The sequence below is a fragment of the Erithacus rubecula genome (assembly GCF_903797595.1).
Source record: "Erithacus rubecula genome assembly, chromosome: 6".
In the NCBI taxonomy this organism is placed as follows: domain Eukaryota; kingdom Metazoa; phylum Chordata; class Aves; order Passeriformes; family Muscicapidae; genus Erithacus; species Erithacus rubecula.
In genome coordinates, this window is record NC_136688.1 from 30,727,617 (window position 1) to 30,799,705 (window position 72,089).

Here is a 72,089-nt window from a genome sequence, read left to right on the forward strand (position 1 = left end):
ATGTCTGGCCTCTTGCTGCTGACCAAGAGATATCCTGTAAAGGAAGTAGCTAATCACTGTCTCCTTGGAAAATGTTTACAAAGGGAGTTTGGGATGATGTTATCTACATCCTGTTTAAGTAGCTATTTTGTTCTCTTGAATCAGATGGTGAAGCAAAAAGAAGCATTCTTAGTAGTGTTGTTGTGCTTTTCCTTTCTGTACCTTGAGTTTCTGGACAGTTATTTCAAGGGTACTGGCTTTTTTTCACCCTATCCATACTTTATACACTATACATATGTACATATACACTTTATGCACATACTATATGTGTTTTAAGAAATAAGGTGTTTTGTGCTATTTTTGTCAAAATCAGTAGGTAAACTGTAACATTTCCTCATTCACCAGACCTCCTGATATTTTTTTATGCTGTCAAGACATATGTTCATTGCATTTTCTAAATTTTAATAGAATAATTAATTTTAGTCCACTTTTGTTTAAATTTTTGTTGATTAAAAGCAACAGCAAAATCTGTTTCAACAGCTGATAGTGCAAGACTGTTGCCAACCAGCACCTCACAAATTATCTGTACATTCACCTAATGATAAACTTAGACATGATTCTTAAAGTAAGTTTTAGACTCCCTGATGACTTTAAGTCTGTGAGAGAGTCCAGACTGCACAGAGAAGAAACATTTAAGTTATTAAAAATTAGAAATATCTAAATTTTACTGTGCTCACTTCATATTGTGAGATTTATCTGAACAGAAGAAAAAGGGAAGAGGAATTTGGCCATTTTGGGGGGGGATTTTTCTCTGCTCAAAATCCCAGTCAGAGCACTGATGAAACTACATGTGCTGCCTGATGCATTTATTAATCTATCAGTCTCACATGAAACTACATGTGCTGCCTGATGCATTTATTAATCTATCAGTCTCACATTTCCATGACTGATTGAGAAAACCTCTAATTTGGGTTGCAAAATCATGTGCTCATGTGCATTCCTGGAATATATTAACATTTTCACAAGCACGTGTGCAATTCTTTTCAAAGTATATTACTAAGCAATTGAATAAATATTTACCAACAAAACTGCATATAAAAAATCCAAAACTTTATAGCTCATTGTTGTGAAGGACAGTGTGGGTTTTTTTCCCATTTAATAAGGTCCACAGATATTCCATAAAGTGGCAGAATGCTTATACCCACATGGGTCATTACTAGGACTGGACTCATTCAATCCATCCCACAGACCTTTGGCATTTGAAGTGAACAAACTTACTCACAGTAGCTGTAATCACCAGCCTGAGTTTCACTGAGAATGATGGGGAAACCATGGTTGGCAAATAACCCAAAAAATGCTCTGGCAAAATTAAAACCAACAAGTCCATGCTCTACTCAAGGTTCTGGCAGTTTTTCTAAGCTTTTCCTTTGCTGTTTTCATGAATTCTAGTCGTGTCTCTCTTTCACCTTGTTCAACTAAAGGCTGACTGCTGGATGTTAATGTTTAACTGAAGCAAACTTAACAGAAGAAATGTCAGTTTAGAGTAGCAAGATAATTACCTAAGTTATGATAACCTCAATGGGTTATCAGACCAAAACCTTCACTAACTCTGCAGCCTTCCAAAAATGGAAATGTTTGATAAATTGGTGAATGTACCCAATGCCTAGATTATCCTGATCAAGAGGAATAACCCAGTCTTGGAACAGGCACTAGAATCACTCTACTAGCTACAACAGAAATCAACACTCACACCAACAAACTGTTCTAAGAGTTTTAAGATCTACAAACTTTAATTATAAAAGAGAAGTACATGTAGATGATGCCTTAAACAGGGCAGACACTACAGGACAGACACACCTTTGGCATGTCTTAGCTCAGATGAATTTTTTCACGTGCAGTTGCTAGCAGGCTCTCACTAAGGACAAGTTGTTAAATCTCATTACTACCTAGTTTGCATAAGATTTTGCAAAGATATTGACTTTGCATACAGTGACTCTTCTAAGGTTTCTATTTGCTTTCTTCTTCCAAATTATGCTAGCAAGCTTTTCTTTTCTGGAATTGTTTCCTACACTATATTATCTGGTTTACCAGATGCTCTGTCAGTGCCAAGGAACCTTCTCATTCATGATTCCACACCACAAGGACACTGAAAAGCTTTCAGAATATGCTTTTACAATGATCTATGTTAAATAGATCTAAGTAAATGTTACTGGAAAAATGTGTGGTCCTGTTTTCATGCCACTGTTTGGTGGTGGCAGCAGCTGAGCTGATATGAGTGGATGATAAAACAAATTGAATAATTAGTACTATATGGCAGAACATGTATAATTTTTATTTAAGCATGTGAGTTAATTTTTCTTCCTGGATTAGTTTTTGTGTTCAACCCACTCTATGGTAGTACATGCTCCATTGGTTTGACCATTGTAAAGAGCAGTTATGGACCCAAGAAATATAGCAAACACAATAAGCTCAAAATAGATATGAAAGCACAGCTTTCAGAAAATTACTTTTACTCTGATTCGAGGCCAAGCTATGTTTGTGAACTTGCAGTAATTTGGAGGGAAAAAGGCAAGTCATGAAGAGGAACTGAACTCCAAACATCCAGCTTGATCTGAGGCAGTAAGATGTTTCTTTCACTTGGTTCTGATGGTGAAATCCAATTTAGAAGTTACTATTGTTGCAAAATCTTCCAGGAATCTGAGCACACGAGTACAAAAATACCTAGCTGGTCATGTTCCCTTGGGAGCAATATGGTCCATCCTAGCCATTAGCATCTTGCAACTCGGTTAGCCTGGTGCCTTTGTATCATAAGTTATAATTTAAAGCAATTAACTACTGATTGGAGCTCTGAGAATAGAAGAAATATCTTGCTTTTCCATAGAACATCTCTGATCCTCTGAGAACACAAACCAAGTATGAATCTACTTTCCACCAGGAGACCATTTCATCTGAAGAATGTCACATTCAAGGATCAGTATGTACGACTGCTGTCTGGGCATATTAATTAAAACTGAATATTTGTATGAGATTGTGTACTGTAAGATTCACTTATGGATTATCTTCAGGCCACAAAGCCAGAAAGTAGTCTTTCTGTCAAACCTCCATCTATGTGTGTATGTATGCATGCATGTGAACTTCTCAAGGAAAAGCTATTAAAGAAGAAGCAAAAATGGATGGGATGTACTTCTCTGAATTACATTTCAGCCAGGAGATTGGCTTAACAACACTACTGCCACAGAGCACATGATATGTGACCTTGGATATATATTAATGTGTTTGTGTTTCTTAAACCACAGTGACCTTCAAGCTCTATGCTAGAAATGAGCTTACAACTTACTAAAAAGAATGTCACCTACTGAATGTGGTTTCCAAGAATATGTAGGGTTTTTCTTTTTACCTGGAATTCTTCAGCAAAGCAAGTCAGGTTGCCCTAGTCCCTGTTGTGATAATGGTATTTATCACTGCCTCTGAGAAAAGCCAGTGAGCAAATCTGATCATTTTGGAAACCTGAAGAGAAATGTGCCCTGAATGTTGGCAGAAGATTAACTGACAAGGTTCAGGTACCCAAAGTAGTCTTAAAATTAAAGAATCAGTTTATGAAATCTGTCTGAGCCTTGGTGTGAGGCACATTGGCATTATGATGACTAAGTAATCTTTAAAAACATTAACAGCTCTAGAACAAGATCTTGATAATGCAGCATCTCCAGGACCCTGTATTTTGTATTGCTCTGTTGAGTGTATTTCCAAAAAAAATTTTGCAAATTTCAGTTGCAACATGTCTTTGGTCTTTCAGATTTCTTGCCTGGCCATTTCTTCTCAGAAGCAGAAAAGTTGACAACATTGAGTTAGAAGAGCTCTCAGAAACTCTTAATCGTGATATGAGAACCATGAAAGTTCGTAGATCTTAGAACGGTTTGTTGGTGTGAGTGTTGATTTCTGTTGTAGTTAGTAGAGCTGTTCTAGTGCCCGTTCCAAGCCTGGGTTATTCCTTTTGATGGGGATAATCTAGGCATTAGGTACCTTCACCAATTTATCAAACATTTCCATGAATTGGGGCTCCTTTCCTTGCTCTGCCGTTAAACTGGAGGGACAGCGTAGCTGATAAGCTGATAAGCTTTTTAAAAGGCAATCATCAGCGTGGGCACCTGAGTTTTGTTCCCCACCTCAGCATCGCAGAGAGGCTCGCTTGGTGATCCAGCCGCGTGTCCCCGGGGCGAGCTGCGTGACCCGGGCGAGCTCCGCCGCGGCGGCTCAGCCACGAGTGAGCTCCGGAGGCTGGGAAGAGGGAGGGGAGGAGAGGGGAGGGAAGGGCAGATCCTGCCCTGCCCTACCGGGTCGAGGCGGTGCCGTGAAAAAAACTTGCGGCGGCTTCAGAGCCGGGCGGTGAGAGCCGGGAGCGCGCGTGGGTACCTGGTAAAGCCGGCGGCTTCAGAGAAGCGCAGCCCCAGCTCAGAACTTCCTCCTGCCGATAAGATCTCCGCCAGCGCTCGTCACGGGTGGCGGCCGCCGCCGTCGCTGCCCTACTTGACTGGGTTTCAGGCTCCTCCCGGGGCGAGCCGGGCGCGAAGAGCGGCGAGCGGGCGGGCGGGAGGGGGCGATGCGCGGGGCCCGCCGCTCCGCCCGGGCTGCTCCGCGCCGCGCTGCCCCGCTCCCTGCGCCGCCGGCAGCGCCAGCCGGGCGGCGGACCTGCGCCCGGCCCCGCCATGGGCACCTTGGGCAAGAGGAGGGAGAACCAGTGAGTCTGCCGTGCCGCGGTGTGCCCTCCGGGGCGGGTCGGTGTCGGGACCGTGCGGTGCCCGAGGCGGTGCTGGCGGGGGCTCGGGGGTGGCACTGCGGTCCCTCCGAGAGGACGGGACGGGAAGGAGCGCGGGAGGGGCTGTGCGGGGCAGGATTCGGTTTCAGCCTTTGGGATGGATGCGGTGTGCAGCGGGTCAGCGCGGGGAGAGCCTCCGTTCCCGGGAGGGGCGGCGGGCACGGCCCGGGTCGGTTACCGGGCACGGCCGGAGCTCGGTGGCACCGCCCCGCCGGGCAGCGGCACCTGCTCGGGGACTCGGGGACACTTATCGGTGATGTCCGTCCCACCAAGGCGGACGGTGGAAATGCCGGGCGGGCGCTCCCCGCTGCCTCTCAGCCCCGCTCTCGTCTGTTTGTCGTGCCGGGGCACTGCTGCGAGAGGAGCTGTTCCAGGGAATAACCAGAGGTGCCACCGGCTGGGCTTTGCCTGTCCAGCGTGGCAAAGTCGGCCACGGTATTACTGTAAACCTTTTTGAGGTGTGGAAACTTCAGGTTTTCTCCCTTGTGTTGCCAAAACCTGAAATATCTAATACATTAGCTCCTACTTTGTTACTGCTTGCTGGGATCCTCTGCCCTGTGTTGAAGAGGCACTGGAATAAAGCTTGGAGAAGGGCTTAAGCATGTGAAAACGCTGAAAGATGATCAGGCTCTTGCTCTTTCTGCATGAGAACAGGAAGTCAGATCACAAAGCTGAGAGGGAAATTGAGAAAAAGGGGGAAGGGAAGAGAACATTTGCGTGTCGGCTACTGTCAGCCTAACAACGGAGGAGCTCAGTGATGGTTGCTACCTCTGAAGGGTCAGGAGTGTGTTTTCCTGAATTTGAAACTATGGGGGCCTGGGATCAGTGTTGGGTTGTAAATGACAGCGTGGTCAGTGTCGTGGCTTTCCCAGCATTCAAGTGAGACAGAAGGGTGAGGATAAGGCTGGACTTTCCCGGGGATGAGGCAGGGTCCAGTCTCTCTTCGTAAGGCATGCATATTTTTAACTTCATGCAGGACTGCCTGCTCGGGGATGTCTGTGGATTTACTTCTGCTATCCGTATGTAATAAGCACACTGGAGGAATTTCTGTGCCTTTTCTTCCTGGGACTGCCAGTTCATTAATAAATAGAGCCTTGCATCGTGTTACAAGAAAAGTTATGAGAAAGCCTAAGGTAGCAGCTTAAAGACGCTGCAGTCACTTGCTTAGGAAGGCTGTGGAGTGTCTGAAATAAACCCAAAGGATCCCTGAAATTTCAGGAGTCCCTGAAATAAACCCAAGTTTTATTGAAATGGCAACATTTGTTGTTCTTTTGTGAACTGTATACTCTGAAGTCAGATTTTGCAGTGGCTCTTGGTATTTGCAGGCAAAAATATTTCATCACTTTTCATCAATACAACATTGTTCCAATTTACTATTTCATACAGAAATATGAACTTGTATGCAGGCAATGAATTGCCTTTAAAAACATACGCATTCTTGAAATAGAAGGTATTATATGGTCAAAACACAAAACTAAAATTAGATATGTGCTTTATTTTGGTCTCATTTACAATTGCTATCAAATACACTTATTTGCTCATGTATACTAAATTTAAAACAACTTAATAGGAGATAATAGTATAGAATAGATGAAAAATTAATATATTTGTTTTGATTGTGCAATAATCCACTGTTAGGTGCTGATACTATCCACTATTGTGCTAATATTTTGTTTACTTAACAGTTGACTTTTCAAGTTAAATTAATAAAGCTAGTCTGGTGTTTTCCAGTGTGTGTAATAGTTATATTTTTATTCCTCTTTGCTTTTGGTGGGCACACAAACATCTGGTGGTAGGTTATTACATACTCTTCAACAAAGAGATAAGATTTCTGATATCCCTGACAGATCATTCAAGGAGCTCTATAACCATGTGCTCTGCAGCTGATATTTAGCAGAAAAAAATGTCACTTACTGACATTCCCTTTGGTGTATATATTAAGTGGGAGGGTTATGTCTTTCAGCACCCTAACTAGAAGGAGTTAATTGTCCTTTAAATCTCTCCTCCTTTCCCATGCAGTGTAAAATTTGCCACTCTCTCTTCTTGTATTTACATCACTATTGTGCTTTCTTCTAGGCAACCTGCCCAAGCATGCAGCACTGCCCCTGAATCAGCCCTGGAGCTGCAGCAGACCAGCCACTGTCCCAGCCTCTCCAACCACACCCAGGTCATGATGGTGCCTTTGGGGCACCTGGCCAAAGGAGCCACTTTGGAAGATCTTCTTGAAACCTGCATTCAGTCTTTTGGTGAGTGCCTGGGGGTGTTTAGAGTCATATTAATTTGTTTCTTTCTTGGCTATGCTTGAATCCTTTAGCTGGGAATTATATTTATTGGTGGAGTAGAAAGGTGTTAACTGAGAATTGTCTGTGCTACAGGTGATTGTAGTTTTGGTGGATGGATGTGTTTATGCAGATGTGTTGAATATATGATGAGAGATTAGAGTAACTACTGCTTTTCTGGAGGGGACCAGACAAATTCCAATCATCTACACTTCTAAGAGTAATTTTGTCGTTCCTTCAAGTACCAATTTTGCAAACTTTAGCAAGTAATAATTGCATTTTTTGCATATTGCAATAACATTCTCACAATGCATGTAAGTGACATGTTCAGATTAAACATTTTTAAACAAGAAGGGCTATTTTTAAGCTAGGTGAGATAACATTGGATTGTTTTTTGCATTATCAGTATAGAATTAAAGTTGATTCTTCATAAAAGAGAAAGAATCCAAACAGAAATTACAACTATATTTTTTTAAACTTTTTGGTTATCCTTTTACAATATGAATTGAAATATGGATAAGTGTAACCATTGCCTAAGCTGTGTGTCCCTAGTTTCCTTTTCCAAATTTTTCATTAATAAATGTGTTTATATTCAATATTATTAAAATATGTTAATGCTAATGACACTTAAAGTGATTCTGAATAATTTACTTATAAGTAGCACATCTGTTTGCTTTCAGTCTTTCAGTGCTTTGAGCTACTCACAAAGTATATGTGGCAAAGTCAGTTTCAGAAGTAGTCCTAAGAAGACAAATGTACTTGAACACCCACTTAGCTCTAAAATAATTATCTATATAGTTAAATAGTAACACATCGTGCTGATCTACTGGTACAGTGCATAAATACTGTGTAAATAGTGACTAATCTTTCACATTTGTTTAAAATGAGTTGTTGGGTTTTTTTTAACTTTAAGGCCTTCTAATCAGCATGTGCAGAGAAATGCATGTCTGAGAAAAGCTGGTGAAACATGTAATTGTCAGTAATGTCTTGTCTCTTTTTTGCTTCTTTTCTTTCCCACTTCATTTTTGTGAAGACACTGAACTGCTATACAGCTCTGTTCCTAAGATATCTAAAACATAAAACCTTCAGGTAGTTGTAATACTGTGACTACTTGACCACTACCAATGTTTCTAAATTTTTATTAAAAAACAGTAATATAAATGTAACACTATAAAAATCCAGCATAGTTATTAAAGTGATTGATTTAAAGTGGTGCAGGTGAAACCCTGAGTAGATTATTTTTGATCAATACTCTGTATAGCAGTAGAGACCTGCTTAGGTGTTCTCAGATTCCTGGGCATCAGTGTATTAAAAGGACTAAGGTAATGAAGAAAATCAACTGCACCTGTGCAGTTCAGCTACACATGCATGTGAATCTTTCTTAAGGGTTTCACACTTGAGCTAGAAAATTTACTGTAGTCCCCTAGACAGGGTTCTCTTGACCCTTGTCAAGCTGTGCATAAGCAAGGTGAATTGTAGTGCATCAGCAAACATCATTATGACTCACTAAGGATTGCTAAAATCATGTGTGCTGCAGTGGTTTAGACTCTTAATTGGACAACTCATAGTAGTGTCTGTATTTATACACCTTCTATGAAATGATGAATATTCTTTGGCTGTGTTGGAGCTTCCCATTAAGGTATTTAAATAAAAATACATCTGTTACAACACTAGATAACCTGCATAATGAAGTTCATTAATGAAGGTGCTTGTAGCTATCACCAAAACTAGTGCAAAATTAATTCACATTATTGTACCAATAAAGGAAGAGATGAAAAAGTTTTTAATCTGAGATTTTGAAGAGAGTTGGGAGCAGGGAGAAAAATGGTGGGAAAAAAGCATAGCTGCAGAATGATTACAAGAATTCTGAATGATTGATCAAGTTTCTTCTCATTCATAGTACTGAAATCTTCCAACCTCTATGCTAATAGTTCTGTTTAGGCTGAGATTATATCTTCAGTCTTAGCTAGGCTATATGCTACCTATAATATTTTGTGTATTATTCTATGAAATCATTATTGTGATTTGAGCAAGTTTTATTTAAATGTTTAAAGTACAGATCCCCCCCAAGAAATTGTACATTTGAAGTTTCCTTTCTGGAAAAAGCCATTGATTCATTTGCTGTCTAGTATTAAGGAGAACAAGAGGCAGGAGATGGAGAGGCTGATGTGTCATGCTACAGAATACATACTGTATCTTGCTAGCATTATACTGCACTTGATGATATTATGTGTACAGATACAATTCATCTGTAATGGGTGCAACTGAGATTATATTTCTGGATTTAATTATGTAAGTTTGGAAAAAGCAAGCTATATAAGAGAGGCTGCTGTCAACAATGGTATGCAAGGAGAAGTTGGCAGCCTTTTGCTGTATATGCAGAGAATATCACAAGAATATCACAAGGAGGTCTAACTAAGAAGATACTAAGAAGCATACATACAGCTGTGAAAAACACAGGCATAAGTAATTTATTTTACAACGTGGATTAGGAGAAGAAAGGAGGAGTGGGATATGCTAAGTCGACATTAAAAGTGAGATGACTAAACTTTGCTGCAGTATTGTAAATGGATTCCAAGATGTTTTGTAGAAAGGCTTTGTCCAGACAGCCAAGTTAATCCAAAAGTCAATGCAACTAACTTAAATTCCTGCTTTGGGGTGATTAGTGTGTGTGTTCTTTCTCTCACACTTGGTCTTCTTTAGCATGGACTGATGAATGACAGGCTTGTGCTTTAGTGACAGAAACAGTGAGGGTCTGAAGCGGCAGACTGAAGTCATGTAGGTGCTCACTACATCTGAAAGAGTAGCATCATACCAGTGTTTGTTCAACAGCATGATGAGGAGATGCTAAAATTAGAGCTTCCTTCATGTCCCATGAAAGTTTGAATCAGGATGAGGAAGATTAATCATCCTGTAAATGAGTTGCCAAAAGTAAAGGCAACAAAAAAGCAAGGGTGTAAGTGAAGGCAAGAGCTTGGGGATAAAACAGCATGGTGAGAGATTGAAGGTAGGAAATGTCTTAGAAAGAAATATTGGTTCTTTCTTAGGAGAAGATCTGTAGAGACTTCAAGCCACTCTCACTGGTTTTAGGAGAAGAGATTTGGTTATACAGGACAGTGATTCAAAACATGTTCCAAAACATGTCTCAGAAGACCTCCCAATGTTATAAGTAGCTACAGGATGGTAGCTACAGATGCTATGATCTGGATTGACAAGAAGTATTGTAGAGCACAATAAATGCATCACATGTGATTACCTTAGAAAAGTAGGGGAGGAAAAGGAAAGAAAGAAGGGAGATGAGTGCATAGAGAGGAAGGGCAGGAGGTAGAGTGAAATGATTAAAAAAGCTAGAAAAGACAGTAGCTGCAGAAAAGTTAGATTCAATGCAACCTCTACATCAGAGGGATTAATCCTGAACAAAAAGCTCATAAAGAGATAATTAAAAGTTGTTAACTTGTTAATGAAATGGTTGAAGCAAAGGGAAGCAAAGAAGGTAGTTAATAGGTCTTGACCTGAAATATACAGCTTCAGGAGGGAGATAATTTATTCTGAAGGACACCTTCATTAGTGACTGTTATTCTGGAGTGGAATTTTACATAGAACCGTGAATTTAATCCCCTGTACCCATTTTTCCCCATTATGTAGTACATAAAATGCCTGGAAAAAATGTACTTTTGACTGGCAGACAGTTCTCTGAAGGTCAATATGGCTTTGTCTCCTGTTTTGTTGTTAGTTGTAAAGGCACTTAATCTATCAGCTTTGTTGTTGGAACCATCACAGTAGGATCTGGTCTGCTGGCAGGTCAGTAGAACACAGGAATCATATGCTTATTAGCACAGCCATACTTTTATGTCTAGTTCTTGTAGTAATCTTTGTGAGACTGTATAAATTCATAAGATATATTTAGTTCAGAAAATGTTACAGATCAGTGAGGAAAAATGCATTAGCAATGTTCACTTCACTGGATACCTAATTTGTTAACTTTGTATCTGCTAAATGCTCATGATGTTTATCACCCTGGGGTATCCTCATGCTACTGTGAACTTGAAGTTCTGAATATATGTTGTGAAGTCAATTTCTAATCTAAAAATGTTCTCCTTTTTGTAACTTCACTATATGTTAGTGCATAGTAAGAGGTCCCTGCTTCATTCCTTTGTCTATTTTTATCTTATAAATCTATGTTTTATAATCTAGAGTAAAGTTTAAGGGTGCTTATTTTTAAAAACAAATATACCTGTCAAAGATCCAGTGAGCTATTTTAACATGTATTCAAGCTAATAAACCATGTAGGGTCAGAGGGCCTTTTCCATGCAAAGCATTTGTTAAATTGTTTTTACAAGTGTTTAAAGACCCCGTTGCAATCAGGACAGCATGTGTCTTCAACATAGTGCCAATTTTATATCTGCTTGTTTTGTCTGTAGTGAACTCCTGAAATGTTACCTAGAATTACCCAGCAAACAATTCCAAGAGTGCACTTGAAAGCAATTGTTTATTCAAACACTTACATCTTCCTAAAAAAATCTGAGGATTATTTAAAAGCTGAGAATTCTGTAAGAGCTCAAGGTGTTATTGTTATGAAGGTATTTTTGACCTCAACCTCTGAGTAAAAGATCTTACTCTTTGCCTCTTACATTTGAACACTGGAAGTATTTTTACTTAAGGATATGGATGCCCTATGCTTATCCTACAATTCAGACACTTCAGTTAAAAGGAAATCAAGAAGTATCATCTTCAAATGCATGTCACACTACATAGTCCCTGGTTTCTTTAGAGATGTAAGTAAAAGGCTTTAGGAAAACAACAAAAAGTATTTCTGAGACCACATAGCATAATTCAGTGTGAAATCTCATCCACAATAAACTGTTTACAGTGGAGCTACTTGTTTATACATATATGTCAATTTTCACCCATGGAGGACTTGGAGGAAGTGGAACATTACGGCTTCAAAGATCAGCAATGTTCTTAAAAGCATTTATGTGAAACTAACACAATTTACAACTTCTAATGGCCTTAATAGTCACAGACAGCTAGGTCTAGGAGTAGGTTGTGATGTTTTTGTGCAGTGTTTGATCCATGCTAAACTAGTTTTTTGCCTCAATGTGTAATAAAGTGACATGTTTGTAAACAAACATTAGAAACACTGAAAACTACATTCAGTCTAATCTGAATTAAAGATGCCACAGAATTGTTTTGATGGAAATCAAAAATCTCACAAAGGTGCTGGGACTGGTGGCCTCTTTGGTGTAAGCTACCTAAAATGGTACAAGTTAATCATAATTCATATTTTCTGGAATAAAAAGTAACTACATTATTGCATTGTGTAGTTCCGTGAACTGATAATATTTTTATGTGGCTCATATCAATATAATGCAAAAACATATTGAGGCTTAGGAATTCTTTGAGAGTCAGCTTCATATTATATCCCTCTTACAAACATCAAAACAGGCTAGTTAGAATTCTCTCTTTAGCCTTGTAGGACTTTTCTCCTCTAAAATATAGAAAAAATGAAAACTATCTAGGTTTTCCCAAATCAGTTAACTGGAAAAAACCACTCTGCCTTTAGCATAAATACATTCTTTCAGTCTAGTTCAAACATACAATTAACTGCTAAAACAATCACGGTTCAACTACTGAGTTTATCTTTTTATCAAATTTACTATGTAACAAATTCTAATATAGAATTCTGATACAAAGGCAATAAATTTTTCAAGGCACATGCACACCCGCGGGATGCAACTCTGGCCATTTGTTTTTTTCCTCTCAGGTTTGCCTGAACAATTGTTTTTTCTTTGTCTCATCCTGCACAAACTTGCAGGGTTCTAGCCCTTGCTCTTGAAGCTTGGCCTGAATGTTGAGGTCTCTAATCCACCCCAAGTAGTTAAATTTTATCCACGTTGCTGTTCTGTGTGAAAATGATGTTTATCACTGTGTGTTAAGTAATCTGAGTGCTATTTGGTCAAATAGAGTGCAGAAACTTTAGTATTGCCTGGCAACAGAAGCTGTTAATGATCAATTAATGACATTGTGGGAACAGAAGAGTCATTACTGCTCTGTAGAATGCATGACATTGTGGGAACAGAAAAGTAGTTACTGCTCTGGAGAATTCTAAGTGCTGTTTAGCTAACTATTAAAGTTAATTGTGGTTGTGCCAAAATGAAAATGATTTCTTTTTTAACCTGATGTCTGTGAAAAAAATTTCCCAAAGAAAATGAGCTTTAGTTATTTATATATATATATTATAAAGTTCTTTTTAGCAAATTTGACTTCACTTTTCTCAATACAATTTTCCAAAGCCAAGAAGTAAGTAATAAAATGAAGAAAATTTAGACTTTTTCTTTATAAAGCAGTCTCTTATTTACTTGTATTTACTACAGGGATATGTCTGCAAATTCTGTCTTCGTGCCTCTAAATAGGACTTCAGGAAAAAAAAGCATAACTTTTATTTAGCAATGCAAAATATTCTAATTGCCCATCACCAGCCAGCTGATACCCAGACAGTTCCCAAGCAACAGCAGCCCTGACAAACCTGCAGCCTGCTTTTAAATGCTAAGCATTACATGATATGACATGGTCAGCTGGGGTCAGCTGTCCTGGCTGTGTCCCTGCAGCCTCCTCACTGCTGGGGCACTCTGAGAAGGCATCCCCAGCTGCTGGGTTAAAGTTGGCTTGCCACAGACTGTAAGCACCAGTTCCAGAAATATGACTAGAAGTATAGCAAAGGTTAGGGAGCTTAGGGATGCAGGTAAAATGGTAAATGAGGAATATTAGAGGATTGGAGCTGGAGCATGCAGCAGTAGTGAAAATTGAGGTCAGGAAGTGAGACACAATTGATCTGCAACCTCTTCAAGCCCTTGAGAGGTGGCAAGCAGCTTGGTGTCTATTAGTCTGCTGCAGTTTGAACCTTTGGGTGGGACAGGCTTCATCATCAGGACTGCATCAATCACACAGTCAGAGGGAAGCCTGTTGTAGAACACTGCAGTGCAAGGGTCAGGCACACATCTGGCCTCAGTGGTCAGACAGGGACACTGGCCTCAGAAGTTTCTGGTTCTGTTCTGGGAGTCTGTTTTTTCCTGCCCATCAGTGCATATGCTAGCACAGCTGTGTTGCCAAGCATTGCACTTGAATTATTCAGGAGTTGCCTGCAGCTCAAAAAATTCACATGGCTCCAGTATCATGACTTAAAGCTTTAGGAAAAGTCTTGAATGCTTGAATTACATTTTGTAGGCTTTGGAGAAAAAGACTATTTGATTAAAATGTTGGCATCTAAATTTGCTAGAATCAGTATTTTAAATATGCTGTAGAACAATGTGTGGTGTGTGTCCGTGCATGCAAACTTTTTGTCTTCTGTGTACCTCATCTGAATTTCCAAGGCTAATGGAATGCTTTCCACCCACATTGCATTTGGTTTCTCTCAAAGTACATTTTAATTTATGAAAATCATCCCATTTTTCTTTGACAAGAGCTTTTTATCTCCTTGTTTTCGTTTCAAAGAATTACCCACCTAGAGCTCTTTCTGCAAGATGTAGCTTTCCAAAAACTGTTTCTGAGAGAGGATAATGATTTTTCCCTAGAGATTTTTCCCCCCCTAATGTTCCCTACCCTCACAAAAAACAGTCTTACTATTCTTTTGGATGTATATTATCCTCACTTTTGTCTTTTGATATATCTGCTTTGTTTATGAGTATTTGGAGGAACAGGAGTGGGTTCTCCGCTCCTCTATTCTGCAGGGAGTTTAAAGGGAGTAGATTTGAAGAAACACCAAGTTTCTGGTGTTTCTTCTGACGTGTGTTTACTTGGCTTTTTTTGGAGAGCTGCTGGTGCAGGATTGATCACAGAGTAGTGCAGTTCTTTCCTTTCAGGAAAATACTGATTTCTTCTAAGTTTAGTTTTGGAGTTTTTCTTCCTAAGATCAATTACTTGTGTAAATAAATTTATGTAAAACTCAATAGTTGCAAGTGTGTATGGACAACAAGCCAATTTAAAAAGACACAGACAAACAAACCCAAAACTTTGGTGCAATTCTCTGAATGTTTTGGTGCTGTCTGGCATCATGTCACTCTTGTGGCACGAAGGGGAATACCATCATCCTGTACAGAATTAAATGTAATCTGGGGAACTCAATATTCCACCTGCTTTCTGCTGCAGCTAAAACCAAAAAAAGCCTCCTATTACCTAATTACTGTGTCATCTTCATAAGGATATTCTTCTTAAGTTACGTTATTTCTGAAAGATATTAAACACTTAAGATAACGATTTGAAACAAAGAAAAATTCACTAAGGATGAGTGCAAAGTTCTACTTAATCAGTTGTAAAAACAGTATGGCAAAGTCCATCATATACAACATTTCTTCAGAAAAAGATCTCATTGTCTAGAGGGACTTTAAAACTGAAAATGGTATTAATTACAATTAATGATATTGTATCACTGCAAAAGTGTGTGTGTAGAGGGATGTGTGTACTTGCATGTTTTCTGTATATACATTATACACGCACATTTACTTACATTAAAATATAGGTGTATATAAAGGTATTATGTAAAGGATATTAAGAATAATATTCTAAGTCTGGTGCTATGATCTCCTCTGTAGTACTATATTGAGGCTTTCTTCATAATGGTGCAAGCTACAAAGGGTTCAGAAAACAATATCAAAGTTGACCATGTAGCTAGAAAACCTTGCCTCTGAGGAATAAAAAAATGTCAAATTTGGTGTTTCTTAGCTCAGAAAATAGATGAGGAATGCAACCCTGAAGCAGAAAAAATATATTAATAAGCTGAAGAAATTTTTCTTCTGTCTACTGGAGTCTGGGCTTAAGCATCCCAAGTTGCCTGAAATACTTGATTAGACAGAAATGAGAACTCTTAAATTATAGAGAAACTCAAGCATTGGAATAAGTCATCCCCAAAAGCTGTGAAGTTCTCATCGCTGTAGAATTTTAAGAACAAATTAAACTTGTTCTGAAGCACGATTTTGAGAAAGCTGTTTCTATATTGGAGCAGCAGAATGGAATATATTGGCTCCTAGCCCTGATATATGCCATCAACTGAGCATTCAGCTGTCATTAAAAAAAATTAGTTTGTTAAATCTGTTTGCTGACCCTCAATAATGGTGTCATAACTGATGGGGAGAATGGTGACTTCTTGTGACTCTGATTTTGACCAAATGTATTCAATGTAAGAGAGTTAAATGACTGGCTCTGTTACAGGATATCAAATTCCAACACAGTAGTAAGTCTGGAGTAATAAGGCTACTATGGGTTGCAAAAGTTTTAAGTTGAAGGGGAACAGACTGTTTCCTGTTTGTAAAGGGAATTTCCAGGGAGTATCTGTAAAATACTAGTGAAATATTTTATTTAGTTTTGGTTGCTTCTAGCCATTTTAAAGTTATCTTGCAGTACATGTGGGGCAGACTTAATTGACTTGAGGCTGTCATTTCAATCCCTAAACCCTGCCATGTACTACCACATGTGTCTTCATATTTCATACATGTGTGTGTTTCATCAAGGTCTTTGAAACCTTGGGACCTTAACATAAGTTGCCTCAGTTTTCAGATCACATGTTGACTTAATAATCTTTGCAGACATTTATAGCACCATCCCCACACCATCTTTAAACTGCTAGAAAAAAAAATTGCAGAAGTCTTGAAAAATTCTGTGTAGCACATCAGAATAGCAACCCACGACCTTCAGCTTTGCACTTCACTTCTGGCAACTGCTTGATACTTTTGTTTTTGGTGCTACATTTTGATAACCACTGGAAGACTTAAGGGAGTTTACAAGAAGCTATTCGTGTTCTTAGTAGCTTAGTCACTGATCATGTGATGTCAGTGCTATGTGATTCACTCCTGATTCATTTCAAATTGTACTCTAGGTGATACAGTTGGAACCTGCTTATGAAATAAAGATGGTACTTATTAAATTAAGGCCTCTTAGAGAAGCTAACTTTTCTTTCCTGAAAAATTCAGTTTGGTTAAGACATCCTTGGCGTTCTTACTACTGTCTTGTTGTATTCATGCATTGGAGGGAAGGTCTCAGTACAGCCATCTTCTCTACTGAACATATTCTTTCTGTTAAGTGTATTTACCACAGGCTTGTGGCCATCAGGACCTGCAGAAATGCAGGTAGTTTGCTCATAAAGCCTTAATGACTTTTGAGTAATTTGTTTCTCTAAACCGTTAAAAGAACAAGCAATACTTAAGATATTTCTAATCACAGATTATGGATAATGAGGAGTCACTCACTGGATCATGCAATAGGGTGGCTGATGGGCCTAGATTAGAAGGTTCTCACCCTTGTGTGTTCTGAGTCTCATATCAGAAATGGAACTCTTGTAATTGTAGATTTTAGTGGATTTGTGCTACTACATAGATCATAAAATACTTATCATTAACTGTCACTGTGCTTTCACTCATGGAGCTAAATGCTAGAAAAGTATATTCAACTTCTGCTTTCTTTTTTGTTTCAGAGTATATTTATTAAAAATCTTAGTACACTAAGGGAATTTACAGGAGAAAAAGGTGCGAGCAGTTGGTTATTTGTAGGTTGCTGCAGTGAGACAAAGCCAAGGTTTAGGCAGCAATTTGCAGCTTTCTTTAATGTAAATTGGCTAAGTGAAACACACCCATGCCGCTGGGGCTGGTGTTCACTCAGTGGTTTTGCTCAGCAGGCTGTGTGGTTAGAAGCAGGTATGCAAACGGAAATGAAAAGTAGTTTTAAAACAAACTGCTGGGGGTTCAGGAGAGAGCTGCAGAGGTGCTCAGAGCAGCTTGCAGACAGTCAGGACAGCCCTCCTGCTGCTCCACTGCTCGCAGATGCTTTACCATGGTCGATTCTGTGCTGGTTCAGTTCCAGCAGGCTTGCTGTTCAATGCTCAGCTCCACTGGGAGCATTTAGATTTCTTTTTGCAGAGTGTTTATTTTGTTTTTCAAGCCACCATGAATACAATGGGTTTTTTTTTTTTTTGTGAAGGTGAGCATTTTAGTTGGATGAGAGAACAGATAGCCCCAAACCTAGTATTGCTCTCATGCGTGCAAAATAATTTCATGTCATTGTAATGAAGTGTATCTCTCTTGCAAGATAATTAGGTCTGGATGTGGTGAAGCATAAATATACTTTTATTATGCAGGAAAACACCATAAATGTGTTGACCTAATTACTAATAGTAGGCAGTACATAGTGGTTTTTTTTTTCTCTGCACCTTTGTGACATGAAAAAGCTAAATGGAAGAGAGACCTTCTAGAAAACAAAAATTCAAATGGAAACCTGTGGCCAAATGATACCTGTGTTATGTCATAGCAGAGGATTTTGGAATGCACACGACAAAAGTGCTAAGGGGGAGAGAGTGTTATTTTCTGTCTTTATTGTCTGGAAGTGATCTATATTGAGCACTTATGAGAATTTGTATATTCTTAATAGTATGTGTGCACATATCCATTTGGCTTCCAAGTTAAGCATGTTCTGTTCTCCTGATTAAACAGGAGCTAGTGGATGGAGCTTCTGGCAGAACACCAAGTTTTGTCAAAGGATGAAAATTGATACAGGCCTCTGTGTGCAAGGCCTAAAATAATCTTACTCTTTGTGAAGACACTCAAAGAGTACAAAATGCTAAAGGCCTGAATAAGTATTGATTCTTGTTGTCCCAGCCTTCCTCTGCAAATTTTCCACTTCTCTAGCTGAATAACTTGCTGGTTTGCCCTCAGCAATACCTAGGCAGTTTATATCTCAGAAGGATTCTTTCAGTAAGGAATGAAATTATGTGTGCACACAAACAAGGAACACATAAACTTTGTAAAACAGAACTTGTATCATACCTTTACTTGGGGTCTATACTGCTCTCATTCATGGGGCTGTAGGACAGGCAGACTTTCCCCTTGCCCATAGCACTGAAGGTGGACACGTTTGGTATCTTCCTGTGGAAGGGTATGGAAATTCTTGTTCAGCAACTAATGTGGATTGTCTTGTTTTGCAAAGGGGCTCAGTTCAATGTTCCATTTTGGTGATGTGCAAGTTAAAGTGCCTTCTCCCTGCCTTCCCCAGCAGTTTTCATGTGCTGAAAATCTGCTCTTTCACATCCCTCTTCCATTTCGCTGTATTGTGCTTTGCTTCTCTATCTTGCTCCTGCTACTGCTTTTTAAAGAGAGAACTACACTTATTCCCATAGAGGTTAATCTATTTTAAATTATTAAAAAAGATAACATTTATTTTGTATTTGAAAGCGCGTGAAATTCCAGTTCAAGCTACTTAGATTCTCTTATGACTGGCTGTGGGAGAACACTGTCAGTTAATATTTCCAAACACTTTCACAACTGTTTGTTGCAGAAATAGAAACTTTTTTAAGTGTTCTGCTACATTTCATGTCCTTGATCTTTTTGGAATATGGAAAAAAAACCTCACAAGGCTCAGAAGACAGATGTAGCCTAAAGCCTTTTTTCTGCTGAAATTCTTGTAATGCAAAGCTCAAGCTGATGTGCAGTGCATTCAGATCCACCACAGGGAGTATGCACAGGTTAACCTCTGGGTTTCTAGCATATGTTGTATCTCATTCCATGTGCGTCTGTGCACATCTGTGATCCTATCCTGTGTGTGCACTTTGGTGTCATGTGTGTCATCTGTACAAAAGGGCTCATAAACCCTTGAGAATATTGCTGTTCTCTTTGCTAAGTGTAGTCATACCAATGACTGGCTGATATGGATCAGTAACTGAACTATTTTGCTCTGCAGTTCAATGATTTGTTTCCAAGTTTATATTAATATGCCTGAAGCTAAGCATGTAAGTGGATTGCCGGGCTCTAGATCATTATGTATAATTATCTGAATACTTTTGAGACACAGCTACTTTTTTGCTTGCCTTTTTTTTTTCTCTTTTTTTAAGGGTCTGAAATATAGTAGTTGTTATATGGCTCTCACCAGAAAAATTATGCACTCCCTAAATTAGTAAGTTACTTCTATCTTTGAAATACCATACATGAACAGACCTGATAAGAATTAAGATTCTGAAAAAGCCCATTGCAAATTGTTTATGAAGGTATAGCGAAATTTCAATATGAATAATCCTTTTTGTTTTTTAGATTTAGAAGGAAATGCATGTAAAAACAACCAGCTGCTAAAAATAATTCTGGCCATGCATCAGTTTTTCATCTCCTCTGCAGACATGCTTCAGAAACTTGTTGATCTATATCCTTTGTAATCTTCATCTGCTTTTAAGGTAACTTAATAGCCTGACAAGTTTGAGATGGGTAAGTAGAGGATATTTAATCTATAGGTGTGTTAGTATTCCACTAATTAAATTGTGTAATTGCCCTTTACAGTTTTTAGTGGGATGGTCTGCTTTTGTTTGGTTTAGGGTCGGCGTTTTTTGTTTGTCTGGTTTAGCTTGTTATACACAAGGGAAAAGATGAAACTCCAGGTCGGGTTTTAAGTAGGATAAATCACCCTCTGTTGGCTGTGGAGGGAATATCTAGCAGGTGTTAGATGAATGTAGGCATCTCAATAAGGTACTGTGAACCTGGGCCTAAGTTTCAGATCTGTTTCTCTGTCTGCCCACTATAAGTCAAAGAACAAAGAACAAAACTGTATCATTGGGATATGAAAATTTTCAACAAAAATTATTTCTCTCAGATGCCCTCAAAATTGCTGAAATAAATCATAAGCATTTCCTTTCTATTTGTTCCCATTTTGAGTTGACTGCCTGGACTCATATATGTGTGTGTCTGGCTCATTAGATTTTCACCATCTAACTACTAGATCATGTTCACAATACTAACCTTTCTTTGGAATTTTTAATTGTGGGCTATGTTACCTGTCTTAGCTTTCCAAAACATTTGCTCCTAATTAGATGAGCACAGTACAGGATGGAGACCTGTCATGCTAAGAATCTCCATCCAATTTTGGTACAATTCAATTCAATAATCCTTTCTTTCCTCAAACACTGTATCTTCCAGACATTTGCAAGCAGCATCCTTGACAACAGAGCTTTGCTGAGCACTGTCTGTCTGTAGCAGGACTGTCCTGCTGCTTCTCTGATCACAGGTATTGGATCAAGTGTGCTCAGCTACAGCTCTGGTGTAGTGTTGCATTTCACTTAGCCTTGTGGGCTCTTGGAAAATGGAGCAAAGTCAGTGCTTACATCTTCTTTCTGAGATGGAATGTTTTCTACAACCAGAGAAGCAATTCAAACTTTTATTAGACTTGCATATTTTGCAAGCTTGGTTTTTAACTCAGTGTATAGCTCCCTGTAAAGACACCGAAAGTTAAAGACATTTTTGAATGGATCAGGTAGTTGGGGCTCTTGTATTTTGCAGAACCTTGCAAGTGTTCCAGTTGCACCATTTCCCATCCCCTAAGTTATGGGAGTGATTTTAGGTAGTTGCAAGTTATTTGTAAGTCATCTAATTTTAGACATCCAGAGAGGGGTCCTTGAAAATATTTGGGATTTTACTCAGACTTCACCAATTCTATAGTCAGCCTAATGTAAACATGCTTGGAGGGCAGATGGCATGTCCCCTCAGCTGCAGTAAATTGCCATCAGATTGTGAGTGGATCCACAAGGTATTTCCATTAAATAGTGTTTTTCAGGCCTGAAAATACGTGTGTCATCTCCATCAGAAGAATCAAGACATGTATAATACATTTTCAAAATGGATTTTCCATTACTTCAATGGGCATTGGCTGCAATATCAAAACATGTTTTAAAGAGCTAATAGACTAAAAATATGGTTGTTTCTTTCATTTGTCAGAGCAAGTTAAATGAAAGCTGTTGTGTAACTAGAAAGGTGAGGTTACTATGGAGAGACGTTACATTTTGCTCTACCATTGTCTACAACTGGTTATGTTTAAAGGAAAATAGCTTTTTTCATTTTTTTTTTTTAAATCTCCAGTGAATTAGCTGAAAAGGATTGCTTAATAAAGGCATTGATTGATAAATTTGGTATGAATATTTCAAATTTTAATGATGTGTCAGTGCACAAGTTTTATGAGAAATTGTGAGGCATGTTGCAAAGAAAAATGTAGAAAACAGAATCCCCTCACATGTTAACATTACTCAGTACTCCGGCAACTACATCAATATTACTCATAGTAGTCATAGTTTCAATAAACTTTGGTAAAAACCTTCTGATATACTTATGTAAAACCCTAATCTGATATAATATTTGCCATCAGCAGGATGATTCTTGTTGCTTACATGTTGGGAACTATCAAGCATGTTACATTTTGCATCATATGCCAATGGATCTGGTTTTCCTTAACAGTTTTCTACCTATCTTAATGCTTTAGAAAATAACTCTTCCATGCTGTGTGTAAAGATATGCTATTTTGTGAGGTAAGTAGCTTGGTTGGTAGCTATTAGTTGTTACTCTGCAGTCATCCATGTGACAAATAGAAATATGTTTTTTGCATATCTGAAATTGACATTAAGAAGAGAAGCAGATATTCTGCTTTAGCTTTTCAAGGTTCACTTTAGCAGCTTTTAACACAAAGGTCCAACTGGCTTTTAGCAGATCTGTTTAAATCAGTGCAGGAGATGTCAGGTCACAGTTTTGAACTGAGTCTATATGAATCTGTGTTTTACACATCAGTGAAAATTGACAGTGCTCAGGAAATTATAGAAGTGGGTCTAATATTATTATATAGATCTATTAAAAATTAGGTAGGATATTGCAGATATTTTTTTACTAAGCAGAGCTCTATTGCATTTGGTAGGTAATTCTTAGTAATTCTCACTTGCAATGGTCCTGAACACTTTTTTTACCTATTAATTATAATAAAGTTTGGTGTCTCAGTTTAGAGAAAACAGCAGAGAAGGAAAATATTCAGCTCTAATAGACTGATGATACCTCTTTTTTACACAAAGGGGGAAATTATTAGTAACAGGAAAGTGGAATTTGTTTTAAATTGTGATGATTTTATTATTCTCAGAGCAGTTTATTATTGGTTATGCCAAAATGCTTTAGTATTGTGTGAGATCTGGTAACATTTTTGCTTCCAGGCAAGTGCATGCATACATGCATCCATAAGAACGTGCATTCCCATTTTTCCAACAAGCACAGGTTTTTACAAGTATAGAGCTGGGTGCTGTGTCTGCCTGGGATAGAATTAACTTTCTTCATAGCAGCCTCTATAATGCTGTGTGCTGAATCTGAAAATGAAACTCAGCATTATTTTGCCTATTGCTGAGCAGTGATTGCACAGTATCAATGTAGTATCAATGTGATATCAATGCCTTCTGCTTTTTCTGCTCCTGCCTGAGTGTGGGCTGGGGGTGAGCTTGAGGCTGGCAGGGGACACAGCTGAAACAGCTGAGCTGCACTGACCAAACCTTTGCAAACCCTTTTTTTTTTTTTTTTCCTTTTTTTTTTTTTTTTTTTTTTTTTTTTTTAATTTTAATAGGTATTGGATTACAGAATTCTGGATTATGTTCAAAATGGACTCTAAACTATCCACAGCCATGGAGGGATTCCAAGAGGTGGTTCGAGCTAATGGTGAGGAGTTACATTGTCGCCTAATTGACACATCTCAAATGTGAGTGTCAACCTCTCACTATACTCAGAAAACAAACTTTCACTCTAAATTTCCTTTATTGAAATGAAATGTCTCTCATTAGGCATATGTTAGCTGTCCTTAGAAGAATTTATACTTCATTACAGATGAAATACACATTGTGTAGAGGAACAGAATGCCTTTCAGAACGGCTTAGGTTGAATTTAGCTGCTGTTGGGACTTTGGGCTGATTCTCTACAACAGCTGAGTTTGACTCTATCCAGGGAACTTAGAAAATTTGTATATACCTAATGGTTTTGCAATACCACTTGAAATCAATGAAAAGCGAAAATACAATTTGGTTCAGTAAGATGAGGTAAAAAGTGTGTTTATATTTTAGCAACCAAGGTAAGTGAGGATATAGTTTGTTACATTGTCAGACCCTTGATATTGTTTAGATGATTTTGGTTATAAAATACTTGTCATGAGAAGAATAAATCCTAGAGCTGTACATCACATAGCTCTTCCTTGGGAAGAATCTTTCCCTGTTACATGAGAGAGAGAGGAACAGTACAACTGACAAAACAAGTTTTGTTACTTTGGAAATGCACAGGCTAAAGCAGAGTGGAATTTGGCACACGTTTTGTATCTGGTTATGAAAGAGGATACTCAGATTTTCAAATGGAAATAAATTTTATTACTCTATAGGTCAATAGCAAAGTGGAACAGTTCATAATCAGAGGTTGCTCAAGGAAATTTAGGAATTATGAAATGGAGGAATGCTGAATGTATTCATTGAAGACAAAGTTACAGACAGCTATTCTGAAAATGAAGAACTGATTGCAGAAATTATATAGACTTCTTCTGTTTATATTGTACTGAAAATGCTACATCAATATAATAAAGACTAACAATAATATTTTGTCATGTAATCTCTAACACATGAAAGGAGTTTGCTGTTTAGAAATGCAAATAATGAACTTTTTACTGCAGTAAGGCCTGAAAACAATGTTACCTCTGACTTAGGGAAAGAGGAAAAATTTGCTTTTTAGTAAATAACTTGGAGTATTTTTATTTTAAAAGAAATTCTAGGGATTGGTCTAGAAAGCTGACACAGCGTGTAAAGGCCAACACCAGTAAGAAAAGGAAAGTCTCTCTTCTTTTTGATCACCTTGAGCCAGAGGAGCTGTCAGACCACCTGACCTATCTTGAATTTAAGTCTTTCAGAAGAATATCAGTAAGTTGTTTTTATTTGTTTATTTATTTATATTAAGCAAATATGGGAAAGCCATAGAAAATATGGCATTAAAGTAGTTTTACAAAATGAGCTCTGCCATACAAGTTGTTGGACGTGCTGAATCTGTTTCCAGACTCTTTATTTTACTGGTATTGAAGGCAGCCAGTGGAACTTAGATTCTGAGTAAAACCCTTTCTGCTACAACCATATGAGAGTCAGAGAATGAACCTCAGCTGTGGAAGAGTTGGAAGGAAGAGGAGTAAACCTTCTTCCAAATCCAAGATGTTCTTCCAAAACAGGTTGTTTGGTTAGAACAAGGGATGTCATTGGACACAGGAACAAACAGCATCCTTTGACTCAAATCAGTAGCCAGGCTGAAATAGGATGAAGGAAACTTGGAATGTTCCTAGAATCTAACCTTCTGTGGCAGCACGGAACAGTGCAGCAATCCTGTGGCTGCATTGAAGAAACCCCTGGACTCTGCTTTTCTTTTCTGATTGTGATAGCAAAATAAAGGCTAGAGATAAGAAAGCACTTTAGAAAATGCCATTTTTAATGTGAGTGGGGGATAAATATATTTTGTTATATAAGCTGTCATACACACAAACAATTCTTAAGGATTTATCTAATTTATTTTTTCTTTCATTTGGTTTGTTTTCTCAGTAATGTTTGTAGCTGAAAAGATGCAAACTTCACCATGCATCTTGGCTTCACTTGCATCATTGTATGCTACAACATTGCCTCTTTTGAAACCTGATACAGTTTGCACATGGAAAAGTGAACATTAGTGACCAAAATCTAGGAGGGTTGTAAAGTCTGTGTGATAATAAGACTGAAAGTAAAGTGTTTTTTTCACTGTTTTTTTATTTTCTCCTGTTGCTATTATTTAGTTGGTTTTGGTGTGGGTTTTTTTTTTTTTTTTGTTTGTTTTTTTTTTGTTTTTTTTTTTTTTTTTTTTTTTGGTAACTCTACAATATGAGGCTGAACCTGTGCAAGGAAAGGAGGTCTCACTAGATGGTGGAAGATTCCAGTTGTGTTTTAATGTACTTTATTTTGAGCTGACAGTACGTGACTCTGTTTTGTGTTAAACTCAAAAAGCTGTAGAACCAAAGTCATGCCCAGATTGCTGCCTGTAGGCAGTAATGATATGCAAAGATTATATAACTTCCCATTTTCAAAATCTCTGTGCAGATGTAAGGTAATTAATGAGTATTACAAGTATGGTTTTAGTCAGTGTCAGATGTGTCATGGAGTTCCAACAGTCACATACATTTTATATGCAGGGTATAAATTGAGCTTACCATGACTTTCGTCTGAAAATAGAGTGTAATTAATGATTAGCTATATTAATTAAATTTTTGCAGAATATGCTCGTGATGTCCTAAGCCACAGAATCCTTTCATTATTTTAACATGGCATCATATAATGGGAGAAAAACTGAAAATTACCTGCTCTGTTACTAGTCACTGAAATAACTACTTAAAGCTTGGGCATTTGAAAGTTAGAATGGAATATTTGATCACATATACAGCAAAATCTTCCATGAGATACCAGCCATATTGCAGCAAATTAAAATGCCAGGAGTGGTGTTCTCAGAGGAATGACTGGAGGCATGTTGGTGCTTGGAAAGTATTTTAATCTGTAGTCATAAAGTACAGGGAGGCCACAGTCTTTTGTAAGAATCTGGGTTCTGGATTCCTGTGAAGGCTCTTAAGTTAGTCATCACAATAACAAACTCTTGCATTATTTGAGTACCTGAACTTCTTTACAGTATCTGCCACTAACAAGCTTGTTACAGCTGACCTCAATAAATTTGTGTACCACAACTGATTCAAAACTTTCAAGTAGAATTTTAGAGGTTAATTTCTTCAGCACTTATAAAAAAAACCTTTTCCAAAGGACATGACTGCTGAGAAAAAAATATAAACTGATTCATAGTTGTACTGAAACTGCTATGAAGTCCATAATTATTTAGACAGATATTGAAAAATTATCTATCTGTACAGAGTAATTGCTGAAATTTCAAGATCTAGCCAAACCTGGCCAGGGTTCAATATTCAAAGAGTAATTGTAATGTAGGTACAATGTAATCTCAGAGACAGCTCTACTTATTACTAATATTTCTTCCATTTTTAATTTAATAAGGACAAATCTAGAGGTGTCTGCTGTCATCTGCTTTTAAAGTGATAATGGTTCTTATTAAACAGATGGAAAAATTTATAAAGTTGCAAGAAGGTGAGAGAGGGACAGTAAAAAAAAGAAATGTAGATTAAAGAAAGAAAGAAATATAGCTGTGGAAAGAAATGTCTGTCTCTTACAGCTATGAGTGTTTTTGGTAAGATCTTAGTAATAGTGGTCATAGTAAAGAATGAATGTATAAATCCCATGTCACATTTTCTGATGATTCAATTTTTTTTGTTAATGGATAAATCAACAGAATGGATAAAAATTGCAGCAAAAAAAGCAAACGATTTCTTGTCTTTAATCTTAATGTAAGAATGGATTAAAAAAAATTGCTACAGGTATCTGTTGAGCAATTTTAGATTGCCTTTATTAAATAGGAGAATCTCACAAGCAGTATTAAAAGTACTACGAAATCTGTAAACCTCATTCTAAATGGCCTTATCTCAGTTTCACATTAATCATATTAATATGATAAATATAATCATATTATATTAACAATTGAAAATGCTTTTTGTATTAGTGCAGCTTAATTCAGATGTATATGAAACTACATGAATTTCCATTTGCACTTTTTTGTTTGTTCAAGTTCTCAGATTATCAGAACTACATTGTGAATAGTAGTGTGAAAGAGAACCCAACAATGGAAAGATCAATTTCTCTTTGCAATGGTATCTCTCAGTGGGTGCAGCTAATGGTTCTCAGCAGACCAACACCACAGCTTCGTGCTGAAGTGTTCATCAAGTTCATTCATGTTGCACAGGTCAGTTGAAATCTGGCATGTTTGGTGTTTATTTTGTCTTTCTCTGATACATCTTACTTTTTCCTGCAGCTGCTGTTGGCACTGGTCTGGTTCATCCACACCACGTGTGTATTTGTGTATGTTCTGTCTCACCAAGAGTTCAGGTGTTAGAGCCATGGCACCAGGACTTTCTCATATTCGTTCTGAAGAAATTATTTTCACTGTAAAACTAGACTTGCTTTTGAATCACAGCTGTGGCTGTGAAGCTTTCCAAGGCAGGAGTGACTCTCGTGGCTTTGGCTGTAATCATAAGGATTCCACCAGAAACTTTTTTCTGAAGAAAAGGAGAGCTATGGTCCTATTTCTACTCTTTGCTACTAATACTAATTCAACTGCAGTCATAACCAAGATAATAGGCAGTGTTTCCTAGTTGTGGTAGACTGTGGGAAGTGGGGGAAGTACTGAGGAGGCACTTTGAAGACTTACTGTATCTGAAAGTTTAATATTTGATTAAGTAACAGTAGAATAAGTTCATGTTTGCACCCAGTAAAATCACAACTCATTACCAAAATACATGGAGTCAAATGGCACAAACTTGTAAGTTTTCAGAGCAAGACATTAGAGGACATTCAAGTTTGGGTGTGCACATTGAACAACCTGAATCTTTAAATTATGCTGATTCGATTTTATTTTTTTTTTTATGTCGACACAGAAGCTGCACCAGCTGCAGAATTTCAACACATTAATGGCAGTGATAGGAGGTCTCTGTCACAGTTCCATTTCCAGGCTCAAGGAAACAAGCTCATGTGTTCCTCATGATGTAATTAAGGTTAGTATTGCTTCTCTAAAAGAACTTGTATCTTTTTTTGTCACTGCATACACTAAAAGCAATCTTACTACATTGGATAAGATAGAAAGACAGAACAAATATTTCTTTGGTTTTGAGGGATTTTTATTTGTTATCTCATCTCTACATCCCCAGTTACACTTCTTGCAACCCCTCCTTTCTTCAAGATTTGTATAGATTCTCTAAGGTTTCTCTAATCTCAGACGTGATGAGCTGCATTTTCATTTACATGCAGTAGTACAGAATAATATTCAAACATGAAAACAGAGCATTTGAAACAACTAGAGCATTTGAAAACAAAACTCTTGTCTTCTGTAGTAACATTGACCATCCTTAGTCTGTAAAATGCTAGAACAGAGCTCTGTACTTTGAGTGAAAGGACTGGCTTTATTCATCTGGTCTTTCCATTTGACAAGTTTTGTTTAATTTAGACTTGAACAAATTTGGCCCTAATGAAAACATAGTATAGTGGAATGTTAGGATTCTATTTTAATTTCTAGTTAAATTCTTGTGAAATTCTGATGAAAGCTACTAAAAAAGGGAAGGAAGGCATATTTTTTAAAAATGCTTCTTAAGAAGTCTTCATGTGGCTTCTTAAGAGAATAAGACACTTTATTCTTTTTGGGGCCTGAAAGAGTCCATAAAAGTATCTAATGAACCTGTTTTGATCACAGTATCATGAACTTAAATGACCAGTACATACCTGGAGTAAAGACCTGAAGTGTGACCTCCCACTGGAAATGTGGATAGCTGTCAAAATCTATAAAATCAGTTAGAAAGCTTATTCTAGAAACATATTTCTCAAATTTTGTCATTTTAAGGACTCCATGTGTGTACATCATTTGAATAACTTGTTGTATCAAGAAATTGTATACAGGTGCTAATAGAAAGCAGGTTAAAAAGTCTGGTAACTAGTGACTTAAAAACAGACTTTGAGGTTTAACTACGTCAAACAGTTTGTAAAGGTTAAAGATTGAGAACTTTGATAGGAACTTCCCAGAGAAAACATTACCCATTGATTTCATTATGTTAATGAGTCCATTTTGTACCTGTATAATTTTAAACAAGGGAAATATTTAAACTGCTAGACTGAAGATTAATTTGACCTTTATAAAAAAACCCAAGATATTGTTTCTAATTAATTTTCACAAAAAAATTTTCTTATAAAGACAGGTATGCCACCTTGAACCACAGTTTGATGGGATCATGGCACAGCACAGGGTTTCTCTGCCAGGACCTCTCCAGCAATTCCAGCTGGTGACCTGAGAGGCAGAGAATGCATCCCACATTTTAATGTGAAGATGGCTGCTTTTATGAATGTCAGAACTTGTGCTGTGCTTTCACATTGGCTGCATACAGATCCCCCTGATTTGAATCAATCATATTTCTTTTCATTTCACTAAATGGGGAGCATAAGGAGACCAGCATTATAGGTTAGGCTATATATTAACTATATATAATTACATATTAGTATCTAATTTATGGATATAAGAAATCTAGAATGCCTAGATATCATTTGAAGTTTTGAAATTTTTTTCAAAACTCATTGTAATTAAATTCTGTAATGGTAACATGGGAAGGTCTTATGCTATGCAACAAAAACAGAAACAGTAGCCAGCACTGATTTTTTTCATTTTCTCTTTATTTTTAGGTGTTTAATGAAATGACAGAATTGCTTTCATCTTACAGAAATTATGATAGCTACCGACGTGCCTATAACGAGTGCAGTAACTTTAAGATCCCAATCCTTGGGGTCCACCTGAAAGACTTGATATCCCTTTATGAGGGCATGCCAGACTACTTGGAGGACAAAAAAATTAATGTGTACAAACTATATTCTCTGTATAATCACATAGATGAGCTGATACAACTCCAGGAAATGCCACTTCCCCTGGAGGCTAATATGGACCTCGTTCACTTGCTTACAGTAAGTGTGTTAGATAAGATAAATAACATCCAATTAAAAATTTCATATACCTATCAAACAACTAAATGGAGAATTCCATTCATTAATTAATTATGCATACATAAGTTTGTAAGATTTTTTTCCCAAAAGGGGACATGTACAGGAATAGAAGAGAAAAAAATTGGTGATGATTTATCTGGCAGCAAAGGTAGAGGTGCCAGTTCAGCAGTATGCTTCCAATTATTTCTGTAAGAGAAGGAAATATTTATTTCTGTTCCACTGTAGTAATATGCACTCTCTGTACATTCAGTAAGGAAGATTCCTTGTGTTGAAAACAAAATCACACAAAAGTTCAGTCCCTCAAGATAACTGCATTTTAGCCAAGTTTCTTCTAGTGCTTAAACTGTGTGACATAAACATGAGTCAAATATAGTTGATGTATTTCACTCCCAGTCCTGTCTAGCCAGTGCCACGTTACTAAAAAATTAATGCTACCTATGATGCTTTTAAAACAATAGTTTTGGCTTCTCCTAGTAAGTTGAAATACTACCTTCTATTGAAGCAGTAAATCTTCCTTTCTTGTTTCTTTGTTTGGCATTAGCAAGTATCTCATCTTGGAAATAGTCTGCTTCCACTTTCTGGTTACAAGCCCTGTTTCAGGAAGAAGCTGATAGATAAAAGTGTTTGTGGGCCTGAGGTTATTTTTTCTCTCTGGGAGCTCTCTTGTGGGAAATGAAGCACACATGTCCAGGGCTGAAATACAACTGTGTGAAGTGGTGAACTTCTTACTTCCTCCTCTGTTTGTTTTAAATGCTTTGTTTGAAATGATTCTAAGTATTTTTTTTCTTCTAAATAATGTTTTATAAAAATAGGTATTACAAATATGTAGAACTTTGGCCATAATTTCATGCAGCTATACACAACAGGGCATAAATGAGAAGAAATACTTCATTTCAGTGCAGGTGCTTCTGAACTCCCAATAGTCCATGTTACAGATTTCCAGATAATGGCAATAACAGTCTGGAATGTAGAATTGGACACATATCAAATCACTGTGAACACCTGTGCAGCTCCAGATAATTTCTTTTTAGTTGTAATCAAAATTAAAAAATTATGCATCAAAAAATATGAATGCACTCTAATAACAAGTTTGTAAAGTAGTAGTGACTCTTCTGGGATTAAACTAATGTGTTTGTTTTCAGCTGTCCCTTGATCTTTACTACACAGAAGATGAAATTTATGAACTTTCATATGCACGAGAGCCACGAAGTCACCGAGCTGCTGTAAGGGCCTTTACAGATTCTTAACAGTAGGAGAGCTTTTATGAGTGATTTTAATTTAAAATCAGGATTTTTGAAAAAGAAAATGTTATCTTTTGCATTCAGTTTATTTTATTTTATTTTATTACACGCTACAATGAAAACATTTTAGCTTTGTAGACTGAGTGAAATCTAAGCTGTTTGGTCAATGATGAAGCCTGAGATAGAATATATGGCAGAGTGAACACCATATCAGGTTTCATAATAGGAACACAAAGATAAATGAAGTTGCTGTGTGGAGACATGGCATCAGTCTTAATCTTGGCAGTTGATACTGGTTTTTTCAAATGGAAAATTCTTACATGATTCAAGTGATGAAACTCACTAGTGTTATGTGGTAGTTTTGTTCCTGTTTTATAAATATGGAAAATATGGTGATTTTACAGGGCTGTCAGTGACCTGTGACAATTTAAGACAGAGCTTTAGCACCATGTAATTATCAAAAGAATGATGTCAGGTCCAACAGATAATTTCTGCAGTCCTGTGTCACACAGTCCACTGTCATAAATGGAAGAAGTGCAATACTGAAAATCTTTCCATGTGATACTAATAAAGTTCCTTTCAATTTATTGTAGCCTATGACACCTTCCAAACCACCAGTAGTTGCAGACTGGGCTTCAGGAGTGGCCCCAAAACCTGATCCAAAAACCATCAGCAAACACGTCCAGAGGATGGTAGATGTAAGTAAGGTTGGCCAGTGTACTTCATATTATTGTAAATCTTTGTAGTCTTAATCTCAAGGTATGAGAAAATACAGGGATGAGACTTCTGTCCTGACAAACTTACTTTTGCCTACCTGTAAACAGCAGCAGCAGCTGTGAGGCACAGATGGAAATTCCTTCAGTGGGTGATGTAAAGTGTTCATCTTTGCTCACCTGTTCACCTCCTTTCTTTCTAAACTCTTCTAATATTGTGAGGCATCCTTTGATACATGCTGCTTTGGAATGTATTTCTAAATTTGTTCTAGGTGTGATCCTTGCCTTGTGGCCAGTGATAAACAGTAATATATTCCACAAGTGCAAACAGATGTTTGCCTGACAATTCTGCCATGTGACTGATTTTCTCATACCACTGACCTGATAAAATAAGCTAGGCAGCTACACTGATTTGGCTACAGAAACCACCATTAATAGCACTAACTGAAAGCATTAGCACAAATTGTATATGTGGGCCTGGACAGAATGGTTTTAAAGCATAAGTAAAAAACAGCTGTCATTGTGTGTGAAGCTTTTAGTCCAGCCTGTGTTGACTTACCTATCAAGAAATCATAATGCTTTTTTAGTCTCAAGCAAAAAAAGCAATTAGACTGCTGCACTGTTTAATAGACACTGGGAAAAGATGGGAGAATAAATGCATAAATAATGTGGAGGCTTTCTAAAGCGTTAATTCAGACCATCCTCATTATGAACTATTATGTTATTACCTTGTGCAGTCTGTCTTCAAAAATTACGACCATGACCAGGACGGATACATTTCCCAGGAAGAATTTGAAAAGATTGCTGCCAGTTTCCCATTCTCATTTTGTGTAATGGCCAAGGACTGGTGAGCACCTGCTTATCAACTTTGTAGTACCTGTTTTGGGAGGGGTTTAGGGGGTTTTGTGTTTAAATTGTATTTTATCATTAGGGTGGTAAAAGCATCCTGTTCAGACAAGTGAAAACATCACTGACAAAAACATCTTCTAAATGTGTCATAAATGACATTTTCATTGGGCTTACAGCAGTGGTATCCAAGCAGATTTAGAAGGAAAAACAGACAATAGAAAAATAAACATTTTCAAATTATTTTCAGTATATACTACTAAAGAATATTCCTATGATAAAGCTGTCTCTTAAAAATAGAGAATTGGCAAATGTATACTTTGATGAAATCAGGGACATTTTTCTTAACATATTAGAGCATGGAAAAATGACAGTAGTGATTATTCAGAGGTTTAATATGAAATAGTTTTGAGGTTGCATCACATGCAGATACTCCATTTATCCTGTCAGTCTACAGTTTAAATGTGTAGATAAGCTTCTCTGTGTTTTGGAAACAATTGGCAAGATCACTTTAGTTTTTTGTGCATTCAACTATTGCCATTATAAAATATGAAGAAAAAGATGTTTAATTCTCTTCATGCATTTAACACAATATATGTCTCACAAACATCTTTTCTTGTTTATTTCCAGGGAAGGTCTGATTAGCAGAGATGAAATAACAGCTTATTTTATGAGGGCTAGCTCAATCTATTCCAAATTAGGACTTGGCTTTGCTCACAACTTCCAAGAGACCACTTACTTGAGGCCCACTTTCTGCGACAACTGTGCTGGATTTGTAAGCTTGCTTTTTAGTAAATTATGTTAATATTCTTTGGAATTACGCCTTTTTTATGTCATAGTTGTCTTTTGTCATATACAGAAATGGATCTATATAAAAATCAGTGAAGTTATATAGAACACCAGACTTTGCCTCTGTAGATATTTAAGGTACCCTTTACTCTTCTCTTGGCAGTGCCAGTATGTTCAAACATGGCTCATACTTTGTGGGGTTTGGTTGTGTCACCAAAAACAGTCTCAGGCATGACTTCCAAATGCAGAGCCTTGCACTCCTTGGGGCTGCTAGAGCTCATGTCCTGATACAGACATGGCATGCCTCTGCCTGTGGCACAGAAGGGTTAATAAAACTGTCCTGACAATCTTCCATTCAGCTGAGGTCACACAGGGGTGCTGAGACTGGAGAATTCTCCATCTACTCCAGCTCCACAGCTTCTTGAGCAACTGCCAGATCTGCTGATGTATTCAGTAGACTACCTCAAGATATTTTGTTTGTTTTTGGCAAACACAAAATATTCTATTTACCTTATGCAAAAGGGGTAAATAGTTCTATTTTGACCTTATGATTAGAAATGTAGAAAAACAAGACATTATGCAAGTAATCAGATCTTAGAAAAGAGTGGAGCTTTTAGTGTATTTTTTTATCTGAAGGTATCAAACATGCAGAGAAATATATTAATACATAGGCTTTCTGTTTGTTTGAATTTCAGCTGTGGGGAGTCATTAAACAAGGATACAGATGCAAAGGTAAAGTACTTTATACTTTGTTAATTTTAATCCATAATGACAAAAACCTGTGATCATCCTGAGATCCATGGCTATATCTAGGGACCCATTTAATCTGATCTCCCAGGGAGGACAAGACTGATTCAAGAATAATATGACAGAAGAAAAGCAGAGATGAAGGAACTTGTAACTGACATGCAGCACATTCCCTGTATCATATACATATACATATACATATACATATACATATACATATACATATACATATACATATACATATACATATACATATACACTGTTTTGCACAGTTTTCTTCCTCACACAAATATTAGCTTTCTCTGCAGCTCCTACAGTCAGGGCCCTTTTGTGACTGAATGGCACCATTTTGTACTTTGTACTTAATGAGCAGGAATTTGGCAAAGGTATGGCATTTTACAGATGTATGTTGGTACAGGTAATGCATGTAGAAAACACCAAAGAAGGGTCTTGTTTCCTAGGAAGGCAGCAGTGTGAGAGCTACCTTAGATGCTGCAGCTGAGCCACTGAATCACATAAACATTTTGTTTACAGACTGTGGAATGAACTGTCACAAGCAATGCAAAGATCTGGTTGTGATAGAGTGCAAGAGAAGATCCAAAACTTCAGTTGCAGACAGCAGCCCAACATCTGCTCTTGCTTCAAGCCTCTGCCCAGTAGGAGTCAAAGAACAATTCCATGGTGAGAAAAGATCACATTAAAAAGATCAAAGTACATAGATAATCTTTCCTTTGCTCCCTTTTCTTTTAAATCTGAGTTATACAGAATCCTTTTAGGTTTTTTTTTTCAGTTAGTTGCAGTGTTTTATCTATATAGAAACTAGAACCAGGTATATATTAGTTGTATCAAGTAACATCATTCCTGCTGTAGATGGAGTAGGGATAGACTCATTTTCCAGACAGATCTTGTCACACTATATATGGTGCACAAATGCCACCAAAAAGTGAGTAAATCTTCTGCTAGACTCTCATGAGAACTAGAGGCCATGTTACATGAAGAGCTGACAGGTTTCCTTAACTCTCTCACCTTGTGACAAGCAAGTCTTGTTTTTCATCAAGTTGTAACATTGGCTACTGCAGTTACAATTCTGACTAATAATTTAATGTGGAGTTTATATAGTCAGTTTTCCTACATATCTGTGTGCTAGGAAAACCAACAGCTAATTGTCTTTATTTTTCCACTTCAGTAGCTGAATCTATAACCCCTGTCCATCTGTCCATCTTCCATAGAATTGGAAATGAAAAATCTACACCTCTCTGTTCTTTTCTCCTTATATCAAGCAATCTGTATAAAATTTTCCTACTGTGTATTACTGTGGAAGCTTTCAAAGAAGGAATGTTGTCCTTGAAAAACACCAGGCTAATTCTGTTTTTTATTTTGATGTTCCAACTCTGCATATTCACTTTCTTTGAATTTCTTTCCTGCTTTTTGCCTGCATTTAAAGTTCTTCAAATCTGCTTCTGACCACTTTGATCGTCAATCTTTTGTGTTGTATTTAAGATTCATGCTGCTGATTCCACCTTTGGCTTCCTATTAGCACATATGTAGAGCTCAATGCCCCCTTTTCTCTTGATACTGACTATGTGCATCTCTGTGATTGTGTCTGAAATGGCTGCAGCACTATGTAATAATCACCTCTTACCCCATCAAAGTTTTTCTCAAGCTGACCTTGATGCCACACCTGTTTTCTCCTTACTGATCCATATTTGTGTTACTCAGATAGGGATAAGAGCTGTTTGAAGAGACACAACATTGAGAAACTTGTAATGACACCTATTTTGGAGAGCAATGAATGTAAAAGTCAGCAAGGAATAGACGTTTTATTCATTAAAATAGTGTTTAATTACCACACCTCCTGTTTCTCCTTTTCTGGGAGAGTATCTTGCCTCAATTTTTTATGTATTTTAAAGGACAAGAAGAAGGATCATTCACCTTTCCTAATGGAGAAGTAGTGGAGCACAGTGAAGACAGCAAGGATCGAACCATTATGCTCATGGGCTCCTCAGCTCAGAAAATCTCAGTGAGACTGAAACCAGCTGTGATCCACAAAAGTACCCAGACTGATCCTGTACTTATGGCTGGTGATGTATCCCGTAAGAGGAGAGAGAAGAAAGAACACAGGATGCCAGAGAATCCTTATCTCCAGGCAGCTCCAGCATCCACCTTTCCAAGCCCAATCCTAGGCCGCAGAAAGGCATTTGTTAAATGGGAAAACAAGGACTCCAGCCACAAAATGAAGGAGGAGCATCACAGCTGTAAACCCTCATACCAGGAACTTGAGCAGGTACATACATGATGGAACAAAATCTGTTTTACACAACAGGGCAGGTGGTTAATGTGTGGGGGAGTGGCTGGGTGGGAAGGTGTCACTTTATTCCAGAGTAATTAATTGCAAATTTAATTGCAATTAAACAATCCATGAATGGCATCATAAAGTCTTAGCCACTTTAACTTCCAGCAATTCTTCATTTAAATGATAAATTTTAGTGCTAGTACAGGGCTTTGAAGCTGCAGTTATGATCCCACTGGTCCCTGTCAGTTCTAGAATGTGAACAAAATCCAATCACTCAGGACAGAATGTTACTCCATAAAATGAGGAACATAATTCTGAATTTCCTCGATTTTGGTGGCCTCTGCTCCTTTAAGTGACAGAATATATGGGTCTGGGAGAGTAGGGAGCTCTCTTTTTGTTCCATTGACAAGTGCAAGAACCACCAAGAAATTTTGCTGTGCTTCTTGCTAGATATCACCTGCATCAGCCCAGTTGTGTCTCAGATTACTCTAAAATGGTCTGCCAAAATAGCTATTCATAAGGCTGCATCACCTCAAACATGGTCCAAATTCAGATTTGTAGAAACATCTTTCCAGACTGATTAAAGAGACTATTACAATCCCAACACTGCAACTAATAGATGGATCCAGCTATAATTATGAGGAACGAAAAACTTTCATACTTTTTACTCAATATTTATCGCTATTCTGTGATGAAGCAACTTGGAAACAGTCCAACAACAGGACCACAGTCTGGTTTTTGAATGATGACTATAACTTTCAAAATACCCCTTGCTGCTGATAAAGTGAACTCATGTTTTATCAAAGATGAATGGCTTATTAAGACAGAGATTAAGACAGTCTTCTAGTACAAACCACTTCCCTTTCAATCAACAGTATATTCAATACAGCAAGGATGTGAAGCTTGGATGTAACTTCTAAAAATGCATTATTTAAAATATCCCATTCATGTGAGTCCCATAATTTACTCTTGCCCTTGCTCCCTCATCAGATTCTGACCTTGATTACTAAACAGCAGATGATGTTATGAATTAATGGCTTCGCTTCTGGTACATCAATTTCTGCAGCAGTAGAGTGGTAAAGTGTGACCCGTGCTGTTGTTTCCCCAGACTGCTGTTGTTGTGAGAGGTGCAGTGGAGGGTGGATAAGTGCAGGTTGTGGACATGACTCAGATACCAGCTGCTGGAAAGTTGTGGGAGTATACACAAAGGATAGAGCAGGGACTGTGGAAATACTCAGATAAATTACTTGTTCTGATGAGAGCTACATCAATTTATGTTTATGGCAGTCAACCTAAGTATACAACTAGACAGTCCTCAAACAATTGCACTATAAAATACAATTCTCTATTTTTTTTTGTTTTTGTTTGTTTGTTTAGGAAAGGAATATTCTAAAGGCAGACAATGAAGGTTTAAAGATCCAGCTGGAACAGGCACATAAAACAATTGAATCTCTCACAATCCAGAAAAGAAACCATGTAGTTGACAGTCTACAACACAGAGACTGCTCCTAGCAGATGAGAGGAAAATCTCCTATGGAATGGAAGAATGTAAGACTGAAAGAGGGGCTGTGATAAAGCTGCTTTCCAAGTGAACTGGAGAGAGAATATGAAGGATGTTAAGCAGAAATGTTCTTTTTACTCAATACCTTATCCTTTTAAACATGCACTCCCAAATGCATAAAATAATTTGTCTGACCTTGTAAGGTAATTTAGCATTATCTGTGTAATGAAAATAGTGTCTTCTGGGTTTGGTTTTAAAAGGAGTGAGAGTGTTGCTGAAGTCTCTGCTCATGTTGAAGACCATACTGATTTCCCAGTGACTTAGCTGGCTGCCAGCAGCACACCTTACTGTAGAAAGGTTCTGATAAAGTAGCTATTCATAAGATCGTGTCACCTCAAATTTGGCCCAAACTCAGTTTTGTAGAAACTAATGTTTGATAAAACTGAGTAAGTAAAACTTCTTTCTTGGAGCTAAAACCAATTAAAAACGTGAATTGAATGGTCACATTTAATTCCAGAAATTAACAAGAACTTTAAAATAAGTAGCTAAGTAATGATATTTGATTGATCCTTACACTATAATATAAACTGACAATTTTTTAAACATCATTCAGAGCTTTAGAAGTTCTGCTGCTCAAACACTTAAAAGTAATAGAAGTGAGACTGTAGAGACTTAACACTGAATACTGCTTTCATTTTTGTGTTCCATGCCATGACTTGGAACACTTAATTCCACCTATTTGGTTTAAGGGGTAACCTTTTGTCCCCATACAGTAGATACAGGACAAGGTGGATGATATTTCTGGCACATCAAAGTAGATGCCATTGTTGAGCAGAACTTTTAGAGACATATTATGAGGGAAACTGTACAGCAATCTCTGTGCAATAGCTACTGTATTTCAGAGCTCCTGACAAGATTTCTCCATTTTCTCTCTCCTAGATATCACATGCACTTTATATAAAGAGTCAAGATGAGTGTGTTCCTATGTCTGTAAATTTTGTATAGTAAAAAGTGCAAGGGAGGTAACTTAAATACACAGTGTACATATTGTTAAGAGAAAATAAAACAGTCTTTCAAGTTACTGATAAATCTACTTGTCTAAATAGCAAATTTGAAAATTGCTTTTGCATTCCAAGATAATCTGTACACTTAAGAGTTGTATAAAACTTTCTTGTATTTATCAGATATTTTTTCATCACACATACAAACATCAGAAACAAAGTCCATTTAATGCTCAACACTTCTAATTATATACTTCCATTATAGACTGGAATTTAGTCAATGACAATAGCATCTGTGTTTTGTGTTCAAAGTGGCATAAATATACATTCCATCCACAATTTACAGTCTTTATCAAGTATATGAATGCTTTATTTATAAAGTTAATTTGAAACTACTTGCCAGTTTAGTATTCAAAATTCTTGTTTGGAAATTGGATTGTGCTTGCAACCCTATGTATAAGTAAAAATAAATAGAGGGAAAGAGCAGTAGTAGTAGATATTCTGTAACATTACTGTAAATAACTGAAATGCATAGGATAAAAACAGCTCTGAAAGACTGTGCAGCTTTTTTAATGCATACACTAAACCTGAATTATTAACAAGGAACATGGAATTGCACTTTGTTCAGTGAAGCAATCAGAATGACTGTCAGGTCATGCCTGCAACCTTGGTTCACCCATTTTCTGTGAGCTTCTTGATTTTGTCCTCTATTCAGGGAACTACAGCAAGGTATATTTCTAATAGGCATTTAACAAATAAAAGTCCATTTTTACAACTATTAAACAAGATAAAAGTTGAATATATTTTCACTTACTTAAAAAATACCCCAGAGGAGCAGCTAAGACTCATACATTTTGTTGTACAATGAAGGTAAATTCTCACTGCTGGTCTAAACTCTGGATTTGAATAGAATTTGTGTGTATACATATACTTTGTCTATTATGGAATATGCAAATCATGAACAAAGCCTCCCTAACATCAGCAGCTGGCTGAAAGGCTACTGTATAACTAGGTACTTAATACTCCAAAGTGAGTTATGACCACAGATTTGTACAGTCCTAAATGCTAACTTAATGTCTTTCTGTGAAGTTTGCTTGTTCAATCTGAAAGATTCAAAAGCGATCTTTTTGCAGGAATGTCTTAGGGAACAAGTGTGCAGTGCTTTATAGATGCTGAAAACTTCCTGCTTCATAAAAGTCAGTTGATACTTGGATAACTTCAGAGCTAAGTACCTTCAGGTTCCCTGTTTGCCCAAAGCCCCTAACAGTTAGCTCATCCCCACCCCCTCACCCCCTTTTTTTTTTTCCCTAAAGTGCTGTTAGTCCCTTATTTTCTTTTGGGGCCTTCTTTTTCCTGAATGAAAGACAACAGTGGAACCCGACTAGAGGGAAACGTTAAAACTGACAATGCTACCCAGAATCACTTGCCTCATTTTAATCTTCAAGCTGCCTTATGTTAGGAAAAAAAGACACAACCAAAAGTGCTGTTTAGAAGTCATTATCTAGCAGTGATACCAAAATTAATCTTGTCATGGCAAAGTTAAATGGAAATACCTCTTCCTTCTCTAGGTTCAGCTGTACTTACAAGAACGCAGAAAGAACAAGCACCATTCCCCATTTATTTTTAAGTGTGAATTTTGATTGTGTAAAGATTAAGCAGATTGAGTAATATCATAATTAATAAGGCAGGGCTACTGATCTTATTCAGGTTAAATACAATTGCTTTTAGATTAGCTTATGTATGTTTTGGAAATATGTTTTTGTTCTAGCAGTATCTGTTATTTTGTTGTAACTGATCTCTATGGCAACTTGAAAAAGTTTAATGCTGTCTGAGAAGACTGAAAAGTGTACAGATTGTAAAGATTTTATATAAATTGTAAGAGTTTGGTTTAATATTTATAATAGAAAAAGTATTAAAATTGCATTCCATGCCTCTGATTTTTTATCTCAAGAGAAATCTATACAACTTATATTCATCTTCCTTGACTGTCATGTGAGACCCTTTTGTAGCATTAATCTAGAACCAGTCTCTAAACCAACTTTACCTTCCCTGAGCCTTGGAATGGTGCCTGGGAGAACTTAGGAAGCTAGGTATTTGCAGATTATTTGTTTATATTTTAGTGGCTGACACAGTATAAACACTGGGTTGCTACTCACTATTCCAAGGATTACAAAGCACCAGTCTTTATTATCATAGTCTCTCACTTTTGTTAAGAATGCTAATTTTCAAAAGATTTCACAGCACAGTACCCAAGTCTAAGCAAGGCTTCTGCTGATGCTGCCTATTGCACAGGCAGAACTGTAGCACCCTAAAGACTTACCTTACAGTAAACCTCAAAATACCATATGCCAAATTGGTTTTTATATGGGGAATGGACATCCATTCAGTTATCATCAGTCACAGGAGGGAAGACAACAAGAGGTGAAACTCCTCTTTGTGCAGCCAATCTGCTCTACAGTCTTGCGCAAAACAAGTTGTGGTTTTTTTCATAATTATAGAAAGTAATAAATAAAACTTAAGAAGTAATTGGAGGGTATTTCCTTAGTTTATGTAAAGACAAAAGCAGTGATCATATAGGCCACTATGCTTTTTAATTTTTTTTTCACTAAGATAAAATGTAACAGATTCCTTAGTAATCTCAGACAAAATCCCAGACTTGTGACATAGCTTGCCTGTTAAAATTTTTCTATGAAGCTATCTCTGTCTTCCCCGTTTTGGTCAAAACATGTGTTATTTTCATTACCATAAGTCTCATCACTATTGTAAATCACCAGCAGGAATTCTTTTTTACAAACAATGAGGAACATATAATAATGGATCCAAATCACAATATACACAGATGATGCAAATAATTTCAAATACAGTATTTTATTCCTCAGTGGTTACAGCTGTTGACAAAAGTGTCTCTCTCAATTCCTGAAAAAAATCCCCAGCCTTTTTTTTTTTTCAGTTCTTCAACAAACAAAACAATATTTAGGTATTCACTAAGTGCGAATAAACACAAAAATGTTCACAAACATGTATGAAAATCTTTTACTTAAAACAGAATTTTTGAAAATAAATTTTTTCCCAAACAAAACTTTAGGTTTAAATCAATTACTTTCATGGTGTTATTGCATCATTTGAGAAATTAAAAGGATATCTTCTGACAAGGGGACAGCAAAGGATACCTCCATGAAATATGGTGGTGCTTACTTTAGTTTTCAACTACTGGCTTCACATTCTGAAGTTACTTAGGAAAAACTGAAATGGCCAGATTAAAGAAGAAAATCTCCAGGCTATTTGTATTTCCGCATTTTACATGGTCATCATACATATAACCAAAATATGATACTGAAATAATTTAACTGTTAGAATTTAAATGGGCATGCACCTGCTTCACTTGATGATTTACTTCATTCAGATCTGTCCTGCCTACTACAAACAGGATGGACTGATGAGTGTAAAAACACAAGGCACATTCACATATGCAGTTATAACAATCCAACTAAACTGCTGTAACCTTGTGTCCTAAGACTAATGAAACCTTAAAGCATATTTGTTTTTCCAAGTGTATTTCCTTGATGAAGCCACATGCTTGACTGCTGATGACTTGTAGCAAAAAGTAACACTGAGATGAGCAAACAGAATTTGATTTAAGGCTTTGGTGGTTAAAAACTGCTCTCTTTTCCTTTGCAGACCAATACTTTGTTCCAAGGCCAGCAGTCTCATTTGGTATGTCGTCAGTTTGGGAGCTTTTCCAGAAAATTAGGGAAAAACCAAGCTCAGAATCAAGAGAATCAGTACTGTTTTCCCACCTGACCCATGTGAGGTCTCTCCATAGACTGCAGAGGCTGCCAAGGGCTTAGGCCAGTAAGAAGCATGGAAAAAATTTGGCAAAGGAACTACAGCACTGGCAGTGGGTACCATTAACCCATTATCGCAAAGGTTCACATCCCAGCTAACATGTTTTAGCAAGCAAAACTTCTGCTTTTTGTCAGGTACCTGCTGCCACCCTAAAGCCTGGGTAAAGCCCTATCTATCATATTAGTAGTAGCATTCTCAAGCAAACTGATAAGAGGGGAAATGACAAGAGAAAAACTTTTGAAAGACAATAATTTGATTTGGAACAGAACTTTACATTCATGCATGAAGTTGCCAATGAAGCAGGACATGATATGTATGTTTATGAAGGTAAAAAAACATCTTTAAAGAATACCAATGGACATCAATAGGAAATTTGTGCAGAAAGAACTTGTAACTGAGGAACATAAATCCAAAACAAAATCCTAAAGTTCAACCTGCAGTTATTCCTACAAGTGCTTCAAGTCTGCTGTGCTATTTAATTATCAAACACACCAGGTCAATCAGATGCCTTCCTGTATCTCTCTGTAGTGACCTGACCCTGATAAATGCTGACATGAGAAATACTCAGGCATCATCCCCTTTCTACCTCTGTTCTCAGCAGAGGCCTCATAATGGGGGAGATCTAAAAGACATTGGGCAGCAATAACTGACTTTTTAAAGTGACAGCTCTAAATTTAATTCCTGTCTACAGATATTTACAGCCATGATGGTGTGACAGCTAACTGCTTTTAGACTAACCGTGTATGCGAGGGGAAGGCACCCACATCATATCAAGACAGGGCTTCTTTTAGGTTGGCAGAGAGAGAAAAGGCACCTGCTGCATGAAGTGTCCTATTAACTTATCAACCAGGCAGTTGGTGACTCCCAAACACAGAACAGGCAGGGGAGAAGATGGTAATTTAAAAAAACAAGGGGAAAGAAAAAAAGGCGAGAAGAAATGTCACATTCTTTCTTACGTAGATCAGCTTATTCAAACTTTGTGTCTCAAAGCTGATACACAAGGATATACACATGAATTCATACCAGACATGATGGCTGCAGCCTTTCTGCACAATATGATTTTAAAATATTTTTTTATGAAACATCAGAAAAAACAGGTAAAATGAAAATATGACAGTCTCAAAACTCACTATCCGTTTACAGTACATGCTCTAACCATTAGAGTGTCTGATACATTATGAACACAAAAAACAAACTGATTTGACTAATTTGTGTAGAGTATTAATTTACAATGCTACTATAATGTGAAGTTCTGCAAGAATAATCAAATCCAACTGAATAATTTTGACCAAAGCCTTAAGGATTTTATCATTTGAAATTAAAATTCATTTACATGTCCCACATGAAAATTATGAACTAAGAACAATGAGATGAAGAGAACAAGCCTGAAAGCAGCATTCTTGACTTTTTAAAAGTGGTTTCATCCAGTTCTTAGGCCTACTTTGTTTTCTCTACATAACATTTTGGAGCAGGAGTGCAGACATGCAACATGCAATAAATTAGAGAGGTCTGACCATTAATATATTTTTGTTTGTTTAGAAAGGGTTTTATTCAGTTTTCTGAGACTTATTTTAAATAAAATGACATAATAAAAAACACCATATAAGCAGTATGAAAAACAAGGACTTTAGTCATCAGATTTTAGTATAAAAGTTCTGTTCAGTTAACTAAAAGAACTAAGGGAGAACATCAGTTGGTCTAATGAAACGACTCATATGGTCATACTTAATTCTAACCAAAACCCAATTCAACGTATCTAAATTCCTAGTACCAGTAAACACCACCACTGTATTCTGCCAGTTACTCTTTAAGATTTATGGTAATTTAGTATCTTCGGTAACCTCCCCCGCCTCTTCCACCATATGGATCACCATAGCCTCCCCTGCCACCATAACCTCCTCTGCCACCTTGGAAGCCACCCCCACCCTGATATCCACCCCCACCCTGGTATCCACCCCCACCCTGGTATCCACCCCCACCTTGGTAGCCACCCCCACCTTGGTAGCCACCCCCACCCTGATATCCCCCCCCCACCCTGGTATCCCCCCCCACCCTGGTAGCCACCCCCACCTCTTCCACCACCTCTGAAACCTCCACCTCCTCCTCCTCTACCCCCTCCACCCCCCCAGTTACCCCTTCCACCACCACCACCACCCCCCCAGCCACCTCTTCCACCGCCTTCTTGTCTTTTTTGCCATGGAGGCATTTCAGGAGGAGGTGGTTCAATCTCTGTTGGTCTGCCTCCACGGTCAGGGACTCTGCCCATCAGAACCTGTATGAAAAAATTGGTCATTTTCAGAGATAAAAATAGTAGTAATAACTCAGTAAGACACAGGATTTTCTCCTGTGGACAGAGAAATGCTGCCTGATGTTTTCAGGAAATTTGGCCCCTCACTGCAGTACTTGACAGCAGAACCACTATCTTCTGTCCTTGTAACACCACAACAGAACTCTAAAAGTGTTTTCGTTTTTCACCTCTAAAGCAGAAATGACTGCAGCTAGCCGGCTCATATTACTTTTGTGACATTTTTATAAAGAACACACCTGAAGTATTAGCATTGCAATAAACAACATACATAATTCATATGTAATATATATAAATACACATATATATTCATATAGAAAAGACTTAAGATGTGGCTCTTCTACTTAAATTTCAAAGCTCAAGTTCAAACCTAATCAGCCAACAAAAAAACCACTGACAAACTGATGTGCAATTCTCAAATGTACACCAGTTTGTCCAACATTAGGAACTACTTATACTCAGTAAAGAGCCAGAACATACAAAATATGCAATAGGCTGCAGTAACACTTCCAACAAAAGATAAAAAAAAAGAGGCGTCTTGACTATGGCAGGTATTACTCAGTGTATGAAAAGAGAAACTGCACTGGACAAGGTTAAACAAAACAAACATCTTTGAAGAAAAAACATGTATCCAAGTAGGTCTTTTTGTTGTTGCTTTCATCTTTCCTAAACTCTGTGTGATCAATGTTAACATTCCCTGATCAGTCCCAGGCAGTCCAACTAAAGTCCTCTCAAGATAAAAAACCCACCTTTCTCTCAGATCCTACAATAAATTAAGAAATTTCAGAGTGGTAGGGATCAAAACATATTAAAGGGTATCTAAATAAGGCAAAAAAATTTAGAAAAATCTATAAATAAAGGATCGATAAAAGCAGGTTTAATCACATTTGAATGCTGAAAACTCCCATCACTACTTGCAAACTTCAGCTTTTATCACACACAAGAAAGCAGCAATGTTGATTCATTACTGCAGCCAAACTATGTAATTTTACTTTGCAGCAAAACGACATTTCTACAGAAACTTTTGTGATTTATAATGCACGGATGAACTAGAGATGTGGGTTTACAAACCAAACAATAATATACTGGCAAGGCAGCCCAGGAACTGATACCACAAGTACTTTTATGTATCATTGAGCTGTGCAGCTCCACTGAACTCAAGAGGTCATTTACACACACATGTACAGCCTCCCACATTGCTCCCCTTCACCTACACTACTCTCTTTCATCCTGTTGCATGACTGACTGTCTAGGAAGATAAGAAAACCTACTTTCTGCAATATTTACTGGAATACTGCAAACCTTCCTTTCTTAAATGGAAAAAATGAAATTAAAGTACCAAGCAAAACCAGTGTACTTCCAGAATCCCTTTCCATAGGTCTGTAAATCCTCATGTCCATTTATCACATGCCAGAGAAGCATACCTTGTTGATGGCACAGGCAGTCTTCTCCCGCGTTGATCCACTACTTGTTCTTATGATCTTGGACAGATCCTCACGAGCAGCAAGGAGGTGAGCTAATGTAATGGTGGACTTTGGAGACAATGCATAGCGCTTGGGCTGATAGATCCGTGCTATTTCATCTGTTTTTACCTGAAGGATAACATCAAACACAACTTACTCGCCAGGTATCGAACACACCAACAGACTTACTACAAACCAAGAGCTGGTCTCAGTAAGTTTCACTTTGAACACAAGGTGTAGCTTCTGAAAATACAAACTGTATTCCAAAACACAGTGCCAGTCATCACCAGCTCTCTTCCTGTTGGTGGAGCTATTACACAGAAAGTGCTGCTGATTATGTTTAATTGATGCTGAAACTTAGCACCAGTACAAAAGAAACTCCTCTATCCACTGGCATCAAACAGATGCTTTAATGTCTTCCAGCATGTCTACAGATTAAAACTCAAGGAGTCCATACAGTTCTCTCAATAGCTTTACATAACCATAATCAACAGATCACTTCTAAATGTGATGAAAACAGAGCAGCTTCAAAGAAGGTAAATTTGTGGAGAAAACCTGAAAATATATCAATGCAGCAGAACACTTATGCAAGCCATGAAAAGAGGACAACATTAGATTTTTTTTCCAAGCATGCTTTGATGTTTCATTTATTTAGCAGAAAATAAAAATAAATATACTTTCTGGGAAAATCGAGAATGGCCTTCATTTGATATTGGCTAGAACAAATAATAGATGCTGAACCTGTACAAGACTGTTTTGCTAGGTAATTACTCCATCATTTGTGAGCCCATTTCAGTTTGCAAACTTACCCCTCTTGGATACTGAACAAGTTACAAAAACCCGAAAAAGATCCCCAAAATGCCACACCATCCAAAGCAGAGAAACATATCAATGTCTATTTAATGGTGGGGCACAAAAGGCAAGCTAAATTTTAAATTTTTTTAAAAAGACAACAGCTTGTCTCTTGGCTTAAAAAAAAAGTAAACTCTCTAAATTACACCAATGCCAGAACATTTTCAAACCCCAGTATCTTTTCAAAGATGGACATCCTTCAAGAGAAATGGGGGAAAAAATTGAAAACAGTATGTAACTTTGAATTAGTATATAACTTGGTTATTTCTGTAACTGCATATATTTCACACCAACAGTCTTTTATAAGGCAGGAAAATGAATCATCTGACTACTTTATCATCAAAAATAATTTTAAACTTTTGTTCTATTTCCAAAGGGCATTCATTGTTTTTGCACACTGAATGGAACAATAGCAAGTGACAAAGTTTTAGGATGCTTAAGTTAGTCATCAGTCACATCAGCTACATTTCAGAAGTACACTTTAAATTTGAAGATACATAGTTGCATTGGTGCGGCCTTAAGGAAGTTATACAAGTAGGGACCTCTCCTGGCTCCTTTGAGCTAAATGCCCGTTTTCCTCTCTTGCAGCACAAAAGCATTCACAACCCCTTCAGAAATTAAACTGAGCTGTTCCAACGCAGCACAGCAGCACCTAGACTCATGTCTTCCAGGGATACTTAGTGAACTTCATGAACTTGATTATGCATGTGTCAATGACAAACTGTAATGTCACAAAGACTTATAACAATCCATACTTTCAGTAAACTTTCCAAGTTTTAAGATTTATCCATCTTAAGTTTTCTAAATAAACCTTTGGAAGAAAAGCTGCTCTTGCCACTCATGAGCAAAATCATCTGCCTCCAGCTTCTCACATGTCTTCATCAAATTACAAACTTCGTGTATCTTATCTCCCAACTCTTTTGGATACAAACAAGACACATTTCCATCTTGGAAATATCATGACTATTTCTTAATATATAGAGTTCTACAAAATAATACAATTGAAATGATCACAATTAAAGCAATACCAGCAGAACAAATACAGTGGAGTGCTTTTGAATTTTTAGTGACCTGAAGGATTACGTGCAATTGTGTGATTTTCTCACACAAGCTGCTATTCAAATAACCTGTTCAACTGAACAGCTGTTCACCTAGCAGCACTGAATCCAAGACAGGGGGCAGCCACTGTAACCTCTCAGACTTTATGAACAGTCACTTTTTATACCCAATCTATATTAAGGCCCAGTGTTTGTCTTACTTTTGCATCTGAATGAGAAGTGCTGAGGTTCCCTCCCAGTTTACTTCATTGGAGGGTGTTAGATAAAGAAAACAGAGAGACGGGAACTTCAACTAAAATGAGAAACCCTAACAAAGGATGATATAATTTCTAACTGTGAAGCTACAAACAGTCACCAAGGATGGACTGTGGCACCTGATTAAATCCATTCCCTTCCTCAACACCTAGGATTTGGATACTACAACTTGAGATGAGAAACGGGCTGGAAAAAAGATAACAGTGATGGAAGTGTATTTGTGTCTTTACACAATATGCATATTCTGTAGGAAGACTTGGGCAACAGTAGCAGACTCCCACCTACAGGAAGCAAAAAGTACATCAAGTTTACCTTTGCTCTATCAGACCAGCCAAAAGACTGCACAGTCACATCAAGCCTCTTCATCAACATCCGCCGTCGACACTCGTACTCACTGCAAAGAGCATCATTGATTTTTTCCAATCTTTCCTGCAGTGTTACAATAAGAAATTCAAACAGTCAAATACATAAAGTTATAGAAATCAATTCAAAGTTAACCCCATCCATCAACTAAGATGTCTATCTCGAGGTGACCACTATAAACTACGTGGCATCTATGTAATGCTACAGTAGTATGTATATACAAAATTATTTGAAAGTGAACAATGGATGAATCAACACAAGGTCTGTTTTATAAGGTCAATTCTGGAAGCATATGATTATCATTGTTAGTATTTAGGAACTGAATTTTAGTATTAATATTCAGCAATAGAACAGTGACTATAAAAAGGCAAAATTAAAGAAGCCATATCCATTTATTTTGACCATCCTGTTAAATACTGAAAAGAAATTGTGAAATTTTTCTTTACCACTTGGTCAGAGTTCAGAGGTTTTGTTAGCAGTGATTTCCCCACATAGTTATTTTTAACTTTTGAGAGGATGTCCTTTATCTGAAAAAAAAACCAAAACACATACATCTCAGAACACAAATGATATTTAGAATTATTTCAGCAAAATTTGTTATAATGTCATTTTGCTACTCACAAGATCAAACACAGCATGTTTGTTTTAGCAGACTCGTGAAAACAGACACACGTTTTCTGGCTTATGATCCACTATAAAATGATTTCCTGAATACTTTTATAAGATGACCAGCCTCTATACAAAAATATTTTATGACACATCACTTCCTCATTAACAGAACAAAAGTTATATAGCAAATTTATCAAGTGTATACAAAAAGTGAGACTAGCTAAATTACTCATTTTAGTTACTACTAAGTGTTATAGCTACAACAATTGGACATTCAGAGCTCTGTTGCCAAATGTTACACAGGGCTACAAAAAAATCTGGTAACGGGTGCTACTAAGAAAGGCAGGAGATATGACAGGTATGCAGTCATTCCTTCTCATTAATTTTATTCTACTCTTATAATTGGTTTCAGCTAACATGATGTTTAAAACTTCTGCACTCACTCCAAAACAAATTTGCTTATACTTCTTCCACTAGTTCTTGTCCTCAATAATTAGCCCTTTCTTACCTTCCAACCATTGCATTCTCCTCTCTCATTACAAGAAACCTCTACCTCCTCTTCTTGAGTGAACTTCCTTTGGCAAAGCTCTTCTAAAATCATTACCATGAATGCCCACAACACATGTACATAACTTGAACATTATCCAACTGATTTTTCAGCTGGAGTTGACTTCATGCATATTACTGTTCCTGCAAGTCTAATGGAGAGAACTACATCTTCATTTGTTTTAGCAAACAGCCACAGGGAACCAAGCAAAATGACTAAAGCTAGAGTTAATTTTTTTTTATATGTCAAAGAAAGGATTAAGGTAGTGCATGAGCTACAGTAAAACCTGTAAATGGGGACAGCCATGAGATACATTTGCAAGGATTATAAGACCTCATGTGGGCACACAGGCATTTATACATTTGTCATAAAGGCATGGTTCAAAATTCAGTTTTGAGCTTCACATGTTACAGAAACATCATCTCTACTGATTGCTATAAAAAAAATTCCATAAGTCAAAAACTGAATTCTAGAGCACCTAGATAATTGCTAAAATAAATACTTAGCAAATCAACTCTCATATGTCAGGATTTTTGTAATTATATTTTTTTTTTTGCATATATGAAGAAAAAATCTGATCTCAAATTTTGTGTGAAAACCAAGGTGTATGCATTTTGTTCTTTCTTTTTTCATTACTGCTGGGCAGCACTCTGGAAGTATAAAAATACAATATCTCAGAAAAAGTCTGAGGTAAATATATTGTGCAGTGAACAAATTAAGGGAAAACATGTTTTGACTCCATCAGAAAAGACTGCCTAGTAGTATCTGAAAAGTGTAAACCTGATTATTGTAATACTCCCTGGTATTATATTTCTTTCATATCAAAAGAGATTACAATAAGGGGTGATGCTTAGCTCCATGTACCATACTAATCCCAACACTCCTCTTTCTCTGATAATTCTTGCTTCTCTGTAAACTTTTTTTTTCACAAAAACCATTCCAAGATTTTCTGTCTTCTGAATGTAGCCAGTTGTTTTTTTTTTTTTTTTGCTAAAGCATGTACACGGTGCCATATTTCACTCCAAAATGCAAATGTACCTAAGCACAAACTATGTTATAATTTAAATAAATGTCTGAAGAATCAAAATCTAAAGTTAATAATCAGCAGTAGAAAAAGACCAGTATGACAGCAAGAGATGAACAAATCAGTAATTAGTATAGAAGAAGGAATGAACAGCAGACAAATTAAAAATTCTGAGGGGCAAGAGGTGTCTGCTCATACACCACTGAGGTCAGAAATATTACCTCAAAGGTTGAAAGGGAGTCTATCAAAATGAGACCAGCTGCTGAAACAAAAACCAATACAACAAAATGAAAAATCCTCAATGTAATTTACAGTTAAGAGTGTGAAAGAAGATCTGAAAAACAGTGATGCTGAACACTACCTAGAGATTAGAATTGTTGTAAATTAGCAGCTGCAAGGACAGCAAGAGGTAAATGCAACACTGGGCTCCACATACAAAAGCCACACATTCTGCCATCACAAGTCAATCACTGCTGATTTCCATGAACTGAAGGGAAAGGAAATTTAGAGTGAACAATTAAGGAAGATAATCAATGAAAATCAGAACTAGAAGAAACAAGAGTAGCTAAATGAAACAATCCTTTAGTGACTTCCCCCCAGTTTCGTTTTCTTTCCAAGTTAAGAGAATACCTATGTAATTTTTACCAGCACAGCTCTACTAATCAGTAACACTTAAGGAGGAATCTCTCCACTGATGAACTGGTCTATGTTTTTGACACACTGTAAAGACTGAATGAATCTCCACTTACTCCTCACCCCCATCAGCAGGGCTCATGGGGAAATCCTACAGCTACAATGGTAAAATAAACTGAGCTGTCTTACAGCTTCAGAATACACTGTCCAGCCATGACTGATGACAGAGGTATGAGCACAGGAACTCTGACACACAACAGTCTGCCAGAGGACAAGAATACAATGGATGTGAGAATCTATGCTACAACTCACATTTCCTCACATGATAGTTGCCCTGGGTTGAGAAGGATATGCAGGAGTTTAAAAAACCCACCACAATCCAGAAGGAAGTCTGTACATGTAAGTGGGAATAAAACCAAATGCAAACTCAAACAAAATAGCAGTGAAAACATACTCAAAGAAATATAAAACAAATTGCAATAGGCAAATTATCCTCACTTTTTTACAGATTCAGGTGTAAAAAGCACACCAAATAATTAAAACTAGATGTAGGCAACTATATTTGACCATTTCTCATACTGTGTAATCAATGACCTTAGTAACACTAAAAATTTATGGGATTACTTTGGGAGTCTACACAATCTCTAAATATAAAATGAAAACATACAAGCAGTTGGATCTGCTTGAGACAAAAATACCAAATTCAAATATGCTGCATAAAAATAAACAGCTATTCTATGGTTACCAAATAAAGTGTATCTTTATTGAGCACGACATTTCTCATTTGTTTTGTAATTTTGTACTACTGAAAAAAAAAATTAGCTCACATTCCATTACCACATTCTATGTATTTATTAAATATCCTCATCTTCTGTCAAAACAGAGCAGTCATTTTTACATTTAACACATTTTGCACAGAAAAACATCAATATGTATGCACCTCTGGCGTTTTCTGAGATTTTGAAAAAACCTGACCTGCAGAAAGGTGTCATGTTATTAATTTAAAAGAGCAACACTTTAATGAAAGAAGGTTCCCTTAATTAGTCATAAGATGTACTGTACAGTGGCAGAGAGAACACCTAAAATCCTAAGCACAAAATATTTTTAAGCCTCTCTTTCATTTACCTGCAGATACATTCAGTGTTCATCTAACTTTTAATACATTTTTGTTTGACCCTGATGTGCGATGAACAGGACAACTCTTCAGTATTGTTCCCTACATCAATATTTACTGTCCAGGCACCATTACATCTGTAAAATTACTATAGATCAACAGTCAAATGAAACACATTCATTTAAATATTAGTAAATTTTAGGATGCATACCCAAATATTTTAAAAAATATTCTTCTCACATTTCACTTAAGTGTTATGTTAGCTTAATTTTGACTTAGTTTGCTCAGTAGCCCTTTGTAGTTTCTTTCCATTCTACTGATATGTGAAAAGTAGCAGAGTACTTTAATAATGTGGGCAAAAAAAGTTCAGAAGTCTTTTGAATAATATCACATTAAAAGCTTTTTGAAATGAACAGTATTAGAATGCAATTTTGTAAGAAGTTGTGAAATTAACACTAAATTGATTGGAAAACAGCCAGATGTAAGCACTACTTACAAAGCACAACACTGGCATGAACTTTTCTGAATCTTTCATCAATGTTCATTTAGAACTTATAGAGGTTTTGGCACTAAATTTCCGACTGACTCCTAGATTCCCCCTCTGTAAATATACTTTACAAGTATCTTAAACAACTGAAAAATTACTATTAGTTTTTCAGTACTATGTAATAAAATAAGATATACTTAGTGGAAGAAGGCTGTAATACTATTTATCTCACTTTCTCAGGTATATTGATAACCACTACCCTAGGTAATTACAGGAGATGCAAAAGATACTTGCTATGATTGTACATTCAAAGTTTGAGCTACTATAAAACTCATTTTGAATGACAAAAGCAATTCTGATTATAAACTGGAAAATCACTTTAAACAATAAATGTTCTAATGTTCCATACCAAAACACAGTGTGTGATCTGGCCTTTGGTAGGTTGCTGCTGCACAGCCAAACTATTCTCAGAACTACTCCCACAGCTACTGACAATGCTGAAGATGCTAGACAGAGACAAAGAGTAGACATGTTGAAATGCCACAGATACATTTGCAGATACACTAAATAAAAACACTAGAGCAGCATGTAAGTCTGTATTATGAATGATATAATACTAAACATCAACTGTGCAATTTTATGCAGAATCTAATTAAATAAAAAAACAAAAAATATTTTGAAAAATAAATTGAACATTTCAAGTGAATTTCTGTGAGCATATTTTAAAAAGTAGCAAAATGGTGGTCTTAAAAAAAAAAGTTTAAAAAGCCAATGAACTTTAATTGGTGGCACTATCTTTCTAAAGCAACTATACCTCTAAGTGTAGATCTCTAACTCTGTCATCTATCAAAATAACTAAACTTGTCCTATATTAAAGTAATGGCTGAAGGACAAGCCAACACATAGCAGGAATTCTCCAAAATGTCTTACGAGGTAAGAAAAAATCCTTTGTTTATAAGGGATGAAACACAGAGAGAACAAATTATACTATTAATTTGGAGTCACAGAATATGAACCAAATGCTTTTGCCACCTTTCTACACTCTGAAGTGAGTACAAGTGGTATAACCACTGTGGAACTAACAGACCTGAAAACTATTGGAAAACAGTCCAGGCACTATTTAGGAAAAAACAACCAAAATCAAAGTTAAAACACTTTAAGATTCCACTCATTTTAGTATTTCTGAAAGTGTAACAGTTTATACAAACTGGGATGGCAACACCATGCAAATTCAAGCCTGTGATGCTGTCTGACAGGAAATGTTGGACTTTGCAAAAGGTGGCAAATACCAGGTGCCAAAGAAAACGTTTTAGTATCACTATGTGTGCATGAAGGAAATGGTGCTCCAGGTCTGGTCTTGCTGTCCCACAACTGCAGAACTGGAATCCTCTCCCTGTAATGGGATGAAACTAAAACTGCACCTCAGAAGCGAAGCAAGAAATTGAGCAAGGAAGGCCATTGGCCATGGCTGCAGCCTATAAACACTCATGGATATAAACACAGCTAACACCCACAGAGGGAGACCAGCAGAATCAGACCATTAGTTATCAGCTTTAACTCTGACATTTTCATTCCCAGAACAGTGCTAGAATTGTTTCTTCATCCCTTCAAAAATATTTACTGAATGCAAAGATTTCCTTAGAACTAAATAGATCAAGCATAGTTACAGTGTAGGAATAGGCAGTTCCATTTGCACCTGGGTGATGCCTTTTATAAATTAATCTATTAGAGGTTTTGTCTTGTCACAGTGAATGCAGATATATGAAAACCATGCAAGTAACAGGCCCTCTCCCCAAAATCTCTGAATGTTCAGCTGCCCACTGGTTGATGAGGAAGAAGGAAAAAAACAAGCACAATCATATAAAATTATTAAATTCAAAGACTCAGAAGCAGATGGAGTTTTTACGCCAGCCTTAAGGGGGGATCAGTCACTCTCTCCCCAAACACTAGAGAGAGATGAAGAACAAAACTTTTAGCTGTCTGACATGGAAGGTAAATTCCAACTCAAGAGCTATTTACATTCTGCAGTAAGGAAATCAGATCACATCAGTGATCCTTGATGAGTTAGAACCTGAGGGACACAATGGAAAGCACTATCTTGCTGACTAAGGTTTAAGTTGGTTTATTCACTGAGTCCTGGCAATTCAGGCATTTTCATTCTCTTCTGCAACTAGGGCAATAACACCAACAAATCCATATTTGCAATTAAAAAATTAATAAACTAAAAAGAACTAATTTAACTTTTGGATATTAAATTTAAATACATCCCAGAAATGACTACAGGCATATAAATGCACAATCACTTATTACTTGAAGTTTTCTGTTTGCACATTTGGGTAAGAGGAAAACTTATACCTTAAACTTGCACTTTAAAGTATGTCTGATGTGGTACATTGCAACCCCAGGGAAATGCTGAAGTGCTTCACCTCATAACTAAAACAGTTTAACTTAAAACACTAAGCTGGCTTTCAGAATTAAAATTCTTTTGCACTTGTCAGATAGGGCTTCTGTAGGTGAGACTGCTGGGCCCTTAACTCTATGATGGATGCTTACAGATATAGTGCTTACAGTTCAGAGAGATGTAAAAGCCCATACCTTTTGTTCCACACTGGTTAACAAGGGAGGAATACCAGAAGTTGAGGAGTTTGGCAGACCCAGTGCATCACAAACAGCTTGCACTTCCTGAATAATTTCATTGTGCTTGTCCAAATGAGAGCCTTTAATTTTCTTGCTCTGCAGTATCTTTAAAGCCTGAAGTTCTGTACTTAGAAATACTAGAGAGAAAAGCATTATAAAGGCAGATTTAGAGACATGTAAGTATTTCTGCATCCACATTTTCAGTACAGCTACAATATATACATTTGTAAGGTAACCATGATAAAAGGGAGACTTTCTCCTGAACGTGTTGGTATGTTTCCTATTCTTTACCTCAGTTTTCTCTCACATGAATTCCTACCTTCAGTCTACATGCTGCATTTAACTGTTCAACTCCCTTCTGCCACCAGACCCCAAGTTCTTTGGATAATTTTATATTACCACACTGGTTCCTGCTGCCACTCCTTTGTCCAAGTCCAATTGAAACTTAGATGTTATTTCTCTCAATTCTGCTTTCAGCACCTTCAAATTGAGCAGCATTTTTGTTCAAGCTGCCCTGAAACCTCTCAGAAACATAGGAAGAAAGGTCTCTGTTTAGGTGAGCTGAAACAACTGAATCAAGAGAGGGATCAGGAGTATGCTTGCACCAGAAATATGTACCAAAATTATGGTTGCACCATACTTTTAAAATAAATTTTAGTTTCTGCTAAAACAGCTTTCTAATGCTGCTTTATTTTTCACTTTGCACAAGTGAGTTGATTCATACTGAGCTTGTATGCAATGACTGTACAAATCAACTAAAAACACATAAAGAATGCTTCAGTGCAAATTGTACAGTTATGATAAAGCATGCACCTAAAATACTGTATTAAAAATAAGAAAAATTAGTGGTACTCACACAGGAGTTTAAGACAATCTTCCTTCTCTTTTAATCTGTCTTTGATGTCTCCAGACACCAGTGAGGAATATGGACAAGACATTTCTCTCAGAAAGCCACTAATTTCAAGCTGAAAGCTCTCTATATCTTTCACACCTATGGAAATTAATGCACAGTTAATGGCTTTTTACAGAAACGTGAAACCCCAATCTAATTTTTTTAACATACACTTATATTGCAGACTTCAACAGTCCAAAGATTAACCACCTACCACCCCAGTTACATTTTTTTTAAAAAGTCCCACATAGAAGTAGACATGCCTTCTAATAGTATCTTGTACTCATGCTTTGAATGAGGTAATGCTACAGCAGTCAGTGAAGACATGAACACAAATGAACATCAGTAGGAAGTGAACAGTTTATGTCACTAAATAGTGTGTCAATGTAACTAATTTTCTGATGAAGAAATAGTAAGAGTCACGAACCCATTGTTTTCAGTTAATGGTTTTAGTTCCACTACTTTTTTGGTGAAAACATAAGTAATATAAAATCTCATCCAAAACTCCAGGACTAGACAGAAATAATCAGGCAGTGCTACTGAGCACCTCACACACAGTGCTGACTGGAATATGTGCTAGACCAACTGCCAGAAAACACGCAGCACTCCAATTTATGCCATCAAAATATGATTACAGGCATGAATGTAGCTTTTACATTTATGTATCTCTAAAACCACCCCAAATCACCTTCCTTCTCCATTTTGAAACAGTCTTCACAACACAAGACTAGAGCACACAAATATCAGCCTGAGTTTGGCTATCTTTCACGTTTCTTGTAAACTTCAACACTGTAATTTCAGTATTAGCTGAACAATATGGGTCTAAATCCACTGAACAAATACTAAATTAACATTCATATACCATCTGCTGCAGTGATGCTTTCTTCCATATTACAAAGTGACTTTATCTGGGAACCTAACCAAATGCAAAGCTCAAAAAATTCTGGTGAAGACAATCCATTTTCTGCTGCTTTCTTCAGGGCATCCTCCTCCAACAGGGCACCTGTGTACCTGCACAGACAGATAAACATTAGTAATAAGGAGTAAGCGTTAACATAAAATATACATATTTTCAAATTATCTTACTCTAAGATGGTTGGTAACTACACTTAAAGGAATTAATCTTTTTACATTACTTTTATGAAGGGATAATTCAGACTTTTTTCTTCAAACGCACCAAAAAATTATTGGTCATTTGTAAGCAAAATAGTTTGTCAGAAAATACGAGACAGGCATTTTCACATGCGTACGTGAACGCAGACTTTGATCTCTCAGAACAAGCCTGACAGAGAACTCAAGTATTAAGCGTTTAGTGAAATTTCCTTCTTACAGTAACAACTGCCTGCCCTGGAGTACTGGGAATAACGAAACCGAAAAGTAAATTGGGCACATCGGAAGCACGTCGCGGGAGGAGGGCAGCTCCCAAGGCCGAGGGGCTGCCCGCGGTGTGCAGCGGCCCCGCAGCGCCCTGCCCTGCCCGCACCGCAGCCGGGAGCGCAGCCCACCGAGACCCGGCCCGGCCCGCCGAGCCCGGGCCCTTCCTCTGCCGGCCCGCGCTCCCCTTCGCTCCCGCCGCCGGCCCGGCCTCTCGCCCGCGGCCCCGGCCCCTGGCAGGGGGAGCGGCCGCTGCTCCCCGGTTACCCCAAGGCCTCCAGCGCGTCCAAGATGTCGCTCTCCATCGCCGGGCCCGGCGGCAGCTCCCTCATGCCGGCGCCGCGCCGCGCGGTGCGCGCCTCAAAGCGCCCCTCCGCAACCCGCGCCCGCCGCCGCGTTCCGCTGCTGCCGCCGCCGCCCGGGCCCGCCCCTCCCGCGGCGGCCGTGCCGCTCCCAGGGCCGCGGAGCGCCTCGGGGGGCAGCCCGGGGCTGGGGGAGCCTTCCGTGCCGCTCCCGGGGCCGCGGAGCGCCTCGGGGGGCAGCCCGGGGCTGGGGGAGCCTTCCGTGCCGCTCCCGGGGCCGCGGAGCGCCTCGGGGAGCAGCCCGGGGCTGGGGGAGCCTTCCGTGCCGCTCCCGGGGCCGCGGAGCGCCTCGGGGAGCAGCCCGGGGCTGGGGGAGCCTTCCGTGCAGCCCGGCTCTGCTGGGCCTCCCGGCGGGGCTGGGCTGGGCTCCTGGCCCTGCGGCTGTGCTCCGCGCTTGGCCCCAAACCCCAATCGCCCACCCCGCTCCGCCGGTACCAGCCGCCCGGAGAAACACAGAACATATATATGTGAGTCCACGTATATATATGTGAGTCCACAGCTTTCTCTGTCTCCATTCCTGAGTTTCCCATCTTTGGGGAAGGGAAAAAGAATAACGAGAACGCTGGCTGAAACCCGTTTTGTAACCATCTGTGCCCATGGGTGTGGACTTTGCCTTTGCCCCATGCCCTGTGCAATTTACAAACACAAACACAAAACCACAAGCTCACATGGGAGCACCAAAAGAAGAGGTCTCGGCATTCTACAGCCATTATTTTCCAGCAGAAGGCCTATGTGACTTCGCTGGGTCACCAGTGCCCTAGAGATTTGCAGTTTTTGTCAGAATTTCTTTTTCTGGACTGCCAGCAAGGCATCTCCCTCAGCAGTCAGGTAACTCTTGGAGCAAGGAAGAAATAGAGGTGCACAGCTAAGATTAGAAAATGAAGATAGCAATGGGTCAGCACGGACTTGAATCAGCTTGAACTGATGGCAGCTGTGTCTGTCTGCACAGCAAGGGGAAGATGAGAATTTTGGGGAAGGGTCTTCTGCCAATTGGTATGAAATCTCTATAGTTACAAGCTGCCTGTAATCTTGCTAAAAAAACAAAAGACATGGCTCAGTTTTCTAAAACCTCAAGCATTGACTTGAATAGGACAAGTCACAAATTGTTACACTGTTCAAACCTGCTTGAGAATTGTTCCTGCTGCCGAGCTTGTGGTGGGCACTCAGCCTAATGGCAAGGACGGGGTAGGATCCCATCCCCTCCTGGTCTGCCCTGCCAACAGAGATGGCTTTGGGTTCTACACAACCTGCCTGCTCCTAGAAGGGAAAATAAAGCTGCCCATGGAGGCACCAGCTGCACATTTCAAAAGATTCATTCCTTTGTCCTTTTCATATGCAGCACAGGAATAAAAAATGAGGTCTCTCGAATCCAAACAGGATGGAGCCAGACACCGTTTTAATGCAGGAGAGGTACAAGTAATTTGTAGTACCAAGAAACATTTAGCAGACAATTAATTGACCACTAGAGGGGATCATAGGAGTGGAGAAGGAGCTGAATGTACTACATGATAAATGCTTTCCTCTAATACAAGCTCGCCTACGTGCAATGTTGTAATGTATGTGCACAGTTCAAAAATGACTGAGGAACGACAGCACTCTGTGCATACTTAAATTGATATAAGACGCTTATATTAAGTTTAAAATGCATCAATAACGTGTTTACTTGTCACAATGAAATAGCTTCTTTACACAGATATATTTTCATCAGTTTAACATAGTCCATAATGTCTGTTCAGCTTCCATGTGTAAAAAGGTGCTAATAATTCTTTTAACCTATTTTTAAAAAACAGATTCTGTTCTTCAAACTTGCTGTAATTTAACCAAATGTATCTTGCTTGTTTAAAAGCTAATGTTTAATTGTTTTTAATCCTTCCATAAGCTTATTCTTACCTTTAAGGATGATATAGGAGTAGCCACCCCAGGCAGTATGAACCTCATTACATCACTGTGGAATCAGACTGCAAGTTGACATTGATCTATATATTTTAATTACATCAGTCTCACAAATGAAGTATTTGCAATGTGGATGATGTGATATCAATGTCACCGAACCTGAACAAATTTCCACTAGCTAGGAGGATCCTGCCCATCCATTTACTGAGTATCTTGCTGACATTGAACTTGACATCACATCATAAATACTTGATTTAGAAATCATCCTTCTAGCATCTTCCAGACCAAATCAAACCACCTGAAGCAGTGACAACAAAATTTTCAGTCCAGAATTAATTCTTTCAAGAAACTATGCCCAGTAATAAATTCTGCAGAATACAGAGTTCAGTTCCTGGAAAATGGGCTGCTCTCAAATGACTTTCTTGTGGCACATCTCTGCACAGGGGTGGGGAAGGGCAGAAACAGGCAGCCATTGACACCTTGCACAATGACTGCAACATACCCACTAGTACCCTTTTCCCAGTACTTGTCTAAGGAGATGGTGGCTTTTCACTGTCCTTGGGCTGGAATAAAATTAGTAAGGTAATCGTGCTCTGTAAATTTATAGACTTAATTGCACATAGTTGAAGTTACCGAGTTTTGTCATTTGCCTTTGAGGTTGGTATGGGGCCAAAATATTTCAGTGAGATGTGCTGGCACCTTACAGCATCACTAAATAAATATGAATAATTTGCTTCTCATTTTTTTCCCAGTTGAGCATTACAAGAGAAGCATTATGACTACTAAAGAATTTAGATTTCTTTTTGTTTAAGTGGAGTCTCACACAGAATATATTAATACACCACAATACAGAAAGAAAGGCATTGAACATAAGCAGCTTTACTAAAAGGAAAGATGAGCGACATGTGGAATTGCCAGCATCTTTCACCTCTGTCAGGGGACTCAGGTTAATTGTCTTCTTGCTACCAAGATAGTAATTATACTATAAGGACTAATTACATCTGAAATCTATGTTGTTGGTTTTTTGGGTTTTTTAAAAGGGAAAGTGAGAAGATGATTTAGCCCTTAGGTGCTCAGTGAACATTTGTTTGCAGAGGAGGCTGCAGAGTGCTGGTCATAATTTTGTAGCTATTATTCTGTTATGAATGAGATTGAAGCCACAAACTAGTGCAACATATAAAGTGAGCAAAAAAAGACACACATGCAGTAAACCTGGCCCCTGCTACAACAAATGTTCAGCCTGGCAGGACAAAGCAATGAATATTCCAAGTTCATATTTCTTATTCTTTTAAAAATAAACTGTGCCCATTTTGCTCTTCATACCATATGGCATGAATCATTTCAGTGAAGCATTCATCACATCATGATTTACACTGACATTATTTCTTAGAAGTTAAGTGGTGGGGGTTCACTGGGAGGAGCTTCATGTTTTACAGCCATTCTTGTCTCTTTAATTTGTTTCACTGAAAGGTGACTTCATTAATCTCAGCTTAAAACTGGAGTTATGGAGTGAAACCCAAGCACAAAATATTCCTGCTTTTAGGTTTTCTGGTTGAAAGTTAATTTACTCATAAATGTGCACAAGCTTTTTATTTTAAGCTTTTATACTCATGTATGATGTAGTCATAGGTGCCTGGGAGCTACTTACTCTGTTTTCATTTTAAGAAAATACAACAGAGGAAAGTCTTATGATAGTTATAGCAAGTACAAATTTAATTAGAGAATGCTGAATATTTAAATGGCAAAGAAGGTATGTGATCAGGAGTGTGAGTTACCTGAGAGGAGTTCTCTGAGGTCAGAAATGTGCTACCTGGCAGCCTTGTGTCAGTAACACTGTAAGGCTGCAGGGCTGTCCAGGAAAGCCTGTGAGCAAGGGCACCACAGACACTGTGCAGCATCCATAGGGAAACTGAGCATGAAGGTTTGCAGCAGCTCCCTCTTTCAGCTCTTAACTCTCTTTTATCACTAACTGTTTGTTTTTTCACATGCATTTCTCATGATTAAGTGAATTTATGTGGGATTTTTCCCTTATTAAACCTCTGCTAAGAGACCAGAGAAAGGAAGAACTTCTGCATATAGTAAGACAACATTATTTCTCTGCTAGTCATGTACACAGTATGACCTTGGGAAATGATTTAAAACTCTCTACTTCAGGTATAAAAGAAAAGTGTTATCTGGGTAGTAAAGATGGTAGACCAGGATTTAATAAATAGAAGAAATAATAATCATCATCATCATATTGTCCTTGACTGATAAAATGTAAAGTATCAGTACCCTAAAATAAAAAATTAAAATAAAAAAATTAAAATAAATGACATTATTTTTAATATTATTAAATTATGGGAGTAGTTTACTTCTTTAAAAAAAAAATCCCTGAATCAAAATATGAAGTAGCAAATGTTGAGTCTTAAATGTAAATCTGAGACTTTCAGAGTATGAGGCATCCATTCCACTGGGCTTGACTCACAAGTCATACTTCACAATTTATAGCAAAACTGGATTCTTAACATATTGGAATAAAGATTTTTTAACAAGCTTCCATCTGTTAAACCAGCGAATTGGCTTGGCCTGATCATGCTTGCTGTTTTAATAAATAGCCAGCATCATTTTTCAAACCACAGCTTTCAAATTATTTTGGAGCATTTCAACTCACACTAGTTGTGGCCAGTCCTGAAAGGTTGACATTGCTTGTACATTTGGGGGAGCCTACACCACACAGAGGGCCCAGCCTCCCATCCTGGTGGCTTGGAAGAAAGGCATTCCAGTGCCATTTAGGAAGGGTGGGCTGAGAAGTGACCTCAGGATAGCCACTTCCTTGACTAATGGTATTGCAAATGAGACATAATTGGTCTCAAACAGGAAGGGAGTGAACCACTAAAGTCCAAAAGCAACTCCCTGTCTGGAAGGTGTGTTTGCCACAGCAAAAAAAAGCTACTCTGTTAGCATGGGAAAATGAACTGAGGGCATGTTTGTCTTTTTGCTGGGTTTTTCTTTTTCAACAGCACAAATGAAAATGTCAACAAAGAAGTATGCATGTAATGAAATTCTTGGTTTTTTCTCTCTACAAAACATTTGGGGTGTACTTATATTTTTTAATAATTTTACATATTAGTATTAAAGGTTAAAGCAAAGCATCAGTAAAGTTAAAAATGAATGTTTATAGTCCAGAGTAAAGCAGTTAAAAAGCCATCAGAAAGAAGTCATAATGATTTAAAAAGGGGGGGGGGGGGATTAAAAACATGACTTTTAACAGCTAAAAAGGCACACTAGCATGAACAGCTGAACATGTTTCTCAAGTCCTGAGTGAAAGGAGTATCCAAAACAGGAAGTGATGAAGATTTGGATGCTAACTACCAATCTGTACCATCAGTTTTTCTTAGGGAACAACAGAAATAAATTAATTGTGTAGTTTGTTTTTACTTCTCCATGTTCTCTATTCTACATCCATGCTTGTCAGTTTCTCACCCATGCTTTTATGGGATGCATCCAAATTTTTTCTCCTCTCAGTCTTGTCCTTGTTCCAGTTCCCTCATAAACTTCAAGAGACTGCAAGTCACAGGAAGTGGCAAAGGTTCAGAGAAATGGTTGCTTAAATAATCTAATATATGTGAAGCAGTTGAGGTGACATAGCTGAAATAATAATAAAAAAGTAAATTAAAGGATTGTGAAGCATTAGAGCCCAAAGTACTGAAATCTGACAGGATTAGAAGCAAATTTAAAAAGTATGATATGGCCTTTAATGAATGGAGTCTTCAATACAAACTCACATACATGCCCACATCCATACATATAGTACATATATATAAAAGCAGCTCCTTAATTTATATTTCAGGCTAGGGAAGGGGGAGGTTTTGGTTCTTAGTCTCTCTTTTCCAAATGATTCACCTAGGTGCTGCTTTTGTGAAAAGTTCTTAGCATAATTCTATTGGATTCTCCTAGGAAAAGAAATAGGGTATTTCTGGAAAGCTTTTTCCTTTCCCTTGAACTGTAGGCTTTTTTTTTTCAATAATAACTCAGCCTTTTGGTTTTCTTTCAGCCCTTTCACCCCCTCTGTTGCTATTCCTTGAGAATTGTGGGTGGCTGATGAAGCAGTGAACATCACATGATGTCCCTTAGCAACCTGATGTTCATAAATAGCAACAATCATTTTTCTAATGGCTATTTTTCGCCATCTGAAAAAATGTTTAGATCCATTCTATTCTGCCAGTGCTGAATTCTTCATCTGACTTCCAGTACATTTATTGCTTATGCTTTCCTTTCTGAGGGTCCAATTTCACATGATTATATCATGGCTGATGCTATTAGGATGCTTCTAACTTTTTTTCTGAGCTTACTGGTAACATGTAATGACAGTAATTGTTAGCATCATTGAAGCTCTTTAAGAATACTCTCCTTTCCCTTTTCCTAAATTCCTGCATTGCATAAGTCTCAAAGGCTCTCAACCTACTCTTGGTGAGATGAAAGCAGAAGGGTCATCCACAAATTTTTTTTTTTTTTTTTAATTTTTAAAGGCCTTTGGTAAATGCTCAGGAAGCTCAGAGATTTATCAATTCTTTCAGAAAGAATCTGGTAGGATTTGTGTGCATTCTCTTAATATTAGTGTCATCATTTAAAATATTAGTTTTGCTGTCTCTGTCAAATGGCTAATTTTTTCAAACAGCTTACCTTCTCATGAGTATGAAGACAGAAACCAGAAGATAAACTATGGAAAGTAGAATTGAGCAAGCCTTTGAAAAGAATCTTGCAAAAAAATTGCTTAGGAAATACAGTGAAATTACACAACCACATAAGCCCAGCTTGTCCTCAAGGAGTTCTCTGAGAGCACAGAAGAAAAACCAGTCCCAAATCTTGTCCAAGCAGCATCAGTTCCCCTCTCCCATACCGTGTGGCTGCTCCTCAGAAATCTGGGGGCTCTGTGACTGAGAAGAGGCAGTAATGTGGGTGAAACCAAGACACTGTCACCGTGTGTGTGACCGCTTCCACAAATCCCCCAGCTACTCTGCAAATACTCCTCTCCCTCTCACTATTTGCATTGGGAATTCATACACCACATAAGTCATGGCTCAACGACACAGATGGGGAAAAATATCTGGTTTTCTTTGTCATTCTTTTTTTTTCATTTGATATTAAAAAAAATTATACTACAGAACAGAGAAATAAGAAAGACTGTACTGCCTTTCTGCTTCCATTTTTGTTATTCATACCTTCTTTTTGTGGACCTGCATTTCAGTTCTATAAAACTGAGGGGAAAATCCCTCTGCTAGAAACACTTACGATGCCCCAGAGCTCTCTACTGCTCTCACATAGCTGCAGTGTCTCCCACCAGCAAACTGTTGTTATCTGAGCCACTTCAGGCACAGCAGCTCATGTCTGGAGGTTGACAGCAATGAAATGGCTACAAGCAGTCAGGAAATTTCAACTTTGCTATGTCTGGAGGAAGACAGAAGAATAAAAACTGCAAAATAAACTGCTTCCTCTTGTTGAGTGAAGCGAGGACAGAGATACCTAATCAACAGCTCTCAGTCTACTAAAATCTTTAAACTCAGTTTAACAGGATAGGAAGATAAAGTGATGTGTATAATATATTACTTTTTATGCTTTCTTCCTGTGAGCAAGCAGAATTAAAACTACTGCAATGAAAGATGAATTCAGCCAAGGTGGGATTTTATGTAAATTATGCAGCATGAGAAAATAAATGAAAGATTATGGCCTCTGCAAATGTATTTTTCAATTCTTTGCCAATACAAGTTTTATTTTACCTTTTTTTTTTTTAATTTCACATTTTTATTACAATATACATGATTATTCACAGAAATCATCATATTCAGGGTGTACTGGAGACATAGGAAGAGAAAATCCTTAGCCTAATTACCTCCCAATTTATTTCTATTTGCCTGATAATTCTTTTACATTTTATAGTGTGAATTAAAGTTGGAAGACATATCTAAATCAAAGGTTGTGGGGTGTATCAAAACTAAAATCTCGAAACAGTTGTGAGCTACAATGAAGATGATTTAGGAAGGCAGAGTATTTCATGCTCTTTGTATGTCAGTAGATGGTGCTCTCTATACTATCTACACACACAATGTATATTCCTATAGATGGTAGCCTTCCCTTGGTGCAATGGAAAGGACTTCTGGGGAAAAACCCTATCTATTAAATTCAAGCTATTTGCAATTCTAGTTACTGTATTTACTGGAAAATACACATTTTGCCCCTTATTTTCTAACTCATCTTTGAGTTCAGGTGTGTTCATAGAGGGATGTTGCTTCAGTAGATCTGGCTTCTGCAGCAAAATATCATGTAGCAAGTAATAACAAGCTAGTAAGTAAGTTTGCTTCACAGCTTAATAGAATTTCATTGTAAGCTACATGTTGCATTTAGATCCATTTTGGTACTTATCTGAGAATGATATTCCTTAGTAGTCTTTTAAAACCACCATTTAAACTTACTTTTAATATATTTTATGTTAGCTCTAGATACTGACCTTCCCAAATTATAATTCTCCTTACTTGTTCTGAATGTTAGGGGACACTTCTAACACGTTGATATTTTTTAGGGCTTCTTTTGTAGGAGCTTTTGCTCATCCTAATTTTATTTTTTTACGATATAGGCACTCATTCAGACACCAACCTACCTAGAAGATTTCCAGTCATAAATAGGAATAAAAAGTAAGTAGTGCTGAGACATGACTAAACTTTGAGGAATGCTGTTTCCTATTTCTTTTACTAAATGAAGATTTCAGCATCTTGCAAGACAGGAAGCTCTCTGTTTCAAATCACAGTACCTACAAATGACAGTACATACAAATGACAGTACATACAAATGACAGTACACACAAAGCAGGTAAGTTGTCAATGGCCCAGTTGTGGCAAAAGTTGTGGAAAAGCTCTTGTTAGAGAATTTGAGTACACCTTGTAGGCACCCAGGGATCTTTTCACCACTCCTTTGTAACACAGGGCTGGTGCTCCTTGCTCTCTATTAAAACACAGATAGTGGAAAAGTATTTTTTAGATGGAAGAAGTTGGTTTAGTTGGTGATTCCACTGAAACACTGCTGTGTTTCAAGAAGAAAAATATGGTGGACAGAAGGGAGGAGTCAGGATAGCATTCTGGAGCAGTGTCTAGGCCAGTTTTCAGCTATATCAGTTTTCTTGAAGACAAGTTAATGGAAGGGCCTAGGTTTTGCATGCTACCAGCTGCAATACTGTGATGTGAAAGCCCAGCCTACCTTTCATAAAGCATGAAAAGTCGTAGATGAGGAAGAGATAGCTTTAGTTATCCACTGGGAAATACCAAGAGACAGGCAAGGGTCCAAGGGTTGCTGTCGTTCTAAGTAACAGTCAAATTCTGTTTATTAATCACTAAGAACTGAGGGATGGAAGTTGTATATTTTAACTCACTATTTCTGCTTTTTCTATATTGTGGGAGATCCAAATTTGAACCTCTACTGTGCAGCCTTTGTTCACACCCATCCAACACCTCCAGAGCCATCTGCCAGCTGCCATCAGCCCATCCTGTGTTACCCTGCCCCTGCCTGCTCTCCCCACTACATGTCCCTGACACAGCCCCCAGCACATCCCTGTCCCCATCCCACCAGGCTGCAGGCTGAGCCTTTCTCAGGCAAGCCTTCTTCTTGAAGATAGTCAGTTATGAATAAATTGTTTTCACTGAGAAATGTCTGGAATTAAGCCCACCCCTACCTAGCTGCATGCCTTGGAAATGTGCCTTTTTGACACAGCAAGAATGTGTTCTATAGAAAGCACACTGCACTAAAGAAATATTTCAGAGAGCTGGGTGGATGGAACAATCACCATCACTTAGGAGCACTGACACCAGCACTGATGGAGTCCAAGCCTGGCACTCTTAGCCCAATAGGCTGAACTATTGGGACTGATTCACATGCCCTCCTTACTGGAGAGTTTTAGTTAGTAAATCAAGAATCATAGATAAACTATGAGGAACCTTTGTTTTGTCAGTCCTGGCAGATCTTTGGAGCTGCCCAGCAACTTGCTTTTTGATATGATTGCAACCTGATGCACCTGTATGTCCAGCCAATATATGATATAAATTCACACATGAAATATTAGGCATTGAGTGATTTCAGGTGCTTTTTAGTGTGGAGTAGATAAAGCAACTGAATTCGTCTGTAAGTGCCTACAGAAACACCTGAGGAAATAAAAAATCCTTGCTCTGAATTTAGCTCACAATCCCTATGAGAGGCAGTTGGCTGTCCATGAAAAGGGAACACCTCCTGGAAGCATTACAAAGGAAACCACTTGGTAAGTGTAGAGGCAGTACAGCTGTACACAGAAAGGGGGGCAGGTTAATGTACTTGATAGAATAAGACACTCTTGAAATATAGATTTCAGCTGGAGAAAATACATTTTCAAACCAAAATATTAAGTAAGTTTCTTCCTAGATTCTACAACTGTTGTAAACATTTATGAAGAAATGACCAATTTGAGAATCAAAAGGAAGATTAACAGCTTTAGTTTTATATGCTAGCAGCCAAATTCATTTCTCACTTTGTGGAATTAATCCAGGCTTCTACTCTCTAACTTTAGTGAGTTATTCCAGATTTAAACCAGTGTAAGCAAGGGCAAGTTAAAAATACTTGTGCTACAATTGGCCTTGAAAATACATTTCTCCATGATAGACATTAAACTGACTGCTGAGGCAGACAGCATGTCTTGCCCATAATAATTTTGTATTTGCTTCTTTTCCTCAGTCCTTAAAATGAGTTCATGACTTCATGACTCTAAGAGCAAATGCATTATATAATGAATACACTTTTTATTCAATATTTGGAGGAAATTAAAGTAAATGTTGTATGTAATAATATTGCATGGAAAAAGCAGTGACAATAATCTGATGAGGGAGTCAATAGGAAGGCATTTAGTTAATCCTGTGGTCTGAGGTAAATGGCAGACAATCATGTAAACCTAATTAACATCATAAATACAAAAAAACATTAGGCCATCAGTTCTTGACTAATCTCTTATTTTCTTCAGAATACCATTGCATGAAAAGGTTAGGGCTTATATACTCAATTAAATCTAATTCCATAAATAATTTGTCATGCTTTAGCCAAAATTGACTCAATCTACACTCCTGCAAGCAGATCTTACACAGATGGACCTTTGGAAACAAGCTTTGCCTAATGGCATTTCCTCCCTATTATTCTGGTACCTGAGCATTGCACAGAGGGAGAGGGATTAATGAGAAAAGAGAAAAAAACACACAACTGTTGCAATAATTATGATATCAAATTTTAGTGCAGACAGTTAAGTGAAAGGAGCCTTGCTGAAGCATCAGCACCTAGGAAAAGCTCCTGGGAATAGATATATTTTCTTTGGATTGCATTTTTGGTTTGGGAGAAGAATTTTTAACATTTTCTTTGGGGTTTTATAAAGCAAATATCCATAATGTATCAGCAAATTTAATTTCTGGTCATTCTGTTGTTTTCTTCCATTCTTCATTAATTCTGGAGGATTCTACATCATTTTTAGATAGTCTTTCCATTAATATGGCACTGTGGCTAAACATTATAAGATGTATTTTGGTCTTCATACCTTTATACACAGACCTGAATGGAATATCGGAGGATGGACAATATGAGACTGTATAACAACTACTTATTTTTCACAAATTAACTTAGAATTGAGTAAATGGGAATCTCTGAAGGATTTTTGAAAAGTATTTATTTACCTGAGCTATCTGAGATAAACTAAATTTCAGCTCTCAGATGAGAACGATTACCACCTCTGTGATGAACTAGCATGTTTTACCTAGGAAAAAGGGTAAACCAGTATTTTTTTTTATTTTTCAGTTTATGTAATACATATACATTGCTTAAGAATAAACAGTTCAGTTATTTCATTACGTCAACTGTTAAAGGGTAAGATGCTAAAATTGGGTGCCAGCCCTTAATCCTTGTTCCTATTCAGTCCTGACCTGGCAGTTGGTCATTCCCAGGGAGAGTGAGTGGGGATTTTCCAAGTGTATTAGGAGAGACAAGGAAGACACATAGAAGAGCAATTGTCCATCTGCTGCAAATCTATATTAAGTTGTTCTACTCAATTTTACCTACATATTTTCATCTCCAAAAGGAAGAGAAGGAAAAAAGACTAGAGAATAGTTTTCTACTTTAAACTCAGAATTTGTGCAAAATATTGGGTGCTTTGTCCAGGATTAATGAAATTTGATGAGCATTAGCTGTAAACATTAGAATTTTTTTCTTGCACAGATGTCACTATGATAGACTTTGAAGAACCTTTCTATGCATTTTGTATTTTCATACTTTGTTAACTGTATTGCCCTTTTCCTGTTGCCCTTCTTGTTGTATTTTTGCTCCTAATGACAAAGCAGAGTCTAATTAGATTTGTAAAAAAAAAAATTACCCAACTATTAGTCTTTATTAAGAACTAATAGAGTAAAGAACTCACTGTTAAGAAATAAAACAAATTAAGAGGGATACGTGCATGTAGTAAAGAGGTGTCATGGAATGACAGGAAAAGGGCAGCACCTTTAAATTAAGAAAGGAAAATGATGTAATAATGATTAAACCACAAAGCAGAACTCCAACACAGTGAATGAGCAATGAAAATAAGGTAATAAAAAGGAGTACTGAACTAGCTCATAAGACATGTTATTACAGTGAACATTATGCTAGGACTGTTTATTTTGCTTAGCATTATGGCCACCTTCAAGGTTGCTATGACAAAT

General features: G+C 37.6%; 2 protein-coding genes across 6 annotated transcripts; one reads left to right on the top strand and one right to left on the bottom strand.

The window, feature by feature from the left end:
- The first annotated feature begins 4,273 nt into the window (after positions 1 to 4,273).
- Positions 4,274 to 41,585, top strand: RASGRP1 (RAS guanyl releasing protein 1). 2 transcript variants are annotated; one of them, XM_079308085.1, is made up of 17 exons: positions 4,274 to 4,714; positions 6,869 to 7,038; positions 20,136 to 20,241; positions 22,325 to 22,387; positions 23,455 to 23,586; positions 24,628 to 24,781; positions 27,552 to 27,725; positions 28,417 to 28,533; positions 30,203 to 30,478; positions 31,660 to 31,740; positions 32,352 to 32,456; positions 33,209 to 33,318; positions 33,948 to 34,092; positions 34,802 to 34,838; positions 35,388 to 35,534; positions 36,764 to 37,137; positions 38,524 to 41,585. In XM_079308085.1, the coding sequence occupies exons 1-17, from the start codon at positions 4,683 to 4,685 to the stop codon at positions 38,656 to 38,658; spliced, it is 2,358 nt and encodes a 785-aa protein (XP_079164211.1). In that variant the 5' UTR covers positions 4,274 to 4,682; the 3' UTR covers positions 38,659 to 41,585. The 2 variants fall into 2 exon arrangements, with proteins under 2 accessions (XP_079164211.1, XP_079164210.1); XM_079308084.1 differs by lacking the exon at positions 4,274 to 4,714 and adding an exon at positions 5,310 to 5,684.
- Positions 41,586 to 42,669: 1,084 nt separating this feature from the next.
- Positions 42,670 to 59,528, bottom strand: FAM98B (family with sequence similarity 98 member B). 4 transcript variants are annotated; one of them, XM_079308088.1, is made up of 9 exons: positions 59,375 to 59,528; positions 58,596 to 58,744; positions 57,698 to 57,832; positions 56,800 to 56,978; positions 50,237 to 50,317; positions 49,740 to 49,856; positions 47,224 to 47,391; positions 45,565 to 45,766; positions 42,670 to 45,473 (listed from the first exon to the last, which is right to left on the bottom strand). In XM_079308088.1, exons 1-9 carry the CDS (start codon positions 59,437 to 59,439, stop codon positions 45,319 to 45,321), a joined length of 1,251 nt encoding a protein of 416 aa, XP_079164214.1. In that variant the 5' UTR covers positions 59,440 to 59,528; the 3' UTR covers positions 42,670 to 45,318. The 4 variants fall into 4 exon arrangements, with proteins under 4 accessions (XP_079164214.1, XP_079164215.1, XP_079164213.1 ...); XM_079308089.1 differs by having other exon boundaries at positions 42,670 to 45,456; positions 45,547 to 45,766; XM_079308087.1 differs by having other exon boundaries at positions 45,547 to 45,766.
- Between the last annotated feature and the right edge of the window lie 12,561 nt (positions 59,529 to 72,089).

What these genes read in the sequence shown, in the direction of transcription:
- FAM98B (XM_079308086.1), bottom strand. Translation starts at nt 59,439, where the DNA reads ATGAGGGAGCTGCCGCCGGGCCCGGCGATGGAGAGCGACATCTTGGAC. An exon ending in CTCTGAACTCTGACCAAGTG is followed by an intron (nt 49,857 to 50,236) that starts GTAAAGAAAAAT and finishes GTAACACTGCAG; the next exon opens with GAAAGATTGGAAAAAATCAA. An exon ending in CTGCCTGTGCCATCAACAAG is followed by an intron (nt 45,767 to 47,223) that starts GTATGCTTCTCT and finishes TTTTTCATACAG; the next exon opens with GTTCTGATGGGCAGAGTCCC.
- RASGRP1 (XM_079308084.1), top strand. Translation starts at nt 5,632, where the DNA reads ATGACAGCGTGGTCAGTGTCGTGGCTTTCCCAGCATTCAAGTGAGACA. An exon ending in AACCTGCATTCAGTCTTTTG is followed by an intron (nt 7,039 to 20,135) that starts GTGAGTGCCTGG and finishes TTTGTTTTTTAG; the next exon opens with ATTTAGAAGGAAATGCATGT. An exon ending in AGTCTTTCAGAAGAATATCA is followed by an intron (nt 24,782 to 27,551) that starts GTAAGTTGTTTT and finishes TGTTTGTTCAAG; the next exon opens with TTCTCAGATTATCAGAACTA.